Raw genomic sequence first — 72,089 nt, forward strand, 5'->3', positions numbered from 1 at the left:
CTAGTGCGCACACAGGGAGGTTACCCCTGGGCTAGTAACCCTAAAGTAACTATGTTGTCAGTCTGATCTGGCATGACGTCCAAGTATCCACTTTATTTGATTTCTCATTTCATTTCAAGTTGATAACTAGATGATGTTATAACTTGTTGTTTCTTACTTGTTTTCTCGTTTTAAGTTTCGAGATGTTTACTTTGAGAAACCATACTTTACGCGTTGTTATGAAGTTCTAATGTTTGTTAGATGACATCGATATTGTGATTTGTGTTTTAATATTCTAATGTAGTTTAGGAATGATCCTATAGATTCAAATGGAACATAGACGTTAGGTGGCATGACCCACTTCTCTTGTTTTCGTGCTTTAGATTTCAAGTTGATACCTTTAAGAATTTGTATTTTGTTGCCTTGTATAACATGCTTTTATGTGACTAGATTGCGTTGAAATTGTAATTTGTGTTTTGATTGTTCAACATGGTCTAGGATGATTCCTTAGACTTACTTAGAACATAAACGTTAGGTGGCATGATCATTTTAGTTGTTTCTGTATTCTAGATTGCAAGTTGATACCTTTAAGAACCTTTATCTTGTTGTCTTGTATAACGTGCTTCCATATTGTCTAAATTTCATAGATGATGTGATTTATGTTAGAAATGATCTAAGATAGCTTAGGATGATTCCTGAGTCTAATCTTTGAAATAGACGTTAGGTAGCATGATACATTTTAAACTATATCATGTTAGTTCTAAAAATCTCTAAAGAAATCAAGTCGATGCATGCTTATCCCCTACGAATAAACTTGTTAGTCTTGCTTACTCACCCCAAAGTTACTGGGTGTTTTGCAGGTGAAAAAGCTTTGTTGTGGGATACACAACACTCTTAGATAGGCTAGAAGTCTTGAAGTATTTTTGATGATATTGAATATGCACATGTTAGCATATCATGTTTACTTTTGTTTATTTTGACAAAACTTGTACTTATTGTTTAAGCCAAGTAATGTGCACTTAAGTGCACCTTTTGACACTCTTTTGATGTGTATGTAACAAGGCTGGAGGCCATTATCATATATAATGTATGTTATACACTTTTACTTACAAACTTCATTATGGAAATATTGAAAATTCATGAGATATTATGTCATAACTTTTGCATCGGGTGTGGGAATTCCATTTTCATTCTTTCATAGGATCTTATAAATCTTATTTGAAGTGTGGCCAAGGGCCAAATGGTAATTTGAAATCATTTGTCAATTTTGGTTTTCATGTTTTCCATTTCAAGTCTATTTTTGCATTTTCGGCCGTTGGGGGGTCGGATTTTGCATCGGCGGTATTTTTAAGCCATGGACTATTGTAGTGCGTCCAAATAGGTATGTTACGTTTGTGTGCATGATTTTTTTTCAAGAAAAACTCTTTCATTTGTGAATTGAGCCTCCTAGGGATTCATTTTGACATTTTGTTGCATAATCTGATTTAGGGGCATTTTAGACCTTTCACATCAGTTTTATTTTCTTCTTTCAACATGGTCGCTTAAAAAACGTGATTTTAGGGAGGGTTTCTTTTTTGTGTTTTTCCAGAAAATGTCGTCGTGGTACCGGAAACCCCTCGTGAAGTTTCAGCTTCCAGTTTTCATTTTGCAGCTTTATGACCCTCATCACCAGATTTCTTGGAGGGGCATTTTGGGCATTTTACAGTGATTTTTTTTTTTCGTTTTCATCCTCAAGGTCGGGTAGAAAACTCGATTTAAGGGGGGATTTCTTCTTCATGTTTTTTCAGAAAAACTCGTTTCGACCTCCGTTTCAAGCCTCTGTTTTGGAAAATCTGCTTTGGACCCTTGCTGTCAGCATATGCATGCCATTGGGCATCGGCATGGGCGCCAGTGAGCTCGCGCATGGGCGTCGTGTGCGCCATGGCCTTCGTCGGACCGCTGCGATGTCTCAACTTCAAAAACTCGTTTCTCCCTTGTCCAGACTCCAAATCAAGTGAACTTTTTTTTGAACTTGACTAATTTTTCGCTGTCTTTCCAACGGAGTGCTCGGTTGCATCCGAATATTTCTAGATATTTACCAGTTTACCCTTTTAGCATTAATTGCTTGTTTTTCTTCGTCATGCCGTTTCTCCTCCGTCCGGACTCCGAATCAGGCGATTCTTAAGCCCATCTTGATTAGTTTTTCGTTATCTTTCCAGCGGTGTGCTTGTTGGCACCCGAATCCATAGTTTTTAGAAATAACCATTTTGCCCCTGGGGGCTTATTTGTCATATTTTTGATCTTTTGCTTCCACATCAGTTCTCATTGAGTTCCACGACCACATGGAAGGTCATTTTGACTTCTTAGAGTCTTGTTTTATGTTTTCGCTTCCGTATTTCGGATCCGTTATCGGATCATCATTACGGTTCATCACAGGACACGCTGGTCTAAAAATAAGGGTCATCACAGGTGGTATCAGAGCGTCCGGGTTCGAATACCTTGGACGACGGGTTTTGGGTGCATATCATGTTTGTGTTGCCATGTTCTACGTGTTTAAATGCTTTTTGATAACATGCCTTGGTTGATAACATGTTTTGATTTGATAACATATCTGTTTGCTTATGTGGTAACTTGTTTAGAAGCTTAATTTGACTATCTTAGCATGTTGTAGATGTTTGTCTACCTGAGTACATTGTATACGTTTATTCGTCATGACATGATTATATGCAGCATATCATCATGCCTTACATTATTCTATTGTACACACTAACATGCTTTATGTGATGTTACTACTTGTGTGAGTAGATAGTCCGATGCTAGGATTGCGTGCTAGCTGTTTCTTTTTATGTTTGGTTTTAGCATTGTCTCTTAGGGTCTGTCACATCCCTTAGATGCATTCTTGTTTCACGAGTTTCTTCCTTGGATAGGAGAAATTCACTCCGTAAGGACTCATGTCGGGAACCTGCTTGTCTGTTTTCTTGGTTGGGTGTTTTGAGACCTTAGTCTATTTTGTTGATGCGAGTAAGGCTCAGGTGAGCGTAGAATCTCAATCCTTGTCTAGTGGAGTAAGACATTGGCCAGGGAGACACCGTTTCATTTCCTTTTCCTTTGTGGCTTCTGGATCTAAGGCCTTAAGTATAATGGTGCTACTGTCATTGTTGTTAGAGTTTTGGGATTAGCTACCCTAACTCTCGCAGATGCCTAGTTCCCGTAGAGCTTTTGGTAATGATCATTTCTAACATTGATGTCATTTGTATCGAAAAGTTCCCTTCTGGGGCATGTTATGAACTAGTGCCTTATACTGTCATGCTACCTTACTGACGAGTAAGTGTGGGCTGGTTCTGGTTGCTATTCGTACTGCCTTGTCACTCTCTTCTTTCACCGCGTTTTACGTTTTCTTTTCTTGGGATTCTCTTAGTGGTTGACGTTGAGTTAACGTGCCGATTCATATGGGGTGTTGTCTCAGTTCATGGTTTCGCGTTCCTTCAGTTGATCTTTAGACTTCAGGATTTGTCCTTCAGTGCGTTGTGAGCTGTCCTTTCATTTGACCTTTTGTTCAGTCATTATTCTGTTCTCTCTGGTATGTTCCTAATTTCGGGGAAGAAATTCCTTTAAAGAGGGTAGGTTGTAACGATCCGATCATTTGCCTTCCTTTCCTTTTTCCCGAAATTTTACGAATGAATTTTTTTCGTTTAATTTTCTTTTCTGAGCTCCGTTTCGTGTTACTTAATGTCATCTCGAGTGCTTAGAATTGGTTTCTGAGACTTTTTCATGTGAATTGAAAACTCCTTTTGAGGACCGATTCATTTTCGCATTTTCACTTTTCGGAAACTATGCGCCTTTCATCTTTTTCCCTGTTTCATCATTTTCCCTATTCTGTCTTTTCCCCATTTGTCACATTGTTGGCACAACCTCACTTCTCATGCTCGGAGTTGGTTTTTGACTTCACGTGCCTTCATCTTGAGTGGTTTCCTCGAAATACGTATCTTTACTTTTGCAAGAAAGTACTCTAGTTGGTCCCAGTGTCCATAGGGGCATGGATGCACAATTCTTCAGAATCTTTTTCTTTTCTTGGGGTTTTTTTCATAAATATCTTTTGAAGATATTTTATTTCAAGGGTATCTAGATATTTTCATTCTGTGGCAGTTTCGCAGTTAACCTTTTTTGTAGGGGCCATTGTGCAATTAACGAAAGTTATTGCAAAATATCTTGTCTAGAGCCTGCATCCTCGTACAGGATTCATTTTCACTTTTCGTTGACTCGTATCCTTCTAGTCGTTTCTCTCCAGTTTCAGAGTTTCTAGACTCGGTTGCCGCAAAATTTGTTCGGGGCATAACTTTATGCTCGGGACTCAGTTTTTGACACCGCTTCTTCCATTGTTCATATTTTCCCATTTTGAATCTTTTTTATTCATAGAGTTTTGCCATTTGAGTGCGCTTTCTCAAAATCCACTTTTCGGGACCCAGCGGGGCCCGTTCGGGGCACTTTTTGATATTTCTATAAAAGGGGGATGAGATGTTTCATTTTTCATCTTCCCCACTCCTCTTGCACGACCTGAAGTAGCCATGGATTCCCATGGAGCTGCCACCTTCTCTCTCTTCCTTTGATCTACTTTTCCTAAGTGAAAAGTCTTCGGCTTTCACATTTCTTATTCCCCTCGACGTGTTCTACCATTCCCCCTTATTAGAATTCATTTCTGACCATTTCTTGAGTTTGAGTTTAAGGTCAAGTTGAGACTTTCATGGGGCTCCCTTCGGATTCATGTAGATCGTGTTGTCCCCGACAAAACCCTTCGGTTTCGGCAGATTCAGAACACCTTTTTTTCGGTGGGCCTTTGAGGTTTTCATCTCAAATTGATGTATGGGGTGTTATAATTTACTTTCTTACTTTATTACATGCTTGTGATGCTTATTCAACTCAATTGCATTCTTGGATATTAAATCTAGAATTTTTTATTATTTATTTTTTAGTATGAAATTTAATTTTCCCGGTGAGTTATAGCATGTTTTAAACTTGTGGCTTGACATTATATTATGACTTGATATGTTGATTAAGCATTTGGATAAGAAATGAAGATTTTATTTAATATTTATCTTGAATAAAATATTAATTCATGTGGCCTTAACTAGCTTGAAATCAATGTGTGATAGCATATTATATTTGGCCTTAGCATGCTCTTCAACATAGTTGAATTTGAAAGTAATTGGAGGTATTTTGAAAATTAGTAATTATTAATTAACTTGATTAATTAATTTGCCCCGAGTGCACTATTCACTCCATTTGAATTCCGACTTGATATTCTTGATCTACATGCCATATAGCTTCACATATATTTGATTTAGAATATTCGGTGAGGTTTTGAAACCTTTTATTTAATTAATTTCCTTGTTTAAGATTTAATCCTCATGGTGATATACAACTTGGAATTGAATTGTGGCATGCTAGAAAATTAGGCTTTGGTATGGTTGTTCACATATATCAAATTGGGATTAATTACATGAGAATTGCAACTTTTATTTTATATTTAACTTTAGTGAAAGTTTAATTCACTTGGTCGTAAATTGAATGAAATAAACTTGTAATGTGATATTATATTAGTCCTTAGCATGTTCTCTAAGATATGTTAAATTGAGAGTATTTGGTTAAGTTTGAAAATCTAGGGATTTTAATTAAAAGAATTAATTAAAATCTATTTAATAGTCCCCTTAGCTTAATTAAGTTTTTAACTTGATAATTGTATTAATCATGACTTGTTTACTAGCCTATATTAATTTGGGACTATTAGAAGTTGTTTTAAAACCTTGGAATTCAAATTAGCATGATTTAATTAAAGCTCTACATTGTTGTTGTATATTCATTTGGTTATGTTTTGAGCATTGGATAACGTAGTTGTTATGTTTATACTCATGAGAATATGTTTTCCTTATTGAATTTATTGTTGTCTTGTCTAATGATTTGCACTCTTCGTATTTAACATCTTTCATGCATCGCGTGTAACGAATCGCACACTGAAGATTCGACATTCATCATATCATATTAGTTGTGGACGTAGAGCATGTATTGTATAGGTTTTCCAAATTTGGTTGTGCATGGTAGATAGTTGATTATCTTGTATATACATACTGATATATACGTTGTTACATAACTTGTTGATTTTGGAAACTTGGGGATGTCGTTTTTTGGCTACAGCTAAAACGTGGTTTTAGTACGGGGGATTGTCCCTCTATATAGTCTAGTGCGCACATAGGGAGGTTACCCATGAGCTTGTAACCCTAAAATAACTATGTTGTCGGTCTGATCCGGCGTGACGTCCAAGTATTCAATTTATTTGATTTCGCATTTCATTTCAAGTTGATAACTAGATGATGTTATGACTTGTTGTTTCTTACTTGTTTTCTCATTTTAAGTTTCAGGATGTTTATTTTGAAAAATCATGCTTTACGCTTTGTATTAGAAGTTCTAATGTTGGTTAAATGACATCGATATTGTGATTTGTGTTTTGATGTTCTAATGTAGTTTAGGAATGATCCTATAGATTTAATTGGAACATAGACGTTAGGTGGCATGACCCACTTCTCTTATTTTCGTGCTTTAGATTTCAAGTTGATAGTTTTAAGAATTTGTATTTTGTTGCCTTGTATAGCATGCTTTTATGTGGCTAGATTGTATAGAAATTGTAATTTGTGTTTTGATTATGGTCTAGGATGATTCCTTAGACTTACTTAGAACATAGACGTTAGGTGGCATGATCATTTTAGTTGTTTCTGTATTCTAGATTGCAAGTTGATACCTTTAAGAACCTTTATCTTGTTGCCTTGTATAACGTGCTTCCATATTGTTTAAATTGCATAGATGATGTGATTTATGCTAGAAATGATCTAAGATAGCTTAGGATGATTCCTGAGTCTAATCTTTGACATAGACGTTAGGTGGCATGATCCCTTTTGAACTATATCATATTAGCCCTAAAAATCTCTAAAGAAATCAAGTCGATGGATGCTCATCCCCTACGAATAAACTTATTAGGCTTGTTTATTCACCCCAAAGTTACTGTGTGTTTTGCAGGTGAAGAAGCTTTGTTGTGGGATAAACAACACTCTTAAATAGGCTAGAAGTCTTGAAGTATTTTTGATGATATTGAATATGCACATGTTAGCATATCATGTTTACTTTTGTTTATTTTGACAAAACTTGTACTTATTGTTTAAGCCATGTAATGTGCACTTAAGTGCACGTTTTGACATTCTTTTGATGTGTATGTAATGAGGCTGGAGGCCAATATCATATATTATGTATGTTATGCACTTTTACTTACAAACTTCATTATGGAAATATTAAAAATTCATAAGATATTATGTCATAACTTTTGCATCTGGTGTGGGAATTCCATTTTCATTCTTTCATAGGGTCTCATAAATCATGTTTGAAGTGTGGCCAAGGGCCAAATGGTAATTTGAAATCATTTGTCAATTTTGGTTTTCATGTTTTCCATTTCAAGTCCATTTTCCCCTTTTCAGCCGTTGGGGGGTCGGATTTTGCATCTGCGGTATTTTTAAGCCATGGACCATTGTAGCGCGTCCAAATAGGTATGTTACGTTTGCGTGCATGATTGTTTTCAAGAAAAACCCTTTCATTTGTGAATTGAGCCTCCTAGGGATTCGTTTTGACATTTTTGTTACATAATCTGATCTAGGGGCATTCTAGACCTTTCACATCAGTTTTATTTTCTTCTTTTGACATGGTCGCTTAGAAAACGTGATTTTAGGGGGAGGTTTCTTTTTTTTGTTTTTCCAGAAAAAGGTCGTCTTGGTACCGGAAATCCCTCGTGAAGTTTCAGCTTCCAGTTTTCATTTAGCAGCTTTATGACCTCATCACCAGATTTCTTGGAGGGGCATTTAGGGCATTTTACAGTGATTTTTTTTCGTTTCTGTCTTCAAGGTCAGGTAGAAAACTCAATTTTAGGGGGTGGTTTCTTCTTTGTGTTTTTCCAGAAAAACTCGTTTCGACCTCCGTTTCAAGCCTCAGTTCTGGAAAATTTGCTTTGGACCCTTGCTGTCAGCACATGTATGCCATTGGGCGCCGACATGGGCGCCGGTGGGCTCGGGCATGGGCACCGTGTGCGCCATGGCCTTCATCGGGCCGCCGCGATGTCTTAACTTTAAACACTCGTTTCTCCTTCGTCCGGACTCTAAATCAAGTGAACTTTTTTTAAACTTGACTAATTTTTCTGCTGTCTTTCCAACGGAGTGCTCGGTTGCATCCGGATCTTTCTGGATAATTACAAGTTTACCCTTTTAGCCTTAATTGCTCGTTTTTCTTCGTCATGCCGTTTCTCCTCCGTCTGGACTCTGAATCAAGCGATTCTTGAGCCCATCTTAATTAGCTTTTCGTTGCCTTTCCAACGGTGTGCTTGGTGGCACCCGAATCCATAGTTTTAAAAAATGACCATTTTGCCCCTAGGGGCTTATTTGTCATATTTTTGATCTTTTGCTTCCGCATCAGCTCTCATTGAGTTCCACGACCTCATGGAAGGTCACTTTGATTTCTTAGAGTCTTGTTTTCTGTTTTCACTTCCGCATTTCGGATCCGTTATCAGATCATCCTTACGGTTCATCACAGGACACGCTGGCCTAAAAACCAGGGTCGTCACATCTTGACTTAGAGTTTATTGATTTAAGCATGTATGATATGTATAAACCATGTGTAGAAGGATTATATAATTTAGTAGTAGGCTAAATTCTAGTAAATACACATGTGTTGTGATATAGAACTCTTATAGAATTATAAATGTTATATGCAACTTCTATTGACTTGAATTGTTATATTATTGTGATAATAATTCTATGTCCTTGTGGATTACTAATTGTAATTATCATAGAAGTTTATTGCTTTAAATGTTGATATTTAGTGTATAAAGCTTATTGTTGAGGCATGATTGAAATTGATAAGTTGGTGGTATTGTATGGTACATAATATCTTGATGATGACTTGTCATTTAGCATGCCATTCTAGACTTGGAACCCTAAGACATGGTTTGTGTGGTTTCAAAGTACTTGTGCTTATAAGGTGGTTGATATGCCTTATTATCTATGTACAAGTTTTGAACTTGATATATTTTGAATTCTCTTGGGACATTGTTAAAGTGACATGGCTAAAGTTTGGCTTTAGTGCGAGAGGTATAAGTTCTCCCCAATTGAGATAGTGCACACTAGGGTGGTCATCCCAGCGGGTTAGTGCCCGGAATAACCATTTTGATCTTGGTTTAGTCCGAGACGTGATGTCCAACTCTTCCACTAATTGATTTCGCATTAAATTCCAAGTTGACAACCAATGTTTAATTGTAACTTGTAATTCTTGTTATTGGTGAATTGATGTTGTTAAGTACGTTGATGTTATTATATGTTGTTAAAGAATTATTTAAGTTAGCTTAAGATGATCCCTTAGAACACCTTGAACATAAATGTTAAGTGGAATGATCCCTTGTATTCATCTATGTTGATCTTGCAATGATATTAGAACTTTAGGGTATACGCATATGCTTCTTCCTACGAGTAACTTGATTACTCACCCTAATGGTTTGGGTTATTTTTCAGGTAAAGAGACTATGTTCTTGGATGCTCATCATCCTTAGAGGCTTATAAGCTATTTGAAGCATTTTTGTGTATTGACATGCAAGTGTTTAGCATGCCTTTCTTTTGATGTCACATTTTGTATACCATGGGTGTATGGTACTTTAGAAGCTTATGTACCTTTCTTAATGTGTAATGATACTTTAATATCTACTTTTGACATTATAAGCATGTATGTAAAGAGGCCAAGGGTCAAGCATGTGTACTCTTATACTTGTACTTTTTTGGTATCAAACTTTTGCTTCAAAATGTATTTGAACTAATTTTGGAGGTTTGGCATACGAAAATCTTGTAATTGATATGTATGAGGCCATAGGCCATTGTTTTACATTCAAATATTCATATAAAAGTTGTTGACATGTTCACATACTAGAATCTCATTGAAAAATCAATTTTCAACATTCATTTTGAACCAATTCATCATGGGTTTCAAAGCATAGGTTGAATCTTAACACCTTTAGCACTTAGCAGGTTTTCCAGTAGCATTTTGTGGTGTTTCGGTCAACCAAAACTCCATTTCGGTCGACCGATGGCAAATGGAATCATTAACGCACAGTAATTCATCATTCCAGTAGCCAATTCTACTATTCAGGGCCTACTTCGGTCGACCGAAACTTTATTTCGGTCTATCGAAACAACCAGCACTTAAATTCATGTTTTTAAAAAAAAATTTGGTCGACCGAAACTCCATTTCGGTCGATTTAAATAGCTTTCATACTCTAGCTTCTTCAGTTCAGTTTCAGCACTAATGTTCCGACTTTGAATGGCCATATCTCCTTCATTTCTTATCCAAATGTGGTGATTTTTGAACCTAAACTCAAGGATTTGGAGTCAAATTTCCAATGGTACCAATCCCATTCTCAGATTCTAATCACAGTAGGAGTTATTCATGTTTTAGTAAAGTAGTATCAGTTTTCACTTCAGCCGGGAAAGGGCATTTTGTGAGATTCTTGGCCAATGTTCTTTAAACCACTTGAAATGTTGGGAAATGATTAGATTAGGTTGTATTTACCTTGTTTGAATTGTTTAGAGTGAAGTTTCTCTCTTTAATCGTGCATTGACCATTTTACCCCTCGGATAACAAATTTTGTCCATTTTGACCATTGTTTTCGTTTTTGCTCTCTCTAAGTTCCGTGACCTTATGGAAGGTCACATTGGTGTCTTAAGGGTGACTTCTATCTCTTGAGACTTTGGTTTAACTTTTGATTTCTCTAATTCCGTGACCTCATGGAAGGTCACATTGGTGTCTTAAGGGTGACTCCTATCTCTTGAGACTTTGGTTTACCTTTTGCTTCCACATTTTGGATCCGTTATTGGATTAACTTTTGATTCATTACTAACGCACCGAGTTGAAAAACTTGGGCCGTCACAAGTGCTTTCACATATATTATTTTGAGAATTTTTGGATAACTTTGATTTCTAGATAAATTAATTAATTATGTTAATTAATTTCTATTTAGGGATCTAATGAGTTAGACTTGAATTTCATGGGCCTTTTGCCTTTTTATCTTGTTTCATGACTTGTTGCAACTTAGCTCCATTAATGTAGTTAATGAAATTGCACCCTTACTTTAGAATGATTTAATTGTTCAAGAGTTGTTAAACAAATGATTGAATCATTAATCTTATACTAGTGGTATAATTACATCAATGGATTCCTTGTGCTTTAAATCCTAATTTTGTAGTCTATTTAGATACAATCTATGATTTATTGTCATTTCACATGCCATTATAGTTGAGAACTTACGGCATGACTTGTGTGCTACCAAAATCTTGGTTGTACATGAAACGTGGTTAATGTATTTCTTGTATTTGGATATAATCTTGACTTGCACAACTTGTTGATTTTGGGACATGGGATATCAATCAAGAATTGACATGGCTGGGACTTGGTTCTAATACGAGGGATTGTCCATCTACAACTATAGTACACACTAGGGTAAGGTACCCATGGGTTAGTAGCCCTAAAGTGATCCCAAGAGTACGGTTTTAATCCGGGCGATATTCGAGTTTCAACATTGGTTGATTTCACTCTTTAAATTTCAAGTTGCTATCTCTTGAAGATTTAAGCCTTGTCATGTTATGTGAAATGCTCCAATCTTGTTAATTGCATAGATATTATGCCTTGTTCTTGATTTCATGTATAACTCTTATCATGTTAATCAGAATGTTTCATTCTTGTTTACTTGCATAGATATTATGCATTTTCCTTGATTTCATGCCTTGTCCTTATCATGTTAATTGAATTATTTCAATCTTGTTAATTTTCTTAGTTACCGTTATTCCGTGTTACTTTATGCTATCATGACTTAGGAATGATCCTATACATATAATTTGACTTAGATTCTAGGTGGCATGGTCCACATGTAATGATTTATATCAACATGCAAACTCTCTAAACCCTTAGATTTCAAGTGTTATCTCTTGAAGATATAAAGATCTTGTCGTGTTATACGGAGTATTTCCTACCCTGTTTAATTTGCATAGATATTATGCTTACTTCGTGTATTTAGACTTCAGTATACTTGAAACTGTGCACTTGCTTCTTGCATCTAGATTCCATTTAGCATACTCGTTTCTTGTACACTTATCTTTTGTGTTTCCAATCTCATTAGTATACCTGTGTTTTGTATACTTACCTCGCATGTTTTCATCTTCGTTTAGTACACTTGTAACTGGTATACTTGTATGTCGTGTATCTCATCTCAATTGCATGAGTAGCTTAGGATGCTCCCTGAGTCACATCTTGACATAGACATTAGGTGGCATGACCCTTTTGAACTGTATCATGTTAGTCTAAAAATCTTAAAGAAATCGAGTCGATGCATGCTCATTCTATATGAGTAAACTTGTTTACTCACCCCGAAGTTACTAGGGGATTTGTTCAGGTATGAAGACTTGGTTCATGATGCTTGTCGTTCATTGGGATGGCTTCTAGCTTTTTAGTTTCTATTTCATGCAAATGTTAGCATGAAATATCACTTCATAGCCTTATGTATCAAAACTTATATTCTTTGATTACAAATATGTAATGTGCTCATAAGTACACCTTTTGCAATATATTTGACATGTATAAGATGAGGCCAAAGTCCAATGACATGTATCTTGTAGTCTATGCACTTTCACTTTCAAGGTTTACTATGAAAATATTGAAAAATCACTAGTCACTGCTTCATAACTTTTGCATCGAGTGTGGGAATTCCAATATTTTTCTTTCATAGGGTTTCTATGATTATGTATGAGGTGTGGCCAAGGGCCAAACACCATTTTGTTCTAGGTTTCGCATTTTGGTTTCATTTATAGCGTTTTTAGGCATTTTTGGCCGTTGAGAGGTCACATTTTGCATTGGGGTTCTTTTGAAGCCGCGGACCATTGGGACGCGTCTTAAATATCTTTCTACGTGTGCGTGCATGTCCACATTTCACAAAACTCTTGAGTTTCAACTTTTGACCTATTTTTGGGTGATTTATTGAATTTTTATGAAAATTCTTGCATGGGGTGTCAATTGAGGTTCCTCTTTATTTTAGCATGTCTTGGAGGCTTGAACGGATCTAGGAAATGTTTTAAAACTTATCCGGATCATGTAGAATGCATGTAGAACCCTAGGATTGGCCCAAGCACCATTTTCACACATTGCAGCAGCTTTTCATAGCTGCAGCAGATATGTCGGTCGGCTGATGAGGATTCATCGGTCCGCTAATAAGCCTCGAGACTCCATTCCAGTAGGCTTTTTTTGAAAAATGGCATTTCAGTTGGTTGACCATAGGAGTTCGGCCGGATGATGATGCACTTTAGATCGACTGATCCTTGCCATTGGTCGACCGATCCTCCCTGGAGCCTTCAGCTTTCAATTCTCTTTGAGAGTTTTGTCACACCAACTTTAGAATGCCTTATCTTCTTCATTTCTGATCCAAATCTGGTCATTCTTGAGTCTAACTTGAAGAGCTCGAAGTTAGCTTTCCATTGGTACCAACCACTCATCAAAACTCAAACTGTAGTGAGAGCTATTCCAATTTTAATAAGATAGAGTCGTAGTAACTCTTAAACAGAGAAGGCCACTTTGTTTTAATTTCATATCTTTTCTGTCTGGACTCAGAATCAGGCGATTCTTGAGTCTAACTTTATTCATTTTTTGTTGTCTTTCAAATGGTGTGCGCGGTGGCACCCATTTTAGTGTGAAATGACCATTTTGCCCTTGGTTCATTTCTTTTCGTGTTAGGCATTCTTGCTTCATTTGCTTAGCTTATTTGAATTTAGTGGTTTTATGGGGAGTCACTTTGGCATCTTAGAGATAACGTACATCTCTAGAGGCCCTTTTTACTTCTTTTGTTTCTGCATCTTGGATCCGGTTCGGGTCATCACAGAACACGCTGGGTTGAAAAATCCAGGGTCGTTACAGGTGGTATCAAAGTGTCCGGGTTCAAATACCTTGGACGACGGGTTTTGGGTGCATATCATGCTCACGTTATTATGCTTTGATATGCCATTTGTGTCTTGATAACATGTCTTGTTTGATAACAGGTCTTGTATGATAACATGTTCACATATTTAGGTGTTTTGAGACATATATTATTTATTTGTTAAGCGTACTTTATGTGTATATATATGCTTCCTGGTAACATGGTCTTGATTGCTATCATTTCCTGGTGTGATATCATGTCTGTGTGCTTATGTTAGTATGACCGTATGCGACATATGTCGGTATACCTTGCGCTTTTCATTTACGTGTATTGTCGTACTATGTACTTACATACTTCTTGATAACATGTTTTAACTTGATAACTTGTCTGATTGCTTATGTGGCAACTTGTTTAGGAGCTTACCTTGACTGTCTTAGCATATGATATATGCTTGTTTTCCTTTGCACATGGTACCTGCCTATTATTTTAGCATATGGTATATGTTTGTCTATCTGAGTACACTGTATACGCTTGTTTATCTTGACATGATTATGTGCAGCATATCGTCATGTTTTACGTTCTTCTCCTGTATACACTGACATGTCTTACATAATTTTTACTACTTGTGTTTGTAGGTAGTCCGTTGTTATGTTACATTCTAGATGTTTCCTTTCATGTCTGGTTTTGACATTGTCACTTAGGGTCTGTCGTATCCCTTGAGTGCATTCTTATTTTACGAGTTTCTTCCTTGGATAGGAGAAATTCATTCTATAAGGACACATGTCGGGAACCTGCTTGTCTGTTTTCTTGGTTGGGTGTTTCGAGACCTTAGTCCGACGGTTGATACGAGTAAGGCTCATGTGAGTGTAGAATCATAATCCTTGTCTCGTGGACTGAGATATGTGCTAGGGAGGCACCATTTCATTTCCTTTCCCTTCATAGCTTCTAGATCTAAGGCCTCAAGCGTACCAGTACCTATGACATTATTGTTAGAGTTTTGGGATTAGCTACCCCAAATCTCGTAGATGCCTGGTTTCCGTAGTACCTTTGGTAATGATCATTTTTGACATTGATGTCATCCATATCGATAAGTTTTTCCAAGTTGACCTGGTTAGGAGCATGTTATGGACTAGTGCCTTATACTATCATGCTACCTTACTGACGAGTAAATGTAGGCGGGTTCTGGTCATTGTTCGTATTACCTTGTCACTCTCTTCTTTTGTTGTGTTTTAATGTTTTGTTGTTTAGGGATTCTCTCGGTGGTTGATGCTGAGTTAACGTGCCGATTCGTATGAGATGTTGTCTTGGTTCGTGGTTTTGCATTCCTTCAGTTAATCTTGAGACTTCTGGAGTCGTCTTTCAGTGCTTTATGAGCTATCTTTGATTTAACCTTTTGTTGGGTCCTCGTTCTGTTATTTTCTGGTATGTTCCAAATTTCGGGGATAAAATTTCTTTAAGGAGGGTAGGTTCTAATGACCCGGTCATTTACCTTCCTTTCATCTTTCTTAAATTTTACAGATAAATTTTTTTCAGTTTAAATTTCATTTCTGAGTTCAATTTCTCATCTCATAGTGTTGTCTTGAGTGCTTGGAAATGGTTTATGAGACTCTTTCGTTTGGATTGACAACTTCCTTCAAGGACCGAGTCATTTCCACATTTTTACTTTTTGGATACTATTCACTTTTCGTCTTTTTCCCTATTCTGTCTTTTCCCCATTTGTCACTTTTTTGCATAACCTCACTTTTCATGCTCGGAGTTGGTTTTTGACTTTACGTGCCTTCATCCTAAGTGGTTTCCACGAGATTTATATCTTTACTTTTGTAAGAAAGTACTCTACTTGCACCAGGTGTCCATAGGGGCATGGATGCACAATTCTTCAGAATCTTTTTCTTTTTCTTTTTCTTGGGGTGTTTTTTGTAATTATCTTTTGAAGATATTTTATTTCAAGGGTTTTAAGAAAATATTTTTGAAAGATATTTTCATTCTGAGTCATTAGTGTAGTTAACCCTTTTTGGAGGGGTCGTTGTGCTATTAACGAAAGTTATTGCAAAAATATCTCATTTTGAGCCTGGATCCTCGTACGGGATTCATTTTCACATTTCGTCGAGTCGTGTGTTCTTAGAATTTCCTTCTGGTTGTTTTTCTCCAGTTTTAGGGTTTCTGGCCCAATTGCCGCCGAACTTGTTCGGAGCATATCTCTCTACTCGAGACTCAGTTTTTGACGCCGTTTCTTCTGTTATTCATATTTTCTCATTTTGAATCTTTTTCATTCATGGAGTTTTGCCGTTTGAGTGCGTCTGCTCAAAATCCACTTTTCCGGACTGGTGAGGCCCTTTCGGGGCACTTTTTGAGTTTTTCTATAAATGGGGGGCGTCTTAAGTCAAAAAGTCAGATTTCATCATCTTCCTCCCTTCTCTTGGCCGGATTCCATGGCAGCCATGGCTGCCACCTTCTCTCTCCTCCTTTGAACCACTTTTCTTTGGGGAAAAGTCTTCGGCCTTAACGTTTATCGTAGGCCTCGACGTGTTCTACCTTTCCCCCTTATTAGAACCTATTTCTGACCATTTTTCGAGTTTGGGTTTGAAGTCAAGTTGTGATTTTCATGGGGCTTCCTTGCGATTGTTGTTCATTATGTTGTCCCTGACAAAACCCTTCTGTATCGCCGGATTCGGAGCACTTTTCTTTCGGTGGGGATTTGAGATTTTCATATCCAATTGAGGTAGGGGGTGTTATAATTTATTTTTCTTGATATATTGCACACTATGAATGCTTATACAACTTATTTACTTGCTTTAATATCAAATCTAGAGATTTTATTATTTATTTTTCTTATATGAGATTTGATTCTCCCGGTTCGTTATAACTTATTTTAAACTTGTGACATGATAGAATATTACCCATTGACATGTTCATTGACATATATTAAATTGATGGTATTTGAATAAGTATTAAAGTTTTTATTTAATATTCATCTTGAATAAATGTTTAATTGATGAGGCCTTAACTAGTTTGAAATCAATATGTGTTAGCATATTATATTAGGCACTAGCATGCCTTTCAACATAGGTGAATTTGAGAATAATCGGAGATGTTTTGAAATCTAGTAATATTTAATTAATTTGATTTATTAATTTATTTTGAGTGTACTATTCACTCCATTGGATTACTGACTTGATATTCTTGATGTGCATGTCATGTGCTTTCACATATATTATTTTGAGAATTTTTGGATTATTTTGATTTCTAGAAAAATTAATTAATTAGGTTAATTAATTTCTACTTAGGGTTCTAATGAGTTAGACTTGTATTTCATGGGGCTTTTGCCTTTTTATCTTGTTTCATGACTTGTTTCAACTTAGCTCCATTAATGTAGTTAATGAACTTGTAAGTGCATAAACTGGAGGACCAACCATGATTAGCATTATATATTAATAAAGTCATACAGTCTTATGCACTTTTTAATTTTTAAGAAAATTGATTAACAAAAAGCATTCCACATGCTTTATCCTTCCATGGTCATATAGTATGTACGGATCCAATCGAAAGATTCCTGAGGGTCAAAGTATAATGTTCTCTTATCTATTCTATAATTAGAGGTTTTCCGTGTTCTTATAGTTTTACCTATTACAGAATGAGTTTATTATAGTAGTATACACCATAACCTGTTTTTATTTATTTATTTTTTTCTTTTCAAAGTATAATAGATAATGATATTAATAACATATTCCTCCATTATCTGTAAATATTATTAATGTGGGCAATACAGTTTGTTTGATATATATTGTAACTCACAATATATATTATACTAATGGATAACGGTGATGTATGACTCAAAAGGATTTGAATATTATTGTAGAATTTGTCTTTGTGCACATTCCAATATCATCCTAAGTTCTATATTGCAGAATGGAAAGCATTGGAGCATGGTTTGCAGTGGAAGCATGAGATATATACTTAGATACTAGATACTGACTTTCAGTATCTGTTTTGTACACTTGCGCGAAAAATAGTATATTATGGGTTGGTTTAATTAAGATAGGTCATGAATTGCCTTGAATTTCCAAAATAATTTCTTTGCAACAGTAGTAAACCAGCTTAAGTTGTGGAAGGAAAAATGTAGGGATATACTAGTCTAGACTCTAAGGTATATATGTAATGTAATAGAAGTTTGCACATGTAAATTATGATACTAGTCTACCTTAATTCATAGGGTCATAGGAAATTATCCACTTACATGGTCATTCTGGCAACATAAATGCACACAAAGCTTGCAAAGTTGTTTTAGATTAAATACTTGATTTAAAAGTTAATTGTGTAACATAAACTGACAAAATTCATTCTTTCTTTTCTCTGGTAAATTTACTGAGACGATTCTTTATAAACCAAAAACCAATATTTTAAGGAAATTGACAAAGCTACCACATTCAGCAGAACACTTACAGAACCAAATTATCAGCTCATTAATTATTATAATTTTCGAGCGTATTCTCACTCTTGCGCTCTGCGCGCGTTTTCGTTCAAATTCTCACTGCTTATGACTTAATTCTGCCGCTTTCACGCTCCCACTTTCGAATTCGCTCTCGCTGTTGCTCCTGCTCCCGCTTTATGTGACTCAGGTTTGGTCTATGAAAAATAATATGACTCTCTGAAAAAAAAAAAAAAAAAAAAGAAGAAAAGAAAAGAAGAAAGACATTTATTGCTAGTCGCGTTCCTCCATGTATACGAATGACCGACCTAACCACGTTGAAAGGTAAGGAATTATTACTAAATTACAACCCCTTGTATAAATAATTTAAATAATTAATTTTGTTGTTTCTTGAACACAAGTGATAGTTTATTAGAGTTCTTCATCTAACCAAAAACTCTTAAGATCTTCACAAGAAATGAACCTGGGAAGGGTTGTCCACATCTACAAAAGAAAAAAATTAAGATGAGATGCCCCAACTTAAATACTTATATGAAATGTTTTCTCAATCAGATGGCTGCAAAAGGGAAAACAAATTTCAATATTTTAGGGTAGGTGCTGAATTCCTGATTTGATTGCTTTTTTAATTTTTTTTTTTTTTTTTTTTTTTTACCACACTTTGAAAGGTGACACAACCCTTTTTTGTATAAATTAAATAGAAAATTGAGCCCATGAAACAATGAGAAGTTCAGATTTGTGAACTGTTGTCTCTCCAATGCTGTGCTTGAAGTTCTTCGACATGCATAGCTGAATGCCATATAACAAGGAGACTTAAGATGTCGTGCTTAGAGGGTAAGTCTTGACGCAATAGAAATGTTGCTCTATTATGATCACGATTTCGAAATAAGAAAACAGATTACCGTGCACTGGATATGCCCTTACCCTATGTAAGATGTTGGGACTGTTACTCTTCAGTTACTGAGTTTTGAATTTGTTCATTGTCAAAATGAAATCAGAGTAGAGCATGTGCCTTTTGCCTTCACAATGGGAAGGGCAAAAGTCTTAATTAATCTGGTTATACATGTAATTATGGATTTATTTATTCTGGTGTATTTTTCCACACATAAATTTTACTTTTTTGTTGACTGATATGATATTGAGTTTATCAACCAAGGGCTTGTGACCCAATGGTATCTTTTTTATCTCTCAAAGTGGATGGTGAGAGTTCGAGTATCTAAATGAGTAAAGGAAGTGTGTATGAATTTCTTGCCAATGAACAAACAAAAAATAATTATATTGAGTTTAGCTCATGGGACTTGTCCATGTGATTAAACCAGCAAATGATGATTGCCAAATATATACATACACAAACAAAGACGGAAAAACACACCCATCCATTGCTGTCTACAAATATATGATACCCATTGATGAACATTCTTTTGAACTAAACATGATGTTTCTACAAATGTAGATGATGTTTATGGCACTTTGTTTGGAACAAATTTCTTTTGGGATTTGAAATTGGAAAAGGAAAAGAAATGGGATTGAAGAAAAAAGGGCAAATCTAATCATTTAAAAGCTTACAAATAAATAAATTTACAAATCTAATCAAATTTCACCAATTCCTTTTTAAATTTGATTCCGAAATCTAGGAATTCTATTTTGAATTCCAATTTCACCAAATCTGAGCATTTCAAACAAAGTGCGTGGAACTATTAAATTAAGGTGGTAGTTGCACATAAATTTACCATGTGATCAACGACCATCAATAACTAAACGAGGGAGAAAAAAGGTACTAAAAGGCAAACCATCTGATATTAAAAAGGTCATCCTTTAATTTCCAAACTTTAAATAAAGATTAGCATACAAAAAATTAAGTTTCTTATCAAAACTTTAATGTAGATTTTAAAAGGGTAAATTACATTGAAAAAAGAATTTACAAATCTAATCAAATTTCACTGTAGACCTCTTTTATCCCTATCCCACCAAAAAATTTTAAATTTGAAGATAGAGAGGGAGGGCCAGGACCTTTTTGGCTTTTTTTTTTTTTTTTTTTTTTCACCCTTTATCTAAACTCTACATTTTAATTAGAAACATAACACAAATAATTTACATTTTCAATTTCCCCAAGATATTAATTACCTCAAATTAATTAGAGTGTGTCATGTTCACACAGTGGTTGGTTGAAGAAAATGATTGTTGGGTATATGAATTTGTAGAATCTTTAAACTTTTGAGTGCCACCCCATGAGCAGCAGCAGACCTCCTCTTCCAAAGGTTGACTTCATCACGGCCCTCCCCGGGTTGTTGCACCCTCTTGACCACCGGCAATGGTGGATCCATCTCCGCCGCATCCACCACCGGATGAACATAATTATTAGTTCTTCTTTCATCTCTACACTTGGACCTCCTTCTCGGACTACCCATGATCATCATCTCTCTTCTACAACTTAAACTAGTACTACTACTACTAGTGGTGGTGGTGGAGAGATTTTTGGTAGAAAAGAGCCTTTTGAGCTTGGAGTATGGTGTGAGGTTGTGGTTATCTTTGGTGGTGGTGGTGGTGGTGAGTCTGGTGGGAGCTGGGTAGGCAATGATGGTGGTTTTGTTGGTTCTGATCTTGACTTGGCCTACATAGCTGACTCTCGGCGACGAAGGGTCCTTTGAGGAGGAAGAGGAGGAGGAGGCGGAGGAAGAGGTGGTGGAGCGGTCGTGCCATCTGGAGAGGTGGACATCTTTGATGGATGGGCGTGAACACAAAATTGGCAAGTATGTGGTGTTGTTATGGAGGTTTTGATGATGATGAAGATGGTGGTTGTATCTGTTGGGATTTATATGCCCTGGCATAGCAAATTCCTATCTGGATTGTATTGACATATGTTCCTGACATATCTGAAATATTTATGATTTATATAATTGGTGAATTCAATGTATTATGTTTCAATTCACTATGAAATTGATAGTGTCCAGTTAATTACAAGAAATATTTATATATATGTATGTGATGACAATCAATGCATGATATATAAATAGTAATTATAAATTGTTCATAGTCGGTAATTATGGATGGACTCATAATTAATTAAGACTTGAACTGGATCCGCGTTAGGTTGAGATATATTGCGAGAGCCGTCGTATGCAATTACTCCCTATCACCGTCATGGCATTTGACTCTTAAGCATGAAAAAAGTATAGACTCTTTTATTAATTAATAATTACTTTGATTTGTTCGGCGGATTCTTCGGGATCCTTAGACCGACACTTTGGGTAGTTATGTAATTAATAGTTAGAGGGTTATATTTTCAATATTTGCATCATTGCTACTTGTATTTATTTTGTATTGATTATGGTTGATCACAAAGTAAATTCGAAGGCCTTCGTGTGTTTTTAGACAAAATGATTTATTATATATTTATTTATTTAAATTATTATTTTTGTCAAACAAATGTTTTATTGTGATCGAGCCAGAAATAATCAAAGGTACCAAAATAAATATATTAATTAAGTAGTCGGATTGATGGCTATATTTATCCGATAACTAATTATGCATAGAGGGGTCAAAGTGCAATATTGACTTAGAGGTTATTTATTATTTAATTGGAGTTCAATTAATTTCTTTTAGTGGAGTAGAAATTAATTTATGAATTAATTGAATTGGGTCCATGGACCGGGCCAATTATTAATTCATTGTAGCCAATAAAATAATAGGCCCAATGGATTCTCACTCATAGCCCAACTTGATATTGGAATCATATTAGATTTGAGACATATGAATTAGAGATGGAGAAGGATTTGTTGTTTCCTTTTCTTTATTTTTATGTTACCTATAAATATACATGGTCTATGTATATTTTAGGGTGTGATTTTTATGAGAAGGAAAAAGGAATAAATTTTCTCTCTCTAGAAAATTAGGGTTTATGTTCTCATCTAATGGAGGCTCCCACAAGCCTAGTTTTCCAAGGTCATTCATGGAGGCATATGAGTGATTCCTAAAGGCAAAAGAATTACCAAGAAGATGGAGATCCATGGAAAAGGTGTCTAGCAAAAGGGATCTACAATAAGTGAGAACATTCACTTTAGAGGAGAGATCTAAGGTTTACTCAAACCTTGATGTAAGTATTCAATCTTTTAATTGAATGATACATCATGTTTTATTTTTGCATAAAACTTGTCTCTAAGTGATGAATCAAGATCTATGAATTTAAATCCCTCGAAAAGTTTTTAAAACTAGCACGTTTCCCAACAGTGGTATCAGAGCATGGTTTGATTCATTATTAGAGATCATGATTTTATGAAAATCATCATTCATGGATCCAAAATTATATTCATATATATTTTTATTGATGTATGTTGATGTATGATTTAATATGTTGATATATATTGATACATAATGATGTATGAATGATTGTGAATGAATGATGATGTATGGTTGGGCCATGGATGAAGCTTATAGGTTAAATTAATGTAATTTTATCTTTGGATGAATGTAATTAAGGCTTTGATTTAGCCGTTTGAAAGTTCAATGATGTAATTTAATTTTTTCCATTGTATTTCAAATTGTAAATATTTTTAAAGCCATGTAATCTTCGTCAAAGGATGCTATGAAGCTTCAAGAAGGTCCAAGAGGGTTAAATTAGGCTTCAGAAATTTTCTGGGATTTTTTAGCAATTTTCCGGAATTTTTCTGGAATTTTTTAAGGCCTAATTTAATTTCTGGAAATTTTATTAATTTTTCTGGATTTTTCGGCGTTTTTCCGGTGGCCGGAGCATCACCGGCGGCGAGAAGAGACGTCGGAGGAGGCTAGAATCAAGTGTAGTGCATCTGGGGTGAGCCTGGCGCGTGAGGAACACGCGCCAGGAGGTGACATCTGCTGGCGCGTGCATTGCACGCGCCAGCCAAATGTGTATGGCCTCCACGCGCGTGCAGGCGCGTCCCACGCGCCCCATGCGCGTGCCAGCGCGTGGGGGCGCGTCCCACGCGCCCCAGGCGCGTGCCAGCGCGTGGGGGCGCGTGGCTTCACCTGCAGCATGCCCCAGGCGCGTGTGAGCGCGTGTGGGGCCCTCCAGTCGCGTTCCAAGCCGTGTTTTGCTTCTCCTGGTGCGTACCAACCTTATGTGGGTGTTTGCAAGCTGATGGAAGATCTTCGCGCAGTGATTAGAGCAATTAAATGTTAAAAGCTGATTCCATTGGCCATTTTATTTGCTTTATCTGTCATTTATTGTTGTATGAGATGCATGAAATAATTAATTGCTAATTATTATTGTTCATGCATTGGATCCATGATATTTATTTAAATGGCTTGATTTATATTAGTTAAATTATGAAAATTAATTGGATTTGATTACTAATTAATTAGAGGGCACTTATTGGGAAACGAAAAATTATTTTTATAAATTATTTTTGAAGTGTGCCTCAAGTTAAATATTAGTGAATCGTTTAAAGTCCAAATATTTTCTAAATTTAATTGGATTAAAATCAAGACGTTTTGCATGCATTATATCATGTAAATGAATAAAATGAAAACCCTAATTATGAATGATTAAAAATTGAGTGGGAGCGGGGATTTTTATACATTGCCCCATGGCCTTCGTTATTAAAACCATTGTAATTAGATCTTCAAAAATAAGGCCCCACGCATGATTTGAAGAGTCTTAATATTACAAGAATGGTTGTCTCATGAAAATAAAAATATTAAATGTTCATTGTAATTAGATCTTTAAAAATAAGGCCCTACGCATGATTTAAAGAGTCTAGATTATAATGACAACATATTTAATGTTTTATTTTTCATTAGAGCATTAATAATGTTATACACTCAATCTAAAATCAATAGTGTTAGCTCCCCAACGGAGTGGTCTACACTAGGTGATTTTAGAAAGGCTAAACATAATCGGGAGTCATTTCATATAGATAGACAAGGCATTGTTTTAAGAGATATGGAGATGATGGGATTTGCCCGCCAATAGCAATAATGAACTTCGCCAACCGAATAAGTTATTGGTGTATTGGTTATCCGATTTTTCATGCAGTGGTTAAGGGACCCACATACTATTTTAATGGAAGTGCTCACCTAATAGTAAATGAATCTCAACAATAGTAATAATGAACTCCTCCAACAGGATAAGTTATTGACATATTGATTGGTTGATTTATTATGCTACAGAGTTGAGGGACCCGCATCAATTAAAAGGGATTGTTCACCAATAATGATAATGATCTCTTGTTTGATTGAGATTTATTATATTATGTGGTTAACAAACTCATTTTAATTTTAAATATGCATGACAGAATTAATAATTCACCTTGCATATTGTATGAATGCATTTATATTCAGATTAATTATGTCTAATCCAGTTTATCTACTTGCTTACATATTCTATGATATTGGACCTTATTTATAATGACTGGAAAATGAACTTAGATATTTTATTCACAACGTAAGGGTACAAAATGTGTTTATTACTCCTATACCTATCTCTTTTACTTTGAGATACCAAATTTGACATTAATGCTTTTAATAAATTAGATAAGGCAAATGATATGACTTGGTGCAATATTCTAGAGTTTAGCTCGAATATACTCCAAAGCTAACATTTGTATTATTTTATTTTCTTCAAGCATCATATTAAATGTCAATGAGATATTTTGGTGAGATTAGATAGAGCATATGCCTAAGTACTGTGTCAAATTTAAATACCATCAAGATAGCCTGATGAACTCCAGTTTGAAATCAAATTTTGGAAAATGATTGTTTATTATTTAAAAATTAGCTGGAGATCAATAAGGCTGACTTGGGTGGTAAGTTTCAAGTTGACATGATTATTGCCTTGTTACCAAACTCATTCGACTCTGTTAGAGTGAACTAAATAAGGAATCAGTTTGAGTTCACACTCGCTGATATTCTTATAGAATTGGTAACAGAAGAAGGGATAATCAAGAGTATGGGCGTTCCTATCAATCTAACCTAGTCTATACCATCTTCTTCTAGGCCCAAGTGGATGGGCAAAGCAAAGAAGAAGGATGATAATAGGACTAGGCTAGCACAAAACATAGGTATCTAAAAGGTTAAAGGGAATAAGGCAGTGTATGTTGAGGGCGAATGAAGCTGTTTCTTTTGCCGTTAACTAAGACACTAAAGGACAAACTGTCTAAGCAATGACGTGGCATAGGAAAATATATATTTAATCATTGAGCCATGTTATGTGGTTATATCTATTAATTCCTGATGGATAGATTCTGGAGCCACTAAACATGTTTGCAATTTATTGTAAGGATTTCAGGAATCCAGAAGCCTTGATGATATGGGTATATATTTATCTTTTGACCTGATGCCAAGGTTGTAACTAAGTCAGTGGGAGTATTACATCTGAAATTAGAGAGTATGAGGATATTAGTATTAGAGAACTATCTTTATGCACAGAAGTGAAACGCAATCTCATTCTTATTTCACTTTTGGCTTATAAAAACTAGATCGTTATTTTGTAAAACTGGTTTTATAAAATTGAATAGATATGTGATTGCTTCTGGTGTATTGAAAGATGGTTAATATACTATAATCACAAGCTCTTAAGATTTGCAGGATGTAGAAACTAATGTTGCATCTTCTAGATTGAATGTTAAGAGAAAATTTGTTATTCCTGACTCATTGTATTTTTGGTGTCTATTTTTTGGTTGTAATCAATCAAAATGAGATTTAAAGATTGGTTAAAGAAGGTTTATTACCTAGTGAGGCAGAGGAGCCTAAACCAAACTTGTGAATCTTGTTTTGAAGGATAGATAACTCTAAGGGCTTAATCAGCCAAATGAAATAGACATAAAGAACAATTGGAGTCGGTACACACGTACACGTGTAGTCTTATGAACATCCAATCAAGATTACTCACGTTTTGGATAAATTTACCTGTTGCGACACAAGTCTTATACTTTTGGTATATTCTGAGAGGGTCAAGACTGATGTGGAGCTCAGATTAGGTAAACTTATCAAGACACTTTCGATCTGATCGAGTATTTGAGTATTTCTTGGGATAGTGCAAAGACTATATGGTCAATGAGGGTGTTGTGTACCAGTTTTCCGCAATTGACGCTAAATTAATTTAGGTGTCAAATAGGAATAACAGAATTCCACTTAACATGGTTAGATCTATGATCAGTAATGCCACATTATCTCTTTCATTTAAGAGTTTAGCGTTAATGACATCGATGCGCATTATGAACTGCATTCCATCTTAGTCTGTCTCAAGGATACCGTTGAGCTGTGTTTTTGACTAAATATTAGTTTGAATCATATGCACATATGGGGTAGTCTTGCACATGTGCGCTTGATATGGACAAGTAAGTTGGAAGCAGATCATAGGCATGCTAGATTTGATAGCTACTCTAAATGTCACTAGGATGGATTATTTTATGATCTCAAAGATAAAAGTTGATTGTTTTCACTCACTGTTTATCTATAGGAGAATCATATTATGAATCACATACCTAGTAGCATAATGTTAGAGAATTTGGTATGAGTACCAGGTGTACCACATGTGAACACACTTATTATAGAGATTGAGAATAATATATGAATTCCCTATTGATGCGTTAGCATCATCTACTACACAGATTCTTGCATCGGTACATTGATGTAGTGGGAGGATTGTCATCCAATTCGACAGAATCATGTTTTTAGGTGAGACCATTATGGACATCCCTGTTAAACATGAGTTGGACCCAGTAAGCTACACGGAAGCGTGAACTGATGTGGATACAGATCGTTTTGGTGAGTTACTATGAAATCAGAGTTGGAATCTATGTATTCTAATAAATTCTGGGATCTTGTAGAACTTTCTAGTAGGGTGATTCCTATGGAAGGCAAGTTAATCTACAAAAAGATACCAGAAGATTTCTTAGTGAATAAATCATGAGTATACAAGGGAATGTTATTATTTTTCTTAATTCTATATATTGATGACATCCTACTCATTTATAATGACGTGGAAGTTTTGTCATCAATTATAAGGTAGTTGTTCAATTACTTTTAAATGAAGGATTTTCAAGATGTAAGCTATATTCCTAGGATCAAGCTTTTGCAAGATCAGGTTAAAAGGAAAATAGGCTTATCTTAATAATCCTACATTGATAAAGTTTTGACCAGGTTTGGTATGCATAACTCAAAGAATGAGTTCTTGCTTTATTGATATGGATCGCTCTCTCTAGTAAGTAGTTTTTCAAGACTAGCAGAGGAGATTGAGCAAATGAGACTGGAACAATATGTTTCGGCATATGAGAGTCTCATATATGCCATGGTCTATACCAAACAGGACATCCGCTACATGGTAGGGATAGTCAGTAGAGATCAGTCCAATACTGGACTTGACAACTGGTCTATTGTGAAAAATATCATTAAGTACCTAAGGAGAATCAATGATATCATACCCATTTATGGATGTGATGATATGGTCCTAGTCAGGTATGCTAGTTCTGATTTTCAATCAGAAGTAGATACTATGAGGTTCATGACTTAGTGTATGTTCACTTAATGGAAGGGAAATCAGTTGGTAGATTGTCAAACAGATTTCAACTGTTGACTCAAACCTGCAGGTGGAACATATTGCAGCCTTAAAGGTGGCAATATAAGCCTATTGGTTTGATCTCACTGATTTAGAGGTTGTGGAGCATACTAGCCTGCCTATCGAGCTATATTGTGACAATAGTGCAGAAGTAGTCCAAACCAATGACACAAAGTTCCATAGAGGAACAAGATACACTGAGAGGAAGTATCATGTTCGACATGATATTGTCCGGCAAGAAAATGCACTTGTAGTTAAAACATTGCATTGGAACACAACTTTGTTGATCCATTATCAAAGGTGTGATTGATCAATAATTTTGATCATCATCTGGATAACATTGAAGTTAGGTGCAATTTGAATTGGCTATGAGGGCAAGTGGGAGCTGTTGGGATTTATATGCCCTGGCATAGCAAATTCCTATCTGGATTGTATTGACATATGTTCCTGACATATCTGAAATATTTATGATTTATATAATTGGTGAATTCAATGTATTATGTTTCAATTCACTATGAAATTGATAGTGTCCAGTTAATTACAAGAAATATTTATATATATGTATGTGATGACAATCAATGCATGATATATAAATAGTAATTATAAATTGTTCATAGTCGGTAATTATGGATGGACTCATAATTAATTAAGACTTGAACTGGATCCGCGTTAGGTTGAGATATATTGCGAGAGCCGTCGTATGCAATTACTCCCTATCACCGTCATGGCATTTGACTCTTAAGCATGAAAAAAGTATAGACTCTTTTATTAATTAATAATTACTTTGATTTGTTCGGCGGATTCTTCGGGATCCTTAGACCGACACTTTGGGTAGTTATGTAATTAATAGTTAGAGGGTTATATTTTCAATATTTGCATCATTGCTACTTGTATTTATTTTGTATTGATTATGGTTGATCACAAAGTAAATTCGAAGGCCTTCGTGTGTTTTTAGACAAAATGATTTATTATATATTTATTTATTTAAATTATTATTTTTGTCAAACAAATGTTTTATTGTGATCGAGCCAGAAATAATCAAAGGTACCAAAATAAATATATTAATTAAGTAGTCGGATTGATGGCTATATTTATCCGATAACTAATTATGCATAGAGGGGTCAAAGTGCAATATTGACTTAGAGGTTATTTATTATTTAATTGGAGTTCAATTAATTTCTTTTAGTGGAGTAGAAATTAATTTATGAATTAATTGAATTGGGTCCATGGACCGGGCCAATTATTAATTCATTGTAGCCAATAAAATAATAGGCCCAATGGATTCTCACTCATAGCCCAACTTGATATTGGAATCATATTAGATTTGAGACATATGAATTAGAGATGGAGAAGGATTTGTTGTTTCCTTTTCTTTATTTTTATGTTACCTATAAATATACATGGTCTATGTATATTTTAGGGTGTGATTTTTATGAGAAGGAAAAAGGAATAAATTTTCTCTCTCTAGAAAATTAGGGTTTATGTTCTCATCTAATGGAGGCTCCCACAAGCCTAGTTTTCCAAGGTCATTCATGGAGGCATATGAGTGATTCCTAAAGGCAAAAGAATTACCAAGAAGATGGAGATCCATGGAAAAGGTGTCTAGCAAAAGGGATCTACAATAAGTGAGAACATTCACTTTAGAGGAGAGATCTAAGGTTTACTCAAACCTTGATGTAAGTATTCAATCTTTTAATTGAATGATACATCATGTTTTATTTTTGCATAAAACTTGTCTCTAAGTGATGAATCAAGATCTATGAATTTAAATCCCTCGAAAAGTTTTTAAAACTAGCACGTTTCCCAACAGTATCTATTACCCATCTTCTTGATCCTGGTACTACTGTGTGTGTGTGTGAGAGAGAGAGAGAGAGAGGGAGGGGTGGATGAGAGGAGTGGTGTATGGGAGGGTTGAGCTTGTAAAAGACTTTCTTATATGTGAGAGAGAGAGAGAGAGAGAGTTGATTCTGTCAAATGTAGTTGTATCTTTTGGACAAGGCTATTTTTGTAGAAGTATATTTTAAGATAACATTAAAGTCTATGGTAAAACCTTAAAAGAAATATATATATAATTTTTCTTTTAAAAATCAAATGAGGAATTGATTGTGATTAGTTTATCGTAAGAGAATGTTATAAATATAAAATATGAAGGTACTCCCATACAAAAATAGTGACACTTAAAACAATTATTGATTGAGTTATATAATAATATTGTTCTAATTTGAAAAAGTAAAGCGATGCTTACAAGTCCAATGTGTCTATGATGCATTTGTCTCTTTGAAATTGAATGAGTCATGATTTGGAAGTTTTGAAATTTGTATGCTGAGACATTTCAGTTGTTCACTTCTATACCCGAAGTAATTTTTTTGTGACACGCGGTCTGGCGTCTCACATCGTATGATAGAAAAAGTAACATACGTTCATAAGGAAATGTCTCTTACCTATATGCGTTCTAAACACAATGAGTACGATCAATATCGTCACAAGTATGAAATGTTAAATCTTGATTTCTCGTTTAAACCAATGTTGATAGGTAATGTGGAGTCTGATAAATATTGTATACTTTGCAGAGTACAATATCATAACGATTCTTTGAGGGGTATTCTTTGTGGGGTATTTTGATAATTTTTGCACTTGTTATGTTATCTTTAAAAGTTTTAAAAGAATGAGAAAATTATGTCATAACCTTTCCATTGAGTAAAATCATATGACTTTGTTTGATTAGGTGGAAACAACTAAAAAAGAAAGGAAATAGAAAATTTTTAAATTTTTTTAGAGTTTGAATAGATAGAAAGCGAAAACTAATGAAAAATTTTGTTTCCATATTTGTTTATTTTCTTTAAAAACTTTTCATGCACAAAATATAAGGAAATAATTTGTTTATTTTCTTTATAAACTTTTCATGCACAAAATACAAGGAAATAATTTTTTCGAGTGAAATGTTTGTCTTTTTATTTGACATTCCTATTTTACCCATTAACTTAATCGTGAAAAACAATTTCTTTATTTATTTTTGTACTGGATTTCTAAGAGGCAAGACAAGTTCTCTACAAAACAACTTTTTCTCTGTTTTGTTTTTTTTTTTTTTTTTTCACCTTTCTTTGTTTTTTCACAAGTTCATATATAATTGGCAACAACAAAATACAATCAAATCTCTCTAAAAAAAATTAGGATTGCCATCAATACATCTCGGTGATTATTTTATTTTATTTTATTTATTTATTTTTAAGTTTCATTTCTCATACACTAATAATTAGTTCTACTTCGGTCTCAAAAAATATTATTAAGTCTTATTTTAAATATAAATATAATATAAATAATTATATTATTAAAGTTAATAATCTATTATTTTACTATTTCTTTTCACTTTCATGCTGTCCAAAAAAATAAATTAATATTTTTCTAAAATTTTCTTGAATAAATTTTTATTCTAACCAAATGCATGTTAGAAAATAATTTTTTTTCTTTTCTTTTCTTTTCTTACTTATTTCCATTTAACCAAACGGAGCCATATATATATAACGTATAACTGAAATTTTATTATGAATAAGTCAAATTTTACAATAAGGAAACTACATAACAATCATATTCTAAGTAAGTCAAATTTTACAATAAGGAAACTAAATAACAATCAGGAAACTATCTAGATAAGTATAAAAAATTCAAATTAAGAAATCCTAAGAATCCAAGATTATTAATTTTCACTATCAATCTTAGTGCGAGAGTATTTATTCCGAACTCTCTGTATCTGGTATTGTTTTTGATCGTCATGTTGAAATCCCTGTAACTCATGAACGTAGTCCTAATTTTAACTGAACAAAGCAAAAATTTGTGTGTGTTTATTGTGTATTTGATATTCTTTATGTGTTTTCTGTTTTCTGTTTATTGTGTATTTGATATTCTTTATGTGTTTTCTGTTTAATTTTGCAAATATATCAATAGAGAACTCAACTCAAGATGCCAACAAGTTCGACGAGAACTGGACAGGATCCTAATGGAACCCTAAAATAACAAGGGAGAGTAATTAATTGCACCAATATAATTAATTACACGAAACCGTCACAACTGTTAAATTAATTAATCTTGAATAAATGTGCTGTGGTTATGTTTGGTTTCATGAAATTGAATTCATAAAATTAAAATTAATAGAATTGAATTTAAAAAATTAGTTTAATTTTTTTAATTACTTTTCTCAAATTTCACCAATTTTAATTTCAAAATTCTAATTTTATAAAGCCAAACGTAAATTTAGTATAATAAAAGGTGGATACAATATATAAATGAAACTATTTATAACAAGATTGTAGGCAAGACAAGCAGTGAATAATGACTTTTTTGTTTTATGAAAAAAGTCTGAGATACACTTCTTAAAATATATAAATAAATTCTTACCACTAATAATGACTTTGAAATTGGATGGTCGTGATTTGGCTTGAAATTTGAATGCTGAGACGTTTTTGTAGGTCTCTCCCGTACCCAAAACAACCATTAATTTGGAGTCGTATGCAATCTTCACGTGCTTGCCCGGAAACACTTTGCTGGCTTTGATATACAAAAGGTCATTTTAGTAAAATAGACATTGATATCAAAGTCACGGGTGTCATCAACACCAATTATGTTTTGTAACATGTACAGGGAATTAGGCATGACAATTTGTCTTTCAGAATGGGTATTCGTTCTGTCATATTTATATTGATTTCAGAGTATGTTTAATTTAATTGGGTGGGATGATTTTTATTAATAATTTTTATTAATAAAAACTCGCACGAGAACGGACTAAGGTCGCTCCGTTCTGTCCAACCTAGTCCGTTTATATTCCTTATTTATTAATTTATTCTTATATATATATATATATATATATATATATATATATATATATATGTATAAAAGTATTGGAAAATACTTATATTTCTTATAAGAAATATTTCTTATATATATGTACATTTAAGTTAAAAGTATTGGAAAATATACGTTTCAAATGACATTTAAGATATAATTAATTTTATACTAATATGTCATGGAATAATTAATAATATGTTAAAAATAATTAATTAAATATTTAACTCAATATTTAATTAAATATACAAATTAAAGCAATAAAATAATAATAATAAATAAAAAACTTGAATCGAGGTTAGTGTTGAATATTATATATCCTTAAGACAATTTACGCCCCACATAGTGTTGACGGACTATGTGGGGTTTGTCTCCTAGGATACAATGGTTTATATCTACCAGTAGCAGCACTACAAACTCGTGGATACGATGAACCTCTTCTGTGTAATACTCTCTCTGACTAAAAAATATATTTCTCTTACATAAAGAATGAATTGGGTTTGATTTGAACCATTTGGCTTGGACCAATTGCAATATGGTTCATTGTTATAGATGTTTGGTCAATTGTTCGAACCATTTGACTATATATGGCTTGAACCCACACCCACTTGGGTTGGGTTCATGTTCAGAGAGGGAGAGAGAATGGAAAAATGAACGAATTGCAAATGGCAGCCTAAGGGGTGTTTAGGGTGTTTATAGAAATAGAAGTACCTTTTCGGATTGGGTGTGTCTCTTTATCATTGGACACAACTATTTATATGTGTCTTTTCATCACTGGACACAACCATTTATATGTGTTTCTTCGTCACTAGATACAACGATTTATATGTGTCTCTTCGTCACAGGACACAATCATTTATATGTGTCTATTTATCACCAGATACATCTACTGCAATATAAATTAACACTTTCTTCACCAAAGCGGTTCCACAAATATTCAATTAAATCTTTCCTCAACCGCGTATTCGTATTTATCTCTTTATTGCGAATTTGGACTTGGCGAGAGTAGATATGTGAGATACCCCTCGGATCTGAGACATGGGTTGATCAGGCTCAGGCCCAAACTCGAGGGAATATCAAACAATTAATATTTTATAATGAACACGGAATACAAAATAAATTAAGAAATGAAATTAAAGCTGGAAGGAACTAAAAATAGAATCCGCAAAATATTATAATTATTAAAATCCATCAAACCCAAACTCCAAAACTCCATCAGTTTACAACTTGGGAATCCATCTCTAGTGGACCCCTATTAAACATCCAAACGGAAGATAGAACAAATGTAATAAACGTCCAGAAATAAAACTATAGAGAGAGCCCTACATCGTCGGAAGAGTGAATAGAGATATCTGCTCAGCACGAATACGTCTAAGTCTGGAACTGTCGTGTACCTGAAAAATAGAAGTGGGTCAGGCCCACGCGCAAGTTCTATACTACTACAATCCAAACAGAGGCCCGATACGCATGTACATCCTAAACAATTCAACAATAGCTAATAGTCCGTAAATATATATATAGTCACACTAAAGGACTCTCACTGGACTACAGGCCGGTCTCAACCTGAATAGAGGTAACATGCTAAAACGCACACGAAGTGGGCATATGTACCTATACCTAAACAGGGTACACCTCCAACCATCGTAGCCAGCTACACATCCCGATGCATATACGCTCCCTAGCCATCGGTCCTGAGGCTCAAGCTCATACCGAGGCACCATAACAGTACATACATAAAATCCATCCAAAATCCCTGGTATTGCCGCTCAACAAGTAGTTGCCATGACAATACAAATCCACAGGACTTAACTTTTAGTTAATCCCATTCTTATTCTAAGTAGGTGGGTAATGGTATTGTTTTAAAAACCAAACCCATCCTTAGTATGCCACCGTCCCATACTGGTGCCTACTTTCCAATCCTCCAGTAGTCAATAATACCAATAAATCAAGTATATATCAACTAAATTCCAACATCCAACATTCAATGTTAGCAGTGACAAAATAAGCATTGATAAACAGGGTCACAACAACAACATATACATGCCCAATTTAAGTTGTTCCCTTTAGTCTGATATAAAGACATAATTAATTAAAACTTCCATTTAACACCTTACAAATGACATACAGATTTGTAGGGTATGTATCACAAAATCCTAACCTCCACAGTTGATACTAACTGTGATAATGTAAGTATCAAAACAATATTCACAGTATGTATGTAGACATGCTCAAATTATAGTGTTCCACAAAACCGATCTAGTGTTAAACTCAAATCCTCCTAATATTTAAGTTCCAACAGTTGCTATTACAGAAGTTAAGATAGCTATCATCTAGACCCATCCTTCCAATAATTTATACTAGCAGTGGTAAGGAAAAACGTGAACCACAGAACCACAATGCATCCACAAACATGCTTAGTCTAGGTTGAACAAGCATACAACACTACTGTAACTACCAGTTTCATAGCAAAACAGATATCATTTTAGTTTGGTTTAATCTTCATTAATCCTGGAATCATTTAAGAGTGCAAAGAGTATGAAGCCTAAGGGAAAGAGTAAGGATAGAATCTTGCCTCAGAAACTTTTGTTCAAAGTTTCAACGTCGTCTTCTTAAACAATCCCGGCGAGTTCCAAAACCCGGTTACTGTTCACGGGTACGAAACACTATTCCCGAACTCAAAATCTGATCTCCACCGTTCAGATTGTGCGACACTGAGTTATGAACCTATCCTCCAAATTTCAGCTCGATCGGACCACGGACGAAGCGGGATCGGATGTTTGATGAAATCTGGGCAGAATGGAAAAAAACCTGTGCGACCCAGTTACTGTTCACGAGTATGAATCACTGTTCCCGAGGTTAAACTCTGATCTCCACCGTTCAGATTGTGCGTCACTGAGTCATGAACCTCTCCTCCAAAACTCAACTCGATCGGACCACGGACGAAGCGGGATCGGATGTTTGATGAAATCTGGGCAGAATGGAAAAAGAACCTGTGCGACCCAGTTACTGTTCACGAGTACGAATCACTGTTCCCGATGTCAAACTCTGATCTCCAATGTTCAGATTGTGCGTCACTAAGTCGTGAACCTCTCCTCCAAAGTTCAGCTCGATCGGACCACGGACGAAGCGGGATCGGAGCTTTGATCACACCTTGGCAGAATGTGAAAAACTGCGTTTTTCCTTCTCCACTGCCACAAAACGTGTGCTTTGTTTTAAAAAAAAAACCTACACAGACGTCTACCTTATACTTATAGAGTTTTCCTAAACCCTAGGTTCATTTAAGTCCAACTCACAATCCTAACCGGCCCATCCAATTAACGTAGAAACCTACGACGGCTATAATATAAAACCCTAGTTTATACTGTAATTAAAACCCTAGTTAGATGTATTTACATAATTACCCTATTCACCATTAAATACTTAACAAATAATCTAATTGAACAAAATAATAATTAGTAAACCCAATTAAACCAAATAAGACACACATAAAATAAAACACACATAGAATAATTAAACCAATTACACTTAAACCATTAATGCCAATTAAATAATTAAAACACTAACAAGTAATTCCAATCAAATAACTAAACTAATTACACTTAAACCATTAATGCCAATTAAATAATTAAAATACTAACAAGTAATTCCAATCAAATAATTAAAAATAAATATCATTTAAATAAATTAAATTACCACAAAAGAAAACAATTAAGCACCTAATAAAAAAAATAATGACACATAATCAAATAAAATGCACTTAAATAATAAATTAAATACCATTAAATACCAGGAATATCCTTTTTAAAATTAGGGGTATTACATTCTTCCCCCCTAACAAAAGGAATTCCGTTCTTGGAATTCACTCTTACCTTCTTCCAATATTTCAGGAAACCGTGAGCGAATGACATCCTCTCGTTCCCAAGTGGACTCAGACTCATTGTGATGACTCCACTGAACACGAACCAAAGGAATAACCTTATTACGAAGAATCTGATCTCGTCGGTCGACAATACGACACGGTGGCTCTAAATAAGTTACATCTGGCTGCAACGCAATCTCCCCAACATCGATATGCTGATACCGATCCTCATCTCGAAGAAATTTCCGTAACATGGAAACATGAAACACGTTGTGGACACGATCCAAAGTATCCGGAAGTGCCAACCGATAAGCAACAGCTCCAATGTGATCCGTAATCATGAATGGACCAACAAATCGTGGTGACAACTTCCCTTTCTTCCCAAAGCGCATAACACCCTTTATAGGAGACACTTTGAGTAGAACCTGATCCCCAACCTGAAACTCCAAAGCCCGAGTACGACGATCAGCATAGCTCTTCTGCCTACTTTGGGCAGTACGCATGCGATCTCGAATAAGAGCAATCTTTTCAAAGGTATCCTTGATGAACTCATGACCTAAGAATCGATTCTCTCCAACCTCCATCCAACAAACAGGTGACCGACACGGTCGACCATACAATGCCTCAAATGGTGCCATACCAATAGTCTTCTGGAAACTATTGTTATAAGCAAACTCCACAAGTGGCAAATATTCCTCCAAGTGGCCCTTGAAATCCAGAACACACGACCGAAGCATATCTTCCATAATCTGATTCACCCTCTCAGTCTGTCCGTCAGTCTGAGGATGATAAACAGTACTAGGGTGTAACTCCGTACCTAAAGCCTGCTGAAAACTCTTCCAAAATCCAGATACAAAGCTCGAATCCCTGTCCGATATAATAGACAATGGAATGCCATGTAGCTTCACAATCTCTGAAATGTAAAGCCTCGCCAACTGCTCCGAAGTGTAGTCAGTGCAAATAGGCAAGAAATGAGTTGACTTGGTCAACCTATCCACAATGACCCCTATGGAATTATGCCCCTTGAAAGAATTTGGCAACCCTTCCACAAAATCCATAGATATGCTCTCCCATTTCCACTCCGAAATTGGTAGTGGCTGTAGAGCTCCTGGCGGCCTCTGATGATCAATCTTAACCATCTAACAAGTACTACATTGAGAAACAAAAAGAGCAATGTCCCTCTTCACACCTGCCCACCAAAACTGCCGCTTCATATCTTGATACATCTTATCGCCTCCTGGATGAACAGAGAACTCAGAGTGATGAGTCTCAGTCATCACATCTTTCCTCAAATTATCAGCAGAAGGTACCACTAACCGTCCCTTGTACCTTAAACCTCCATCAGCCCCAACATAATAGAATGGAACCTCTCCGGAAGCTATCTCTGTGACCTTGTCGACACACTGCTGATCGGTGAGTTGTGCTTGTAAAACCTTGCGAATGATGGAAGGTGTAACCACCATGCAAGCCATAAAAGCATCTGATAACTCATCCACACTCTTTAAAGCATTCCACTCAGTAGTGAATAGAGCAGAAAGACTACCAACAGGTCGGCGACTGAGTGCATTCACCACTACATTCGCTTTCCCTGGATGGTACTGTATAGAAAAATGATAGTCTTTTACAAACTCCAACCACCTGCACTGTCTCATATTTAGCTCCCGCTGAGTGAACAAGTACTGCAGACTCTTGTGATCACTGAATAATCTGAAGGACTCACCCAACAGATAATGCCTCCAAATACGCAAGGCAAAGACCACTGCTGCCAACTCTAAATCATGTGTTGGATAATTAAGCTCATGAGGCTTAAGTTTTCGAGATCCATAAGAAATCGGTCGCTCCTCCTGCATCAATACACATCCAAGACCCTGCAATGAAGCATCCGTGTAAACAAGATACTCTATCCCGCTCTACGGAGTAGCCAGAACTGGTGCAGAAGTCAGCTTCCTTTTCAGTTCATCAAAAGCTCGCTGACAGTGTTCATCCCACACGAACTGTACACCATTTTTGGTCAGATGAGTGAGTGATCCTGCTATCTTGGAGAACCCCTGGATGAATCTTCTGTAATATCCTGCCAGACCGAGAAAATTCCGAATCTCAGTAGGTGATGTAGGCTGTCCCCACTCAACCACCGCTGAAACCTTGGCTGGATTCACTGTTATCCCCTTTTCTGACACCACGTGACCTAAAAATTTCACCACCCGCTGCCAAAATTCACACTTCTCGAACTTGGCATATAACTGGTGCTCACGAAGCGTCTGCAAGACTATGCGAAGATGTTTAGCATGATCGTCCTCCAACCGAGAATAGATCAAGATGTCATCAATAAAGACAATAACAAACTGATCCAAATAAGCCCGGAAGACTCTATTCATTAAGTCCATGAATACTGCAGGTGCATTAGTCGTCCCAAATGGCATAATACGAAACTCATAAGAACCATATCTCGTGAGAAATGCTGTCTTAGGAACATCCTGCTCCCTGACCCTCAGCTGATGATACCCAGAACGCAGATCAATCTTGGAGAAGTATGTGGCTCCCTTTAACTGATCAAACAAGTCATCAATCCTGGGCAAAGGATACGTGTTACGAATTGTAACCTTGTTCAACTCCCGGTAATCTATACACAGACGAAGCGAACCATCATTCTTCTTCACAAACAGAACCGGTGCTCCCCAAGGTGATGTACTCTTACGAATAAAACCTTGGTTGAGTAACTGCTGAATCTGATCCCTCAGCTCTCTCATCTCTACCGGTGCCATCCTATAGGGTGCCCTAGCAATAGGCGCAGTGCCTGGAGCTAAGTCTATCACAAAATCGATCTCTCGACTAGGTGGCAACCCTGGAATCTCCTGAAATACCTCCGGAAAATCCTGTACAATCGGTATGTTATCCAATGGCACAGTAATCCCCTCCTTATTTTCCCCCTCCACATGGAACAAATAGGTGCTACTGCCCCCTTTAGAACGTGACATAGCTACTACATACATATCCTGACCATGTATGGTAAAAATAATAGATCTATCAAAACAATCAACTTGGGCATGGTAGTGAGACAACCAATCCATCCCAAGTATCACATCATAAGTGTGCATGTCCAGGACCAATAGATTGGCTAGAAATCTGAGTCTGCCAATATCTAGTGTCATAGGCCCATCACTCTCATGTATAATAGCTATATCACCCAATGGTGTAGAAATACCCTGAGGTCTAGTGCATACCCTCGTCTTCATCCCAGACAAAGCAACAAAAGTCCTAGCTACAAATGAGTGTGTAGCACCCGTATCAAATAAAACACGTCTATGCAAACCATGAATAAGAAACTTACCCTCAATAGTCTGAGGTGCCTGAACATCCTGTGGCATGGGGTTATACACCCTGCCATAGTGCAACTGCTGTGGTGCCTGTCCCTGAGTCTGCGGCGGTGCCGGTAAAGCCAAATGTGTCTGTCCCTGAATCCGTGGAACCTGTCGAGCTAGTAGAGGCACTGGCGCCCTCTGTCCCTGCTGCACATACTGTCTCTGTCCCTGTCCTTGTCCTGCTTTAGGACACTGCCTGGTGGTATGACCATACTCTCCACAAGTGTAACAACTACCCTGGAAAGTACCAAATGGCCTCCTCTGTCGGTTAGCCTGTAGCTGATCCTGTCCTGCTTGTGGTCCCCCATTCTGTTGCCTCTGAATAGGTGCCCCATTCCGGTGAGCATCTGAACCACCTTCGTGCTTCTTCCAAGGCTGTTGTCCTTGGAACTTGCCTTTGTCATTCTGCCGGTGACCATTGCCATTCCCCTTTTCAGCTGACTGATTAGTAGAGTCTTTATCTCCCCGCTTCTCACCACGAGCCTGTCTGATGTCCACAGTCAACTGATACTGTTGTAGAGCGGCGTCTACCACCTGAGCATAGGTAGTATAGGCTGGACTACCTGTAATAGCTCTCTTGATAGACCACATCAATTCCTTGACCAAACTGTTGCGCTTCTTCTCCTCTGTATCCACCTCCTCCGGTGCAAAGAGAGACAAGCGTGTGAACTGCTGCTCATACTCCGCCACTGTCATGTTTCCCTGCTGCAGACTTAGAAACTCGGTCTTCATAGCTGCCCTGACTGCATAGGGAAAATATTTCTCATCAAAGCGAGCACTGAACTCATCATAAGACAATGTCATCCTCTCCTCTGAGGTGGTAACTGACTCCCACCACTGTAGTGCATCCCCAACTAGCTTGAAAGTAGCAAGCATCTGCTTCTGAACCACCGTGCACTGAACTAAACGAAGATGACGCTCAATGTCCTGTTTCCACTGGTGAGCTGTTCTCGCATCGGTTGAGCCTGAGAACACAGGTGGACTCCCCTTTGTGAAAGAGCTCCTAGCCTTTCCCCAAGAATCCGTCTGAACCACTGGTGCTGGTACAGGTGCCGGCAGTACCTGAGGCTGATTCCGAAGTGCAGCTGTTACCCCAGCCTCTATAGCCCGAGCAACGAGGTCATTGAGGTGAGGAGGAATCTCTGGATCTCTGACCTGGTCCAGAGTCTGTTTAACATTCTCCTGTTCCTCCTGAAACTGATCCATGTCATCTTGAAACCCAAGCTTTTGCTGCTCTTCCTCCATTTGCTGACGCCGTAGGAGATATTGTTGCCTACGTGCCGTTCTCCTTTCCTTCCTAGTTCCTTGCATGTTCTGTCCATTTCTAGCGTTAACCATCTGTTAACACGAAAAGACAGACGTCAGTACCCTTTCTATACGAACCATAAGGAATTCAATGAATCCTAACTTAAGCTCTATTCAAGAGAAAACGCTACGCGGAAGACTTAATACGAAACATCCTAGAGACACTTGAACCTGGAGTGCTCTGATACCAACTGAGATACCCCTCGGATCCGAGACACGGGTTGATCAGGCCCAGGCCCAAACCCGAGTGAATATCAAATAATTAATATTTTATAATGAACACGGAATACAAAATAAATTAAGAAATGAAATTAAAGCTGGAAGGAACTAAAAATAGAATCCGCAAAATATTATAATTATTAAGATCCATCAAACCCAAACTCCAAAACTCCATCAGTTTACAACTTGGGAATCCATCTCTAGTGGACCCCTATTAAACATCCAAACGGAAGATAGAACAAATGTAATAAACGTCCAGAAATAAAATTATAGAGAGAGCCCTACATCGTCGGAAGAGTGAATAGAGACCTCTGCTCAGCACGAACACGTCTAAGCCTGGAACTATCGTGTACCTGAAAAATAGAAGTGGGTCAGGCCCACGCGCAAGTTCTATACTACTACAATCCAAACAGAGGCCCGATACGCATGTACATCCTAAACAATTCAACAATAGCTAATAGTCCGTAAATATATATATAGTCACACTAAAGGACTCTCACTGGACTACAGGCCGGTCTCAACCTGAATAGAGGTAACATGCTAAAACGCACACGAAGTGGGCATATGTACCTATACCTAAACAGGGTACACCTCCAACCATCGTAGCCAGCTACACATCCCGATGCATATACGCTCCTTAGCCATCGGTCCTGAGGCTCAAGCTTATACCGAGGCACCATAACAGTACATATATAAAATCCATCCAAAATCCCTGGTATTGCCGCTCAACAAGTAGTTGCCATGACAATACAAATCCACGGGACTTAACTTTTAGTTAATCCCATTCTTATTCCAAGTAGGTGGGTAACGGTATTGTTTTAAAAACTAAACCCATCCTTAGTATGCCACCGTCCCATACCGGTGCCTACTTTCCAATCCTCCAGTAGTCAATAATACCAATAAATCAAGTATATATCAACTAAATTCCAACATCCAACATTCAATGTTAGCAGTGATAAAATAAGCATTGATAAACAGGGTCACAACAACAACATATACATGCCCAATTTAAGTTGTTCCCTTTAGTCTGATATAAAGACATAATTAATTAAAACTTCCATTTAACACCTTACAAATGACATACAGATATGTAGGGTATGTATCACAAAATCCTAACCTCCACAGTTGATACTAACTGTGATAATGTAAGTATCAAAACAATATTCACAGTATGTATGTAGACATGCTCAAATTATAGTGTTCCACAAAACCGATCTAGTGTTAAACTCAAATCCTCCTAGTATTTAAGTTCCAACAGTTGCTATTACAGAAGTTAAGATAGCTATCATCTAGACCCATCCTTCCAATAATTTATACTAGCAGTGGTAAGGAAAAACGTGAACCACAGAACCACAATGCATCCACAAACATGCTTAGTCTAGGTTGAACAAACATACAACACTACTGTAACTACCAGTTTCATAGCAAAACAGATATCATTTTAGTTTGGTTTAATCTTCATTAATCCTGGAATCATTTAAGCGTGCAAAGAGTATGAAGCCTAAGGGAAAGAGTAAGGATAGAATCTTGCCTCAGAAACTTTTGTTCAAAGTTTCAACGTCGTCTTCTTAAAAAATCTCGGCGAGTTCCAAAACCCGGTTACTGTTCACGGGTACGAAACACTATTCCCGAACTCAAAATTTGATCTCCACCGTTCAGATTGTGCGACACTGAGTCATGAACCTATCCTCCAAATTTCAGCTCGATCGGACCACGGACGAAGCAGGATCGGATGCTTGATGAAATCTGGGCAGAATGGAAAAAAACCTGTGCGACCCAGTTACTGTTCACGAGTACGAATCACTGTTCCCGAGGTCAAACTCTGATCTCCACCGTTCAGATTGTGCGTCACTGAGTCATGAACCTCTCCTCCAAAATTCAGCTCGATCGGACCACGGACGAAGCAGGATCGGATGTTTAATGAAATCTGGGCAGAATGGAAAAAAAAACCTATGCGACTCAGTTACTGTTCACGAGTACGAATCACTGTTCCCGAGGACAAACTCTGATCTCCACCGTTCAGATTGTGCGTCGCTGAGTCGTGAACCTCTCCTCCAAAATTCAGCTCGATCGGACCACGGACGGAGCGGGATCGGAGCTTTGATTAAACCTTGGCAAAATGTGAAAAACTGCGTTTTTCCTTCTCCACTTCCGCAAAACGTGTGCTTTGTTTAAAAAAAACCCTACACAGACGTCTACCTTATACTTATAGAGTTTTCCTAAACCCTAGGTTCATTTAAATCCAACTCACAATCCTAACTGGCCCATCCAATTAACGTAGAAACCTACGACGGCTATAATACAAAACCCTAATTTATACTGTAATTAAAACCCTAGTTAGATGTATTTACCTAATTACCCTATTCAGCATTAAATACTTAACAAATAATCTAATTGAACAAAATAATAATTAGTAAACCTAATTAAACCAAATAAGACACACATAAAATAAGACACATATAGAATAATTAAACCAATTACACTTAAACCATTAATGCCAATTAAATAATTAAAACACTAACAAGTAATTCTAATCAAATAACTAAACCAATTACACTTAAACGATTAATGCCAATTAAATAATTAAAACACTAACAAGTAATTCCAATCAAATAACTAAAAATAAATATCATTTAAATAAATTAAATCACCACAAAAGAAAACAATTAAGCACCTAATAAAAAAAATAATGACACATAATCAAATAAAATGCACTTAATTAATAAATTAAATACCATTAAATACCAGGAATATCCTTTTTAAAATTAGGGGTATTACAATATGTGTCGCTAAAACCGATGAATTTTGAATTAAAGTAGGAATCGAGATTGTCTTTTTCGGTGGTGGAGTCCATCTTCCAACATTGGCATGGCGCTCATCTTCAATGATCATGTTGTGAAGGATGATGCACGTTTTCATTATAAGGTACAAGTCCCCTTTATCCCAAAAACGCACTAGTACTTGCGTTATTGCTCACTTGATTTGCAAAACCCCAAAAGCTCATTCCATATCTTTCTTACAGGTCTTGTCTCTGAGCAAAAAGTTTTTCTTTTGTTATAGTAGGATGGTCTGCATTAAAATTGTCCACTTTGGGTATATACCATCAGATAGATAATACCTAAGGGTGACAATTCGTGTTTGTAGGTCGTGTTTGTGTCGTGTCAATGTAAAGGTATTATACTAAATAGGTAAACTCAAACCCAATCCATTTAATAATCGTGTCAAGAATCTTCAAGACTAACCCAACCTGTTTATTAAACAGGTAAACGTGTTAACCCATTTAATGACCTGTTTATTAAAACGAGACACTTAATATTTAATTAAATACTAAATAATAGTAAAAATTGTCTTAATTAACCTAAATATTCAAAATAAAAAGAAAAGTCATAAGGTATAGACAAGGTTTATGTTGAAATGACTTAACATCCATAGTAATTGGGTTTAAATAAGTAATATATTACATAGGTCATATTCACGATTATAACATGTTGAGTTAAATGGGTCATAAACGGGTTACACGGGTTGAACTCCTCAACCCTAACCCAACACGGTTAAGTAAACGAGTTAATCATGTCGACCCTTTTATGATCCAAACCCGTTTATGCCAAACCCAAACACTTTTAACTCGTATTCGTAATTTGTCACCCTTAGTAATACCCCATTCTATGGTAATTGCCATTCATAACGAAATTAACTGGAGAAATTTGGCAAGTAACGATATTGTCGAATATCGGAGAATTATCCAGCACATTAATATCATTGTGTGAGCCCAGTATTCCAAAAAATGCATGCCAGATCCACAAATCTTTTGAGGCACCGCCTCCAATATAAGCGTAGGCGTATGAGAGCGTCATTTGTGCGTGCTACCACGACATCGGACAATTCTTCCACTCTTAGTGCATACAGTCGATAGAATCAAGTATACCCGGGAATCCTCTTTCCTCCCCTTCTTGAAATAGTCGTGCTATGTCGGCTTCGTTGGGTGGGCGCATGTACTCTTCCCCATACACACTAACAATAGCCTTACAAAATGTCATCAGAGTTACTTATCAAAAAAAAAAAATGTCATCAGAGTTTCAATGGCAGTGCTCTCGCCAATTTTAATATACTCGTCACAATGATCGGTTATACGACCATATGCGAGTATATGTATTGTAGATGTCATCTTTTGTATAGAAGACAACCCTAAACGACCTGTTATAGCCCTTTTTTGGATGAAGTAGTCGTCATAAGCTTTAACATCATTCAGGATATGAAAAAATAGTTCTCGTCGCATCCTGAATCGTCTGTGAAAGTACTCCGATGGATATGTGCAATTCTCGCCAAAGTACTCTTTCATTAGTTGACGGTGGCTTCCCTCTTGATCATAATGAATGTATCGCCTCTTACGAGGTTTAAAGACTTGCTTTACTATCTCTGGGTTCACTGAATTCAAAATCGAACAAAAGGCGTCTTGATTATGTTGAATTAACGCATCAATAGGGTTATCTGATGAAGAGGATGATGAAAAAGATGATGAAGAATTAGAGTCTTATAAAGGAAAAAATCGTGATGAGGAAGCCATTGGAATTTTGAGATTAAAGAAGATGTGAATTGATATTTTGCTAGAATGATAAAGATGAATGTAATGATGATGAGATGAACAAATGATTGTTTATATAAGATGAAAAATATAGTCGTTATAAATAAATCTGTTAGAAATATAGCACTTAAGAAAAAGTTAAAAAATAAAATTTATTAAAAATTTTAAAAATATTAAGATATTAATATTTTTGGAGACCGAAAATGCACCATTAGAGTACATGCAATAGTTAAAATTTGAAAACTCTAAAACGCTGACGTGATTATGAGAAATGCTAACGTGGCTATTGAAAAATACTAATGTGGAAAATTCGAAGAGCCTAATTCTAGAGAGCCCATTGGAGGTGCTCTAAAATCATCAAATTGGTATTTTGATTTTTGACCACTATTCACGAAACGTTTCGGCACTTTAGAAAACAAAATATTTTTACCAAATATGCCATTGTTTACTGTTACAGTACTTAAAAAAAAAACATACACCAAAATCAAAATTAATTCTCAACTTGATTCAAACTTAAAATTTTGGTTGTGGAACTCGAGGTTAAACAGTCAAAAGCAGACTTGCTCGTTTGCGGTCCTACCCACAATGGAATTGCAGAGGAACATAACAAAATCTGGACATGTGGAAAAAGTAACATATAGCTTCATCTCCCCCAACCCAGAATCAAAATGTCTTATAGTTTCAATCATCCAATCCTGAAGTAGCAAAGTTGTGCCTGAAAAAAATTTGAGTCTTGAATTAAAAGTGTACAGGTTGATTTCTTACTGGACAAATTTGTACCAGTTATAAAGAAAATATACCAATTGATTTTACCTTCTACATAAATGAATTTACAACTTCCCAAGTTCAAAATTTTTCATACCCTTTTTCGGTTCTGAACACACCCATCTACACTCAAGGTAGGTTCAAATCTAACTATAGAAAATTAGCCACTAAAACCGAAGCAAATTTTGTGGTTCCTGGTGATGTTTTCGAAACTATTCACATAAAAAAGTTGACATCTGCTTCTGTGCTAAGAGCATTGCAATTGTTACAATGTTTTTGTACATGAAATAAAACAAAATGATCGATAATTTTGAACAGAACCATACATTTTTAATGACAAGACAAACAAAATGAGGTAGTTTATTCCTAAATGGAAGAAATTCTATAGTCGGCAAAATGATTCTACGTAATATAATATATATACACAAATAAACCGTAAAGGTTTCATTGTTTCTGCAATCATCCTAGGCATGTAACAGAGAAGCCATGGACTTGCATGCAATGCTTCTGAGGCTTAAGGTGAGAGGGGTGATACTAGCAGCGATAATAGCTAGAGTTGCTACCGCTCAAGGCATGCCTGGCTGCAAAGATAGATGTGGGAATCTTAAAATTCCATATCCGTTCGGGACGAGCCAAGGCTGCTACCTAAACGAGTCATTTCTGATCACATGTACCAAATCCAAAACGTATCTGAACGGTAATTTATCTGTCCTGAACATAGCACTCAAGGGTCAACTGCGAATTTTGTCCCCGATTGCCACTGTTTGCCGTGGCTTGCAGGCTAATTACACCACCAAGGATCAACAACTTTCAACTAGTTTTCCCCTCTGAAGTACAAGAAACAAGTTCATTGCCGTAGGCTATAATACTACAGGAGCCATCCGTGTCTTTCTGGGGAAAACTTACACACCCGCGAGTTGCAAGTCTTTTTATAACATGACCTATAAATTAATCAATGGATTGAGCTCAGGCATGGGCTGTTGCCAGACCTTCATTTCCAAAGGATTACGGGACTTCAAGATAGTGGTAGAGAACTATTTTGGCTATGTGAATGTATTCAACTACAGCTTGTGCAGCCACGCCTTTGTGGTCGAACAAGAGTATTATGACTTCTCGTCGCTAGATCTTTATAGCAACTTAACCGACCTCAATCCATACCCTATGGTGCTAGATTGGGCAGTCGGTGAGACAAAATGTGAACAAGCTAAAAAGAACAAGACAGGTTATGTATGTCAGGAGAATAGCGAGTGCTATGACTGGGATGGTGGGGCAGGATATCACTACAGATGCTCTAAGGGTTACCAGGGGAACCCATACCTCCCAAACGGTTGCTAAGGTACTTATTTTGTATATCGTTCTTCTGGGCTATGGAGTTTTTGCACAAATATACACACACACACATATATATATATATATATATATATATATATAAAATATTTTTTTAATTAATTGGTTTCAGATGTCAATGAGTGTGACGATGATCAAGGCCACAATGATTGCACACACATCTGTAGGAACACTGCTGGGAGATATGTTTGTCTTTCTCCCAAGGGTTACCATGGAGATGGCAGAAAGGGTGGACAAGGTTGCTTGCAAACTAAGGCCACTGTGGGTAAGTAAAGATAAAACTTTTTTGCGAACCTCATAGAAAGTAGTCTCTAAAATAATAAAGAAACATCTTGATAACACTACGCGAACCATTTAGTTATAAACTTGAATGCACTGGATACAGTGCCTCTATTAAAAGTAAAGCATGCAATTTTAAGAACCAAACACATGCTTCATTTTTTCTATCTTCTCCAATCAATAATATTTGTCAATTATAAGCAAAACTACTTGAGATAAATATTTCGCCTCCCTTAAATATAGGTATGAGAATGAGCCTTGTGTTTATGTTTGTTATCATCTGTGTCTTATATTGGGGAGTCCGCAAAAAGAAGATCATGAAGCGCAGGGAAACTTTTTTTAAGCAGAACGGTGGTATAATGTTACAACAACTGCTTTCCAACTGCAAAAGGAAAGGTTCTGCTCAAGGAGCCAAGATTTTTACGGAAGAGGAGCTCAAGAGAGCAACAAACAACTTCGGTGATGGCAATGTTATTGGTCAAGGAGGTTATGGCACAGTTTGTGCAGGAACTCTAAAAGATGATTTGGTTGTCGCCATCAAAAAGTCCAAGGTGGTAGATCGAGGCCAAATTGAGCAATTCGTTAATGAGGTAGTTATTCTCTCCCAAATCAAGCATCCAAATGTGGTGAACCACTTGGGTTGTTGCCTAGAAACACCAGTTCCCCTACTATTATATGAATTTATCACCAACAAAACCCTCTTCCACCATTTACATGATGAAGGTCGTGTATCCTCAATGCCATGGGAACTGCACTTGAGAATAGCAGCAGAAACTGCTGGAGCACTTGCGCATATGCATTCTTATCCAATAACTATAATTCATAGAGATGTCAAGTCTGCCAACATTCTATTGGATGATCATTACACTGCAAAAGTATCCGACTTTGGAGTTTCAAGATTGCCCACATTGGTGCAAGGGACATTTGGTTACTTAGATCCCGAGTACTTCTATTCAGGCTTATTAACCAAGAAAAGCAACGTCTATAGCTTTGGAGTTGTCCTTGTAGAGCTACTAACTGGAAAGAATGTGTTCTCTCTGGATAGACCTGAAGAGGACAGGGGTCTAGCTATGTATTTCGTTTCTTCGCTCAAAGAAGATCACTTGCTTCAAATCCTGGAGGATCGAGTGAAGAAAGAAGGAAATGCTGAGCAGCTAAAAGGAGTAGCTGAGGTAGCAAAAAAATGCTTATGATTGAAGAGACGCAAAAGGCCTACCATGAAAGAGGTAAAAGAGGAGCTTGAGGCACTGAGAAACTCCGAAATCAACCATGGATCAGAATTAGACCATATATATAAGAAATGAAGCCCTAGTTAGTGAACCATTCAACTACACACAAGCAATACGTTTAGTCGATCTAAAGAACCCAACGTATAGAAGGTTGATGGTGGGCTAATAATTGGTCTTGTGGATTGCAGTAAGACACCAATATGCATACCTATCCTGAAAGAGAGAAATTTATGTACTGTTTTTTTTTGTTGTAATCTTGTATTGATTGCTTCACAAATCCATACAATGAACTGTGTAACCATAAATGACTAAGATCATACATACATGAAAGAATCCCTGAAGTGATAGTTTCAGCTCCAAACTGTAAGACATTTTGATTTGCCCCGGCTTACTCAGAATGAGAAGTCCAATAAATCAGTCCACTGCAAAGAACAATATTTTTGTTATTGGATAGAATGACACAGGAGGACATTTTTTTGTCCACCCCTTTCTGGTTGTACTCGAGAATACTACATCATACAGTCATGAATGACGTGAGAACATTTGCGAATTTGCAGTGTGGTTACACATACGTGTGTGTGTGTGTGAGAGAGAGAGAGATAGAGAGAGGACCATTTAGACCAAGTGCATAAACATTCAATAATGTTAAGTGAAAAACGGAACACAGGAAACAATATTAAAGCTTAAAAAAGGCAATTACCTGATAAACACGAACACACACTGCAAAACACCTGCAGTTCTTGTTGACGCTGAAGGGCCTGTTTTCACAATTGAATTTTGAATTAATAAACCTACTGAAGCCGCTAGAGAGACAAAAGATACAACATAAGCGAGGAAAAGCCAGAGCTTCAACCTGCAATTTTGGAAATTTGAAAAAATAATGAGGATTACTTCTGTTGATCCCAACAAGCACATAGATGATGCTAAGGCTATAATCATTCACAATTCAGTTTAATCAAGAAGACATGTAATAAGATACTTCTAATTAGTATTTTACTTCTGTTTGACTTTAAACTAGACTTGGATTAATCACGTAAAGGACAGCCTGCAAGCCACGGTACACTTGCAAAGAGCCTCCTCGCATTTACAACTTCTGCATGCCCCCCATTCCAACCGCCCAAACACATGCATGGTTGTTTTTAGTATTTAGTTGCTTCAGTTAAATCGTTAAATCAGAGACCTGTAACCTGATATTGATGTCAATACAAAATTACTAAAATGGAATTTAAGGGATCCTTGTTGATTTGCTACTTGAAATTAATTTTTATCTTCTAACAACGAAACCAAAAATTTCTTACATTAGCTTCAATATTGGAGTTCATACGTTATAGTTATGCAAACTAATTCACAATGTAAGAGTAACCTATGATGGCAAAAATCAACTAAGAAGTACTTTTGCCAGCAACGCTAAAGATTATGACAGTGTGTGAAAAGAAGAAGAAGAAGAAAACTACTGAGGAGAAGATATTAGTTAACTAACTAACATTATCTTTTAACGCATTTATTTTCAGTCATATTAAGGCCTTTACCTAGTGTGATTTCTTTAATGGGAATGCGCCGCATGGAACGGAAGATGTAACTTAACTTTTTGCAACATATGAATGAAGCATAAAACCCCTACAAGAACCCAAGGGGATAGCCTAAAGACCAGGTTCGCACCGGAGGTGGAGAGTTTGAATCCTCTCACTCCAGAGAATTTCTTAGTAATTGTTCAGTGCATGTGGGACGGAGGATTGCATGAGTTCATTCATGAATTATGGGGTGTTCTAAAAGTCTGACATCACCAAAAATATAAATAAAATAAAGGGTTAACTTCAGTTACACTCCCTGAAGTATGTTCAAACTTCAAGGTGACTTCCCACATTTATAAAAATTCAATTAGACCCTTGTCAGACATTGTCGGCAAATAAATGAGTGGCATGACTAATTTACCCTTTTTGTCCTTATCCCATATAAGCTTAACCAAACACCAAACTCCCACCTAACCTACCCTATCTCTTGAACCAAACAGTAAAATTGTATTTAAAAAAAAAAAAAAAAAAAGTAAAATTGTTTCTTTTTCCCTAATTCCAATACTGTATGAAAGCATACCCAGTTGCCTAAGGCCGGACTGAACTTACCGGCGGACCAAATGACAACGACGCTATGATAATGTGAGCAAGGAATTCGGCAATTGGGCAAACACCGCAAGCACGAGGGAGTGGCCGAACTGTAGTCGATTGGTGAGAATGAGATCGGTTTCGTGATCTTTTCAGCCCAGTCTAAGAAATTTATGTTTCTCTTTAATTAAGTTTTCTTCCCTACAGATGTTCTTTTTTATTTTTTATGATAACCAGGGGGAAAAAAAAAGAGCAAAAATAAAAAAACCATGCAAGCAGATGAATATAATTTTAATGAAAATGTCACCTGTCCAGAGTATGGGAAACCCTCTTCATTAGCCTTCCTCCCTGGAGGAACAAGAGGAACCAGTTCGTGAAGCCAATCAAGGAAGCGAAAGGTCTGGTCGCCAAGATCTCCGATGCCGTAGGGTCCGGGAAATGACGTCGGGTGGAGGAGGACGCCGGCTCTTCTGCGGTCGCTAGGATGGGACTTGGGAAGCCAGTCGGCGTAGTCGACCGGCAAGTCCTCGCCGACGGTAGCAAGGTCGGCAGAGCAGGTGGAGGAGTTGTTGAATTGCATTGTGAAAGTTCTCCTGGGTTGTTTTGGGGTCTGAGGCGATTGAATAATAGTAGATTAGTGGTGGAGGTTGAAGAGAGAGAGAGTGAGGAAAAGTAATTATAGATCTTGATTCTCACACAATTTCTCTAACAGTGTTTTCATCTTCCTCCCTTGTTTGAATCATAACTTCAAACCCTTCCACGACTACTTGAATATACTTTATTGGAGATTAGCTTTGTTATTTTTCCCGGTAAATTTTATTTTATTTTTTTATTAGAGTCAGTTGCTCATTCATCCTATATCCTACATATAGTAATATCAATCGTGGAAGCTACTTACACTTTCTATTTCCTGATCTGATGACATTTTTTTGTGGTTGGGAAAGTGCCGTATATATTATATATATATAACCGTTATTGTTATATATCCACCTTCTTCACAGGCGCCCAATCCCCATTGAACAGCGAGCAAGGAAGAAGCGGTGATGACAGTATATATATATATATATATATATATATATATATATATATATATATATATATATATATATATATATAGTCCTGATCTCTTACTCTCCATGGAGCAAGAAAAATAATCCACCCTTTCTATATAGACCGTTAGATTAATCTAACAATCATTTTACAAACCCACCAATGGCTTTTCCTTTTAACACAAAACCACTCTCATCCTATTTTTAGTTTCTATAATTAATTTTACCATTACCACCCACTGTAACAATAAAAGGTAATTATCAAAATAAAAATAGAAACCTTTGAAAAAAAATTAATTCCCTTATATTTTACTAATAAATTTGTTTTTATTTAAATGTTTCTTTGAAAGGAAAAACAATATCCGTATATTGCTAAGAGGCTTAATAGTGTCTGGGGTGCCTGGTTTTTCTTCAGTTTTTATTTTAGACCAACTTTGAATGAGAAATCAAAGAGTAAGATCACTTGGGAGAGTAATTGGGTTGGTGGGTATGATAAATTAGACTTGAAGCTTGATGTTTTCATGGTTCAGCATGGTATGGAGAATATGTATATGTGGGTTTTCAAAGAGAGGTTTGAAAATGCAATGGGAAAGATGCAGCTGAGATGTTAAGCAGTGTGTACGATTCCGAGATTTAGAGGTGTTTCATGTTGTTTTAGAACCAAAGCTCTCATGGAAAGAAGTATTATTGTTATAGTTATTTGTGCGTGCACGTGTGTATAATTATAATATTATACAACTGAATAATGAAATCATATGACATTGACTTTATTCAAAATTGTTAAAGCTTAAACTAAATAAAATGAAAACAAAAAATTTAATCTTTTTGTAAAGGGATGAAACTTAACAAAATTTAAAACATTTAATTCTCAAAGCCTTAAAGTAAACTCTTCCTCGACAAATAAAAGTAAAGCTACGGGAATTAATTTTTTTTTCAAAGGTTTCTATTTTTACCTTTTATAATTATCTTTTATTGTTATAGTAGATGGTAATGGTAAAATTAATTATAGAAACTAAAAGTAGGGTGAAAGTGGTTTTGTGTTAAAATGAAAGATCATGGGTGGGTTTGTAAAATGACCGTTAGATTTAATTTAACGGTCTATATAGAAAGTGTTGATTATTTTTCTTGCTCCATGGGGAGCAAGAGATCAGGGCTCTCTATATATATATAGTATAACCCTGTTTGGTTACAAGCATATTGCTATTCCAAATTATGTGCAATTCCATATCCAAATAAAATGTTATATATACAATTTCACCGAACATGGTCATTGGAGGGCAATTTGGACATTATTTTTTACCTTTCTTTATGATGTCAGCAAAAAATGTCTTTGACCAGCTTTGACCGTTGACTGAGGGGGAGACTGATGTGTGTCAAAAAAAGTAAGGGGCCTGATTGAATTTTTGCAAACGTGGGGGGTCTCCTTGAAGTTTGGACATACCTCAGGGGATGTAACTGAAGTTAACCCTAAAATAAAAGCCCATCTAATAACAAGATAGATGACATTATATTATATTCTCACTAAATTTATGGTCCACCCACAATCAAACCCTATAATATTAAAAGAGTTCATCAAAAGCCATTTAATTTCAATTACCTTAAAAAAAAAAGAAAAAAAAAGAAAAAGAAAAAAAAAGAAGAGTAATGAGCATCATCATCATCCCCAAAACCACATATTATATGCACACTACATATGCGTATATATGTATAATTATACAAACAATAAGATAGTCAATGTCCTCTGTTCTGACACAGTTGAACATCAACGCAGCCAGAGATATAAATATACCTAGGAAGAACAGAAGGATCATAATTCAATTAAAACTTAAATAATTGTATTTCAACCATAATATATATATATATATATATATATATATATATATATATAGGGAGAGAGAGACAGAGACAGAGACAGAGACAGAGAGAGGTTAGTACCAATTACCAGGGAGGTAGCGGAGGAAGGAGACCACCACCCGGCACCGAATAGTAAGTGAAAAGATTATACAGTACTTCTTAACTAACTAATCTTACCTCTCTCTGCAAATCTCTTTTTACACATCTATAAGCACAAAATTTATTTCCTTTTCAATTTCTTTTTACATCAGCCCATAAGAAGTAATTCATCTCATTTAAATTCAAGTTTATTTCAAACACACAAATATAATTATATTTAATTCCAACTCAATTTCTTTTCTAATTCCAATTTTAAATCTAAGAATTTGATCCGATTGGTAATTAAAAAGAAAGATAGGTTAATTTTAATTACTTATGTTGCATGGCTAGAGTGTTTTTAAAAAGTAAGATTGGTTAAAATGTAAATATAAGGAATTAATTGAATTTTTTTAAAAAAATGGTGTTCATTAACATAAAATATTTTTTGATTAAAAAATTATTAAGTTGTTGTTGTGGAGTAGATTTAATTACCTAATTCTTTAAATGATAAGCTAATGTGGATGTGGTTCAACCACGTTACCAAGGGCTAGGTCAAGATGACCCCATTATAATACACAAACGGTCAACACTTAGACAAAAGCCACGTCTGCGGAACAAGTAATAATCGACCACTGGGCCTAGAAACTTGGTCCAACTCAGCAATCGGTCGATAGGCCTTGAACCTCGAGCTGACCTAGCCACAAACTGTCGATCGATGGGCCTTGAACCTCGATCCGACCTAGCCACAAAACTGTCGATCGATGGGCCTTGAATCTCGATCCAACCTAGCCACAAAACTGTCAATCGACGGGCCTTGACCCTCGATCCGACCTAGCCACAAACTGTCGATCGACGGACCTTGAACCTCGATCCGACCTAGCCACAAAACTGTCGATCGACGGGCCTTGAACCTCGATCCGACCTAGCCAAAAAACTGTCGATTGATGGGCCTTGAATCTCGAGCCGACCTAGACACAAACTGTTGATCGATGGGCCTTGAACCTTGATCCAACCTAGCCATAAACTGTTGATTGATGGGCCTTGAACCTCGATCCGACCTAGCCATAAAACTGTCGATCGACGGGCCTTGAACCTCGAGCCGACCTAGCCACAAGCTGTCGATCGATGGGCCTTGAACCTCGATCCGACTTCTATCGATCGACGGGCCTTAAACCTCGATCCGATCTAGTAACAAACTGTCGATCGACGGGCTTTGAACCTCGATCCGACCTAGCCACGAATCTTGATCTAGGGCCTTGAATCTCGATTTAAGGTAATCAAAAGTTACCAATTGAAAGACTCGAGGGGTCACGAGTGATAGCCTTTGGCCGGAGCAATGAAGAGTTATGGCAGGACTTTCCAGGTGACATTGGGATGTAGAAGGGATTTTAGAACGAAGGATGGAAAATTAGTAATGTCTTGCTCACAAAGGTAAGGCCCAGTTTGAGGAAAAGAACAAAAGACGGCTGTAATAGTACAATTGCCTTTACAGCCTGCCATTTTTGGATCATTCAACAGGGAAGGTACACTTGGCAGCATCTCCAGAAATGTAGGGATTAGGGCAACATGATCCAAGGGAAACAGGACCCTGACCCGTTTTTAGACTGGAGGCCCCAACACTATACGACCTAAATGACCTAAGGCTATAAAAGGAGACACGGACAAAAGAGGAAAGATATAGAGAACTGACGGCAGCTTCTTCCCTACCTTTGCTCAAATTCTCTTACTGGACTGGTTTTCTCTCCCTTCTTCCACCCTCTGCATTCCTTACATTGTTTAGTGGTATATTCCCAGATCTCTTTGACTTTTCCAAGACCCATGAGAAACAGGTATCTACATTTGGCGACTTCACTGAGGATTATCCTTGCAAGACGATGAATCCAGATGAGGTTCCTCCTCCGGCACAGGCAGAGGTGTCTGCCGTTGGAGCCACCAACCACAGAGCCACGAGTGCCAAGGCCACCAGTGCTAGAGAGACTAGCACAAAGGCTACTAGCACCAGGTCTCATTCCTCAAGATCCAGACACAGATCCAGCACTGATGCTGTTTTGGAGGCCATGCAGAAGATGAACCACCAATTGATGACCCAAATGGAAAGGTTCGGAGAAGCTCTCCATATTCTTGATCAGAGGGTTTCGACGACACCACCCATGATTCAGACAGAACCCCCTTCAGCGACTCAGATGGTATTCGCTACTACCACTCCAGCTAGCATGACTTTGCCCCCACGGTGTAAGCAACAGATCATGAGGTCACCAAGAGGCCAAGATCGTAATGTAGACCTACTATAGCAACCCACTCCAGAGCCTTACAACCCTGTATTATAGGTAACCCCTGAGGCTCCTCATACTTTCCCGTTTCGAGGCAAAGAACCCATGTTTTGCTCCCCGCCTACTTATACGCAGGCGAACCCTAAAGCACATCGTCCTCTCCCCTCCTACTCCTACTCTGCCCCAAAAGAGGTGTTCACGTGCTCTGAGGTATGTGACCTCTTCAAAAAGGACACATTAACCTCTCACGCCTTGGACGTTGGCAGCAAACCTCTTTACCCTCTTGCTATTGCACAGACCCCATACCCGCAGGGATATTTGGTCCCCAAATTCCCACAATTCAATAGCAAGACCGGTGATCCCAGGGAGCATGTTATGCACTTTGTCAAGGCTTTGGCCATTTCGGTGATAATCATGTGGTTCGTCTACACGAATTTTCCAAGTCTTTAACTGATCGTGCATACCGTTGGTATTTCAATCTCGAGCCAGACTCTATCAACACTTGGGAGCAACTGAAAGAGCATTTCCTCACTAAGTTTTTCCAGGCTGAAGAGCATGTCACCACATTGTCTCTCACAAAGGAGGCTCAAGAAGATAATGAGGACATCCTCACCTTCATCAACCGATTTAGTGATCATGTAGGCGAGTGCTTCAAAAGCAGCAATGAAATGGACCTAGTTGATATTTGTATCCAGGGCATGCTACAAGTTTATAAGCTCCATCTCGTTAACCTAAGAATTACTAGCTTTGGCAAGCTCAAGATCGCCGCTCAAAATCTCTAAGATCTCAAGCCAATAGCCGCCAAGTATGAGCCTCCAAAGTATAATTCTCCCAAGTTTGAGGTTCCAAAGGCCTCTAATCGCAGGCCTGCACCTACAGCAACCATCGAAGAATGACCACGAAAATGGTTTAACAAGTCTCAATCCAAGCCCACAGGTGAAGAACCACTACCATTTCCCATTCGCATTGAAGAGGTCAAGAACACATTGGCCCAATAGGTTAAAAATGGTGTTGTTGTGTTACCCACCCCGCGTCGGGAGCCTATCACAGCAGATAGGGCTAGTACTGACTTCTGCGCCTACCATCAGAGTGTCACTCATCCCACCATTAATTGCTGGGGCCTACGCCGCCTTTTTCAACCCCGAATGGCAATAGGCGACCTTGAGGTCACCTTTCCTAAAAATGTCCGCCGATTCCCATATCCTAACCATCACACAATTGTCATCACCTGCTATGACGAGCTTGCAGAAACAAACCCAGGCTATAATGTGGAGCCCCCTTCAGAAATCGATCCCTGCCCTCTGATTGCCTCTGCCAAACCTATCTCCCCAGGACCAAAAAAGACCCTCTCCTTCTCTGATGCTGTCAAGCAAACCCAAGGTGCCCAAAATCGACCCCTATATGTGCCAACTTCAATTAAAGGGGTTGAGTTCAAGCGCGCCTTTCTCGACAATGGCTCCTCTATCAACGTTATGCCCCTCTCTACCTTTCGCAAAACAGGTATCTCTGAGGATTGTCTCATCAAAGAGCCGATTGAGGTTGTAGGAATTGGCAATGACCTCCACTGTACGATGGGCTATGTTAGCATTAATCTCGCTGTTAATAAATTCCAAGCTTCCATGAAGTTCCATGTCATCGACAGTGACACCTCTTACCACATCCTCTTTGGGCGCGCATGGATGCACCGCTTTGGCATTGTCCCTTCTACTTATCATCAATGCTTTAAAGGCATTTGGAACAACAAAGTTATTACGGTCCTTTGCTCAGATTGCCTCTTCGCCACCTTCGAGGCTCACTATACTGATGCACTGTTCTTTAACGACCTTAATGATTGCGCACGAGATTGCGACGTTACCATTATCAGCACCCCTTTACCCACCTGGGCTGATGCCCAGAAAGGCATATTTTACCCACTATCTCCAGTTTATACCAGCGATGCCTCACGCTAATGCAAGCGCGTACGCCTCCCCAGTGGTTATGTCATCTACCGTTTATGACGGTGCCCGGGGTCAGCAGAGGTTTACTCTATTGGCCCCCAGAGTACCAACCTCAGATCCTTGAGAAGAGACCATTGTCAGATCTTGTCGAAGTTAATCTTGCTCATCCCAACGAGCAGTTTCGCATCACATTCCTCTCGAGTACACTTAACTCTCAAGATCGTTCCCACCTTGTCTCTCTCTTACAGGAATTTCGTGATGTATTTGCTTGGACATATAGTGAGATGCCAGGGTTTCACCCGTCACTGGTCTCCTACCACCTCAACATCTTACCCAATATTCGATCAGTTAAGCAAGGCTCACGCACTTTCCGGCTAGAACTTAAGCTGCAAATCAAAGATGAGGTCCAGAAGTTGTTAGCGGCTAGTTTTATCAAGCCCATCATCCACCCCACATGGTTGGCTAACATTGTCCCTGTGCAGAAGAAGAATGGCCAAATACGGGTGTGTGTCGATTTCAGAGATCTTAACAAGACCTGCCCAAAAGATGACTTCCCCTTGCCCATTATCTACACTCTAGTCGATGGCACTACCAGACACGAAATGTTCTCTTTCACGGATGGTTTTAGCGGTTACAACCAGATCTGGATGGCTGATGGCGACGCAGAAAAAATAGCCTTCCGCACTCCTCTTGGCAACTTCCACTATACTGTCATGCCATTCAGTTTAAAAAATGCAGGTGCCACTTACCAGCGTTCCATGACTGCTATATTCCATGATTTACTCCATCACAATCTTGAAGACTATGTGGACGATTTGGTTATCAAGTTCAAACAGGCAGCCAACCATCTCCATGACCTACTTCAGGTGTTCGAGCGTTGTCGTCACTATAATCTCAGGATGAATCCTCTCAAGTGTGCTCTCGGTGTCAACCATAGCAAATTCTTGGGTTTCATAGTTAATCGCCAGGGTATTGAAGTAGACCCAGCCAAGTCCAAAGCAATCCTTGACATGCCTTCTCCAACGACCTCCAAGCAACTGAAAAGCTTTTTGGGCAAAGTTTCTTACCTTCGTTGATTCCTGCCAGCCCTCATCGAAGCAACTCATGCCTTCAGTACCTTTGTCAAAGGATATGTGAAGTTTTCTTGGACTGCCATCCATCAAGCGGCCTTCGAGCGGATCAAACAGTCGTTACTGTCCCCACAGATTATGCACGCCCCACAAAAAGACCAAACCCTCTTCTTGTATATTACTTCAACCCCTCGATCCATAGGGACACTACTGGCGCAAGAAATCAATGGGCAAGAGCGTCTAGTCTACTACATTAGTCATCTGATCCGTGATGCTGAAGAGCGGTACTCCCTTATTAAAAAACATTGCCTCGCCTTGGTCTTCGCAGCGCATAAGTTTCGGCACTACTTTCTTGCTCATCGCATCATTCTCATCACCAAATGCGATCCCTATAGGCTCCTTCTCTCCAAGCCTATGCTCACGGGTAAGGCTACACGCTGGCTCCTCTCTCTCGCAGAATTTGACATCACCTGCCAACAGCCTATCGCCATTAAAAGTCAAGCTCTCGCAGATCTGCTCGCTTAATTCCCAAATGAAGCTCATGAACTTGTGAATGAGCAATTGCCCCTCGATGATCTATAGGTCGCTTCCCTCGAGCAACCTAAGGAGTGGCACCTGTCTTTCGATGGTTCTTCCACAACAAAGGGCAGAGGCGCATGTATTGTGCTCTCTTGCCCAACCCTCACCTCTACCGCTGTTGTTAAGCTCAACTTTAAATGCACCAACAATGAGGCTGAATATGAATCCCTCATCCTTGGGCTCTTAACAGCACTTGACCGACGGATCTCCCAGCTGTGTATCGATGGTGACTCCAAGTTGAATGTTAAACAGACTTCTAAAGAATTCGTAATTCGCGAACCCTCCTTGGCCTTATACCATACCATCATTCAAAAACTCCTCTCTCGGTTCACCACTGTTCGCCTGGCTCATATCCCTCGATCTGTCAATCGATACCCTGATGCTCTTGCTACGCTCGCATCCAAGCTTAACATCTCTAGCGACACTCAACAGATCACTATCCATAAACAAACATAACCTACCATTGCTAGTCTTCTCCCTCCTGAAGATTTCACTGATTGGCGCCGCCCAATTATTGATCAAATGCAAACCTTCACAGCTGCCTTACCTCTCGCCCAGCTTAAAAGCTTTTATTTAATCTAAGGAGTTTGTTATCATCACCCCCCTCCGACATTCTTAGTCGTTGTTTTGGGGATACCGAGGCCCATGAAGTTCTCCACCGCGTCCATCAACAGCACTGTGTTACCACTGATATCGCTCTTTATCGACGATTCCAGCGACAAGGTTATTACTGGCCTCAAATGTCAAGTCAGGCTGCTGCGTTGCAGCGAACATGTGTCGCTTGCCAGAAGTACCCTGATGGAGCTGTCTGATTGGCGAACTCCCTTTATCCGCTACCTTCAACATGGTCATCGCCCAGACGACCCAATATTAGCTGCCAAACTCAAGCACTAAGCGCCACGCTTTCAGGTTTGCGATGGCCAATTGTTTTGCCTCTCTTGCGATGGTAACCTCTTGCGATGCCTTGTTGGCGCCGAGATCCGCAAAGCACTTCACCAAGTGTAATACCCTTAATTTCAAAAGGATAGTCTTGGTATTTAATTTGTTGTTTTAATTAAATTATTAAATTGTATTTGAATTTAAAATTGTTTAACTTGTTGATTGGCGTGTTTATTTGCAATAATTGATGACTTGTTATTTAATAGTGATTTTGTGAATTAATTAATTATTAAATTGTATTTTATTTTCTGTATTAATTATAAACTTGTTTTTATTTTTCAGTATTACTTTACATTGGAATTATTGTTTTCTTTAATTGATTTGATTATTAAATGTTTTAATTTAGGAAGTCTTTTAATTAATTATTCGTTATGAAAATATAATTAGGGTTTTGTATTTAGAAGGCACGTAGTTAGCCGATGCAGGGTTTAAATTAAGTTTTCTCTGGGCCGGTTAGGATTCTGTTAGGGCTTAATTAATTTAGGTTTTGTATACCTCTATAAATAAACATATTAACGTTAGGCCTAGGGTTTAGAACCCTATTCACGTCTGTGGAGGTAGAGAAATAATAGAGGAGGGATTTCAGTTGGGATCGCCGGAACCTTTAAAGACGACGTAGAGATTTTGAACAAAAGTCTCAAAGGCAAGTTCTAGTCCTCTCTTTATTCCTTAGACTTGTGTTCTTTGCATCTCTAATACAATTCCAGGATCATATAAAGTTTAAAATTCAACTGGTATGCATGTTTGAGTTTTTAAACTGAACGTGGTTGTAAGATGTGAATTGTTGGCTTAAATTTACTCTTTGCTTAACTTTTATTTTAAATTCATGTCAATTGGTGTTTTAAGAGTTTAATTAGTCTGGAACTTATTGGAGACTACTAGAAGTAATCTGGATTACAGGGTTTGAATTGTCTAAACAATAAGCGTCTTCAAACCGTAAATTGTCTGTGTTGAATCCTTAATATATAATTTGGTTTTAAATCATTGTTGGTCACTAGAAAAAGAGGTTAATGGTCTCTGGAACACCTTAGGGTTTTGAACCGTAGGTTAGGAGGACAGAAAAACTAGACGTCACCAGAGAAGACGCAGTTGGAGAGAAGAAGCAGATAGGGGGAGAGGAGGTTGGAGGCGGGTCCAAAATAATTTGGAGCCGGCTCAAAGTGCCTTGGAGGCGGCTCCAAGTGGTTTGGAGCCGGCTCCATCTTGGTTGGAGGCAGCTCCAACTTGTTTGGAGCAGCCTCTTTCCAGTTCTTCAGTTTTCTGAGATTTTGGGCGACCGTTTGGGCTGTGGAACTCGGATTTTGGGATTTTCTAATTCTGGAGGAAGCTATCCTTGGGTGTTTTGAGATGTTCTAAGTCTAGTTAACACTTGAGAGATTGGATTAATGCTTAATAAACTAATAGGAGTTTATAGCTTGAACACTAGTAAGTCTCGACGGAAAGTGTTCTGTTTCAGTGCAGAGGAATTCTAAATTACTGAACCTTAATCTATTATTCTCTGTGAGTGGAAATTTTATTAATATGATTATTATTAATAGTGGACAAGCATGGTAATTAATATAGTTTTATTAGACTTGTCATGGTTTTATGGACGAGAATAATAAATTATCTGCATACTCAGAGTAGGATAGTTTGTAACAAAGATATGGGATGAACATAATGCTTACCTGTTTAATTTATGTTCATCATGGAACTAATTGATATATCTTATTATTTTGATCCATCAGTTACTGGAGTAAGCATGTTAGTCTATATTTCTATATATGCTTATCATGTTTCAGTTGTAGTTGCATTGATTATGTGTTCTATCAACTGTTGGATAAACTGGATTGTATGTACCGGTATGGGACGGTGACATACTAGGTTTGGATTAGCTCAAATTGCTAAGTCCTACCTACGTTGGAATAAGGGAATGGATCACAAAAATAGAATCCTCCTTCTGTTTAAGTCTGTGCAGTTGAATAAGCTGAACGACTTACTGGATTTCTTATGGATGAATGTGAACGAACTTTAAATATATTACTATGATACCGTGACTTGAGCTTGAGTCTCAGAGTCAACGGTTAGGGAGCGTATATGCAATAGGACGCATAACTGGCTATGTTGGTTGAGGTGTACCCTGTTAGGCTTAGGTAGTCATGCCCACTCAGGTGCGTTTTGCATGTTACCTTCTACTCAGGTTGAGACCCGTATTGTAGTCCAGTGAGAGTCCATAGTGTGGATATATATATATATATATATATATAGACACGGATTATATAGCTATTGTTGAGTTGGTTAGAGTGTATATGCGTATCGAGTCTCTGCTTGGATTGTAGTAGGTTAGAACTTGTTCGTGGGCCTGACCCACTTCTATTTTTCAGGTGTATGTTAGTTCTAGGCTTGAGCTTGTTCGTGCTAAGCAGAAACGATCTTCCATTCTACCGACGATGTAGGACTTCTTTCCAGATATTGGATTTGGATTTTATCTTCAGTTTTACTTTCATTCAGTTTGGGATTTCTATTAGAGGTCCACTAGAGATGGATTGCCGAGTTGTATAACTTATGGAGGTTGTTTTGGATTATTGGGATTTAAGTATATTTATTATTAAAGGATTTTATATTTTAGTTTCTTTCAGCTCTTAAATTTTAATTCTTATTTCATTTAGTAATCTGTGTTCGTTATAAGATATTAATTGTTTGATATCCCTCGGGTTTGGGCCTGGGCCTGATCAACCCATGTCTCGGATTCGAGGGGTATTACACCAAGCTCACTCCCTTGAGCACCAGGGTGTATACAAATTGTTTCAACACTTAGTGCACAAAGGGCTCTATTGGCTAACCATGGAGTGCGATGCTAAGATACTTGTTTAACAGTGCAAACCATGTCAATACCATCACCATCAGATCCATACTCCCCCAACCATGCTTCATCCGCTCGCTGCCCCTTGGCCCTTTCACACTCGGGGTCTGGATCTCATTGGCCTGATCAACTCTACAGTTCGTCAAATGCATTGGATACTCACAACCATAGATTTCTTTTCCAAATCCCTTGCGACATACCACAGGCATCGCTGTTACAGCCTTTATTCGCGAAATCATTATTTGCCGCTTCGGCATCCCAGCGATCATCTTATCAGACAATGGCACCCCCTTTGTCAAGCATCGGGTTGCTCAGCTCCTTCAGCAATATCACATTAAGCAACACTGATCTGCTGCTTACTATCCCAGAGGCAATGGCCAGGCGAAGGCAACCAATAAATCTCTCCTCAAAATCCTCAGTTGCACGGTCGCCGAGCACAAATCTACTTGTGTTGATCAACTGCCGTTAGCTCTTTGGGCCCATCGAACCTTCAAGAAGCGGGCAACGGGCCAAACTCCTTTCTCCCTCCTCTATAGAATAGAAGCTATTCTCTCGGTTGAGATTGCCATCCTTGTTGTTGCCTTAGCTGCTCGTAGTGAGGTTAATCACTTCACTCATCTCGCGAGAGTTAGTGTAATGACCCGGATTTTTCGAATAAATTTTTTCCGTTGTCTTTTTCTTTCTGAGTTTGGTTTCTTGTCGATTAGTGTCGTTTCGAGTGCTCTGGAGTGATTTCCGAGACTCTTTTCTGTGGATTGACAACTTCCTTTGAGGACCGAGTCAGTTCCGCACTTTTCGTTTTTCGACACTATTCACTTTTTGTCTTTTCCCTATTTTATCTTTTTTCCTATTTCGTCTTTTCCTCATTTGTCACTCTGTTTGCGTAACCACACTTCTTGTGTTTAGAGTTGGTTTCTGACTTCGCGTATCTTCATTCTCAATGATTTCTATGAGATACGTATCTTTACTTTCGTGATAAAGTACTCTGGTTGCTCCCGGTGTCCATAGGGGCATAAATGCAAAGTTCTTTGGAAACTTTTTCTTTTCTTGGGGTGTTTTTTATAAATATCTTTTGAAGATATTTTATTTCAGGGGTATCTAAGAAAATATCTTTTGAAAGATATTTTCATTCTGGGGCAGTTTCGCAGTTTTCACTTTTTAGAGGGGTCATTGTGCAATTAATGAAAGTTATTGCTCAATGCCTTGTTTTGAGCCTGAATCCTTGTACGGGATTCATTTTCACATTTCGTCGAGTCGTGGACTCTTAAAATTTCCTCCTGGACGATGTTTTCTAGTTTCAGGGTTTCTAGCCTCGGTTTGTGCCAAACTTGTTTTGGGCATAACTCTCTGCTCGGGACTCGGTTTTTGATACCGTTTCTTTTGTTGTTCATATTTTCTCATTTGGAATCTTTTTCGTTCACAGAGTTTTGCCATTTGAGCGTGTCTGTGTGAATTCCACTTTTCCGGACCCGGCGGGGCCCGTTCGGGGCACTTTTTGAGTTTTTCTATAAATAGGAGGTCTTAAAAAGAAAAATCATATTTTTCTCTCTCTCTCCTCTCTCATGGCCGGTCCAAGCTCCATCCATGGCTGCCATCTTCTCTCTCCTCTTTTAGACTTCTTCCCTTCATTAAAAAGTGGTGATGCCTTTGTGTTTATTGTTCCCCTCGGCGAGGCCTTCGATTCCAACCGATTGGAATCTCGTTTTGGCCATTTCTTGAGTTCGGGTTTGAAGTCAAGTTGTGTTTTTGATGGGGCTTCCTTGGGATTCATGTTCGTGGTGTTGTCCCCGACAAAACCTAGGAGTTTCGTCGGATTCGGAGCCGATTTATTTTGGTGGGGATTTGAAATTTCATCTCAAATGGAGGTAGGAAATGTTTTAGGATTTTATATGTGTTATATTGTGTGTTTTCCATGTTTATACAATCTATATGCATGCCTTGTATCAAATCTAGGAAATTTGAAACATTTAATTCTTTATATAAGATTTAATTTTCATGATGATGAGAAACTTGGTTTTGAATTGTGGCATGGTAGAAACTCTTGTTTTAATTTGTTGGTTAACATAAATTAAATTGGAATTAATTAAATAAGAATTGCTCTTTTTAATTAATATTTATCTTTTGTGAAAGATTTAAGTTCATGGCCATACCTTGCATGGAATTGAGTTGTATTATGCTTCTAAATTAAGTTTTGGCATGTGTGTTAACATACTTTAATTTGAGAACATTTGGTTGAGTTTGGAAATCTAGAGACTTTAATTAAGGGTATTAATTAAAATATATTTTGGTGGTTTCATGGGCCTAATTAAGCTTGTGTGTGAACATATGTAATGACCATAATATGTCTATTAACATATATTAAATTGGGGCCAATTGGAAATGATTTGAAATCTAAATAGTTTAAGATTGTGTTATATGCATTGAAGAGCATTGTTGTTAAAATTATATTCATGAGAGTATGTTTCTATATGAATATATTGTTGGCTTGTGATTTCGTAGCATTATGGATATGAAATGCTTATTATGCACAATTGAGAGTTATATTGCTAACTTGTTACTATGTAGTAGTAATGTGTATAAGTTGTTAACTTATTTATTTTGGAGTTGCTTGGGACATTGTTAAGCTGTGGTGGCTAGGGTTTGGCTCTAGTACGGGGACAAAAGTCCTCTAAGTCAAAAGTTCGCGCGTTGGGTAGGCTGCCTGGGGGTTAGGAGCTCCAAATTAGCCCTATAAAGTTCGCGCGTTGGGTAGGCTGCCTGGGGGTTAGTAGCTCTAAATTTGCCTTGTTTCGGCAGAAATCCGAGCTGTGATGTCCAAGTATTCCACTGTTTGTTTTCGCATTCAATTCCAAGTTGACAATCATGTTTACCTTGTTAACTTGTGGTTTTGGCTATTGGCGATTTTGATGTTGTTAAGTACATCCATACTAAATTGCTATATTTAGTTGATTTCACACTTTTAGATTTCTAGTTGATAACCTAGAGAATCTATATCTTGATGTGTGGTATTAGATATTCTAATTATGCTAAATTGTTATATTTAGTTGATATTGCATTTTAGACTTCAAGTTGATAACCTTGAGAATCTATATGTTGTTGCTTGTGTAAGTATGCTCCTATGTTGTTGTTTTGTGTAAGCATGAACCAATGTTGCTAAAATTGCATGAATGAGGTGATTGATGCTAGAAATGATCTTAGGTAGCTAGGATGCTCCTTGAGTCTCACCTTTGACATAGACGTTAGGTGGAATGAATCACAATGATTAAATCATGCAAACTTGTAAAACGTAGGTCGATGCATACTCATTTCCTACGAGTAGCTTTATGTTACTTACCCCTACGATACTAGGGCATATTTTAGGTACAAGAATCAAAGTTGAGGTCTTCATTATGCTTGAATGGTTTGTGGACTTGGAGACTTCCACTTTTGTGAAGGTTGGCTTGGAATGCCAATTGTAGTCTTATATGTCAACATGTGTACATTTGATCCCTTATATGTAATGTGTACATGAGTACACTCTTTACGATGTATTTGACATGTATGAGATGAGGCCGGAGGCCAATGTCATGTAAATTGTATCCTATGTAAATTTTGACTTCATGGAATATTATGAAAGTATTGTAAAATATTGAGTTTTTGATTCACCATGTTTGCATTGGGTGTGGGAATTCCATTTTAATTCTTCCATTAGCATCCATTCACCATGTATGAAGTGTGGCCAAGGGCCAAACGGCATTTTGAAACCATCTCATGATTTTAAATTCCAAGTTTTCGTTTCAAACTTCGTTTTTGGCATTTTGGCCGTTGGGGGGTCATATTTTGTATCGGCCATATTTTTGGGCCATGGACCATTGTAGCATGTCTTACTAGGTAAGTTACGTTTGCGTGCATGGTCTTTTCCGGGCAAAGCTTCTTCTTTGGTGAAATGAGCCTCCTACGGACTCATTTTTACACTTTTGTTGCATATTCTGACCTAAGGGTATTTTGGGAATTTTCTTTGGGAAAAAAATTCCGTTCTTCACATGGTTGATTAGAAAATATGATTTTAGGGTGGGTTCCTTTTTCATATTTTTCCAGAAAACGCCATCTTGGCATCGGAAATCACATCCGAAGTTTAGCTCTCAGTTTTTAAATTTAGCAGCTTTTTGGACCCTCTGGACCAGTTTTCTTGGGAGGGCATTTTGGGCATTTCACATTGCGTATTTTTTGATTTTCCTTACATGCCATATAGAAAACTCGATTTTGAGGGGGGTTTCTTCTTTGAGTTTTTTCAGAAAATATCATCTAAGGCCTCAAATTTCCATTTTTTCCGGAAAAACCCCTGCTGCCAGGTTTTTGGGTCGCACCCTTACTGCCCCTTCACATCTAAACGGTTACGAGGGGTTTCGTAACCGGTTAGATGAGTGTGAGCAGCGTTTTTTTCACTGTTTTTGGCTTTCTAACCGGTTAGGAAGGTCTCCTAACCGGTTAGATGTTCATGGGTTGCCTCTTTTGGACCGTTTTGCCCCTTCTTCTTCCGTTAGCCATATTTTCTTCATCCGGACTCCGAATCAAGCGATTTTTGAGTCTAAGTTCATTAATTTTTCGTTGTCTTTCCAATGGTGTGCTCGGTGGCACCCACTTTTAAGCTGGAAATGATGATTTTGCCCCTAGGTGCATTCTTGTCCGTTTTTGAAATGTTGTTTCCGCATTTGATTCCTTTGGGTCCCGTGACCTCATTGAGGGTCATAATGGTGTCTTAGAGTCTTGTTGTATCTCTAGAGACCGTTGTTCATCTTTTGCTTCCTCATTTCAGATCCGTTATCGGATCATCTTTCGGTTCATCACTGACGCACCGGGTTGAAAAACTTGGGCTGTCACAGTTAGCAAGGCAACACCTCAAGGTCTATCAACACACCTTGGCCAATGCTTGCAACAAACATGTCCGACCTCGTACTTTCCAAGTAGGCGATCTTGTCCTCAAAGCTGCCAAACACATTATGCATAACACTTCTGCCCCAAAGTTCACCCCCAAATGGGAAGCACCCTTCGTTGTCATCGAGGTCTAACCCAATGGATACTGTAGATTGCAGGGTAATGTGAGCAAGGCTGAACCTATCAATTCTAGTTGGTTAAAGCTTTATCACATTTAGTTTTTTTTTTTTTTTTTTTTTTTTTCTGTACTTGGGTTATTTCCATATCAATAATAATACATGCTTGCTTACTATCACATCTCCCATCTTCTACTCATGTTCATACAAGTGCTCCATTTTATTCAATCACAAATAACAAAGAGAGAATACATTATAAACCTGTTAACCATACACTTGCTACCATTAGCCTATGTATAAGATAACAAAATTGCTTTATCACCCCCAAGCTTATTGTATGTCTCCTCTATAAGAGCTCGCTCTTGCTCTGCCATAGTAAGGCGAGCCTGAATCTCTTTCATCGTATGCCTATCCCTAGCAATTTTCACATCCAATTCTGCTATCTGGTGGGCTAAGAAGGCTTGTCCCACCACTCGCTCGCAAGCCTCCAACCTCACATTCAGCCACTCTATCTCCACCCTATCTTTTAGTAGCTCGATCAGCTCGCGAGCCTCCTGTATCAGGTCCATAGACCCCTCCCCTTTCCCTGCGCCACCATACCAAAAATCTCTAGCACTCGCCCTAAGGCTTCGTACCCAAATCACTGAAACACCAGATGTTTTCCCCCGATTGTCTCAACCGTTGCTGGCTGCGCTCGGCTCGCTGCCTTTAGCAATGGAATGTAGCGTGCCCTAATCATAACCCTTTGCCAGGCGGCCTCTGTTGTTTCTTTTTCTATGGCCATCACTACTTGGTTAGTTTCTTCCCCCTGTTGCCTTTTCTCGCTAAGGGGCACTTCACCTATTGCACTGTTCTTCCCACTCTTGATCTCCTCATCAGACGCTCGCATGTTCAGTGTATTGTTGGAACCCTCCAAGGATGATTGTGGCTGTAACACTTCTACTCCATGCTGACCAACCTGTAGCTCAACCTTCATGTCCTCCAGCCTCACAGTATCTCCCGAAGTCTGTTCTTCGACCCTTTCCTCCTCCTTTGCCGTAGAGGCCCCATCCGCATGATACTCTAACAGCAGCATTAGCATCAGCGCCCTTGGCACAGAGGGCTCCTCCACCCGTGGCATACTCAGGATCGTCACTGGCGTTTTCCTTCCTATCTGTGGCTGACGCCTTGCCACATACAAATCAAATTATAGGGACCAACTTCAAATAATGGGCACTAGAAATATTATTGACCATTTAACACTTACCCATCGTAGCACGGATTGGAGGAAGTGAGCTCTCGGTTGTCATTAATCGCCTCACGATCTTTCTCTTTGAGCCTCCCGCTAATAACGCTGCTCCAATATTCCCACTAAACTTGTCCTCGGAGCTCGACATATCCCCCCTTGGTCGATTCCACCACATTCTTAACACTGGGAGGACCGTCATCATTTAGCTTCACAATCTCCACCGTTATTTCCTTCGATTCCTCATCCTCTGATATGTCTATCATCAACGCTTTCTACTTTCGCCGCATCAGATTGGCAATGGGTTCTTCACTATCATCGGACACCTCGGTAGCTCCATTTTTTTTCCTTTGGCCCGGATAGAGCCTCCCTACCCTCCCTCTGCTGAACCTTGGATCAATTGATGTTGCCGGCATAAATGCCTCTGGTACTGCGTCATACCCCACATCACCCATCTCCGAGGCCAAATGAGCCATTATCGATCTCTGGCCTTGCACTCCAGGCTTAGGCATGCGGAGCGAGACATTATCCTTATACACAGCCATTGGAGTGTATGGATGAGGGATCTGCAGACAGAACATTCTAAACGCCCCCAAGCAGTCTATCCAGTATCGCCTATAGCCTCTTGTGATATCGCCTTGATGATTTCCCGAGGGAAACATGACGCTACCAATATTCTCCTTGGCCAAGTCATACAACACACTAAATTGAAACAAGGCTAACTCCAACTCATCATATTTTTCTAACAACCCACAATATCGCGGCACACCCTGATCGTACCTAAATTGCCTTAGTACACGCCTCGGATTGTACACCTTCAATACATCGCCCAGCTCAAATCGCCTAGGTAAGTATCCTAGCAGCACTATCAACGTAAATGTTTGTTCATCCGTATCCCCAGACTCCTATTTTGGAGTGAACACCTTGACGTCTTCCCAATAAATTCCCAAATCAACCACCCCAGCCATATCCCCTCTGTAGGGTCTGAATACAAATTCTTGCTCGGAGTCAATCACCTCCCCAAGCGATATTCTGCAACATCGCCCTCCCAGCGTTTCCTTCGTGCTCCTTAATCGCTTAGCCCCAATCGTATAGGCCCATATGCAGGAAAGCGCTCATACAGAAACATTTGTAAAAACCCAATCGCTACATTGGACACCATGGGATATCGCCCAAGTGAGCGTACTCTGTCCTCAACAATTGGTGTGTGTCTTGCCGTAGTTGTGTTAACACCAACAAGTTGCAATAAAAATATGGCCAAGTTTAAATTTATAAAGTGCCACTACTAACTCTAACCACTAATATAGCTAGGGTGAGTAGGGATCGTCCCAAGGGATTGGGTGCATGCTTGAAATGGAAAGAAGGTTGGATTATTAGGTCGAGTGATCAAAAGAT

At 37.6% G+C, this 72,089-nt stretch overlaps 1 protein-coding gene across 10 annotated transcripts; it reads right to left on the bottom strand.

Moving 5' to 3' along the window:
• Window positions 1-33,919: 33,919 nt before the first annotated feature.
• On the bottom strand, window positions 33,920-52,836 carry LOC132273788 (4-alpha-glucanotransferase, chloroplastic/amyloplastic-like). 10 transcript variants are annotated; one of them, XR_009470251.1, is made up of 4 exons: window positions 52,129-52,836; window positions 50,423-50,480; window positions 50,047-50,144; window positions 46,510-46,817 (listed from the first exon to the last, which is right to left on the bottom strand). XR_009470251.1 is itself a non-coding variant. In XM_059774847.1 (3 exons), exons 1-3 carry the CDS (start codon window positions 52,399-52,401, stop codon window positions 34,101-34,103), a joined length of 498 nt encoding a protein of 165 aa, XP_059630830.1. In that variant the 5' UTR covers window positions 52,402-52,836; the 3' UTR covers window positions 33,920-34,100. The 10 variants fall into 10 exon arrangements, 8 of the variants coding, with proteins under 8 accessions (XP_059630830.1, XP_059630834.1, XP_059630831.1 ...); XR_009470250.1 differs by having other exon boundaries at window positions 50,423-50,575; XM_059774847.1 differs by lacking the exons at window positions 46,510-46,817; window positions 50,047-50,144 and adding an exon at window positions 33,920-34,172 and having other exon boundaries at window positions 50,423-50,575.
• Between the last annotated feature and the right edge of the window lie 19,253 nt (window positions 52,837-72,089).

The sequence above is a fragment of the Cornus florida genome, unplaced genomic scaffold (assembly GCF_030987335.1).
Source record: "Cornus florida cultivar Cherokee Brave unplaced genomic scaffold, ASM3098733v1 CherokeeBrave_3.0.0_Hap2_Chr09, whole genome shotgun sequence".
Lineage (NCBI taxonomy): Eukaryota > Viridiplantae > Streptophyta > Magnoliopsida > Cornales > Cornaceae > Cornus > Cornus florida.

Coding starts and splice junctions, on each gene's coding strand:
- LOC132273788 (XM_059774847.1), bottom strand. CDS start 52,401: ATGCAATTCAACAACTCCTCCACCTGCTCTGCCGACCTTGCTACCGTC. Junction 50,576..52,128: donor GTTTCCCATACTCTGGACAG/GTGACATTTTCA, acceptor CCAAAATTGCAG/GTTGAAGCTCTGGCTTTTCC. Junction 34,173..50,422: donor TGTGTGTTCGTGTTTATCAG/GTAATTGCCTTT, acceptor TCTATTTTTCAG/GTACACGACAGTTCCAGACT.